This window comes from Pseudopipra pipra, chromosome Z (assembly GCF_036250125.1).
Source record: "Pseudopipra pipra isolate bDixPip1 chromosome Z, bDixPip1.hap1, whole genome shotgun sequence".
In the NCBI taxonomy this organism is placed as follows: domain Eukaryota; kingdom Metazoa; phylum Chordata; class Aves; order Passeriformes; family Pipridae; genus Pseudopipra; species Pseudopipra pipra.
In genome coordinates this window covers 66,242,227-66,314,315 of record NC_087581.1, presented here as the reverse complement: position 1 = coordinate 66,314,315, position 72,089 = coordinate 66,242,227, and the positions used below count along the sequence as shown (strand labels likewise).

Genomic DNA, 72,089 nt, shown 5'->3' with positions numbered 1-72,089 from the left:
ATGCATTCAGAAAGGTGATTTTAAACAAGCCAAAGAATTCTGTCTTCTCCCAAAGTAGTGAATATGTGTTGCCCTCACTAGGCGCAGAGAAACTTCAAGTACTCTGAAATTTCATGCATGAGACATGTTCAGGACCAAAGCTATCATCTTTGCAGAGAGGTTTTCTGTAAACCTCGAAACCTGAAAAAAGCAAACTGTTTGCATTCAGCCTTACAAGGTCATTAGTGCTGAGCATGACTCAAAAGAAAATAAAGATAGGGAGAGCTGGTTTTGAAAGAAATTCAAAATCAACTAAAAAGAGTTTTCAGGGTCTACCAAGCCTAGTTCTGCAAAACTGCACATTCTGGACAATTAAAAAATGGATAGCTGTACTGTGGACAGGACTAAGAGCAAGGGTATTATTTGTTTGTATATGACCCATTTTAATAAATGTCACATACCTAAATACATTTATATTATATCTAGATTTATACATAAGTTTGGAATATGAATTTTAATAAATTAAAATAAAATTGCCCTTAAGACACCAAACACATGACTTAAGCTGGTCTAACCATCTTGATTTTGGTTGTAGGGAGATAATTTGTACTTTCGTATCTCAGTCCAGTAATATATTGAAGCACACCTTTGCTCTAAGCATGTGCAGAGCTGCCTGCAGTATGTACTTGCACATTTGTTTGTGTCTGTAGCTTTTACCACTCTTTTCTTAAAAAAACGTGCAGCTGCTAATCACAAAGCATTGTGCACTAAGAGGAACAAGAGGCTGTTCCAGACAGTCTTACCCTCTCCTTACTTACACAACAAGAATAAAGTGTGCCACAAAGACGGTTGAAGGAAAACCTGATAATCACTGTGGGTTTTAAAATGCTCCAATACACCTACTGGTAAAAATCCTATTAAAAGCTATTCAATAAAAATCCAGAAAATTATATTAAAGGCATCAATTTATTGTCCACTTCCCAAGACTCTACCAATGAGTTTTAAAAAACTCTTAGTGAAAAATGGAAGACTATTGTTTTCTTTCCCCCTTTTTGGTCTCTCCCTGGCCACAGGGAACTGGTGGTCACTAAAGACATCCTGTGAGCTTGCCCCTGACTGTGTATCAGATGCCTTCAGCTCAAGGCTGGATGAAGAAGAAGGTAGACATTTTTGTTCTCCAGCATGCTCGGCAACCCAGCTTGGGGATTGCTGTTCAGAACAGCAGGGAATGTGCCAGCTATTGCAGATCTATACTTGCAGGAGGAGCACAAGACCTGCGAGGCAGCACCCTGCCATCCAGCTCCTGGCTGGCATCCAGGCACTGTGAGTAATCCTCCAGTGAGGGAGGCATTCCAGCCAAAGTGAGCCATCTCTCATTCCTCAAGCCCCCACCAAAACCCCAAAATGAGCAGCTGTTTCCACAGGACAAAGTAGGGTCTTACCAGACATGGAGCTTTCAAGACCTGTTTTTCTGGAGGATTTTGAGAAGCACGTATCATATATACTTTAGTAGAATGGGAGGACTTCCTCTTACATGAAGGAATGAGGATTGCAGATCTCCTGGCCCCTCTTGGCTTGCTGGACCCTGAGCTGATTTCCACCCCCAACTGGGTGTAAAAGGAATGTTCTTATTTCTCCTCAGCACCAGGCTGACAGCACAGAAGTGTAGACAGTTATGCTAAGCCAAAGATGGGGAAACCAGCTTCCTGGTGCTCACTAGCAGTGCCACCTTGGTGGTCTGTGGGCAAGGACGAGGGTAGGCTCAGCAATTGTCATAGTGCCCCTACATCAGCTGCAGCCCAGCCCAACACCTGTGAGGTACACAGGGCAAACCTCAGGGCTGCAGGCTCCAAAGGTGAGCAAGCAGTTCTGCCGTGCCATCACCCATCCTTACGCCTGCAAGCAAAACTAATTTTCCATATATTTTTTATTCCACTGCCAGTCGTCTGAATCACCACGTCCTTCCCTGCTTCCCCCTCACTTGTACGCACACCTAGCTTGCCTAATGTTTTTTAAAAGATTAAATAAATCAAAGTTTGCTGCCCACAGATGTTTCAGGATATTCCTGCCTTTGCCTTCTTCGTTGGGCAAGGCATACAGTACCTGCAGGAACAAAAGCATGTGACATTTTCCTTGATGTTTATACTAATAGTTCATACTAAATGCAGGAATAATTTCAAAATACCAAGAAAGCAATTAAAAGAAAAAACCCAAACTTGACATGTAATAAATAACTTAACACCTCACCCTAACGCAACCTGTAACATCTTCAGTCACGTTATGGATGTACACTCATCAGTTTTTGTGGTGCTTTGCATAAATTTCATTAGTAGGAACAGAGTAATATTAAAACACACACATAGACACAATTTTCTGGCTTTTCAGTTCATTATGAAATACTTCACCTCTGGGCAGATGACTAATATGCTATTAAATTTCTCTATCCTTGAGTTGTGTCATAGCCAAAAAAGGGGTGCAGTCACTCATAATCTTTATTAAATGAGCTGAATACACCTACTCAGGGAAAATGCTGTTGTATGTCTTTAGTGTGTCCTGCAGCAGCTCCAAGTCGCGGAGCTACAATAATAAATCCATAGTGAAAACTGAGGGAAATTTCCATTATAACTCTGTGCTGAGTAGTTTGGGAGGCATTAGCCAGAAGATTTAAATTTCTGATAAGCGGAAGGAAAACTTTGCCTGTGTCTTGTACTGTGGCAGTTTGTGTTTGACCTGGGGCTGCCTTACAGTCCAATATAGGTGATGCTTGTTCACTGTCATGGAAAGGTACTTGCTTTTGTTTAGTAATAAAAGAGAGCTCTGCATAGTTGTACCCCAACACTAGCCAAATTTCAGCAATCCCAGTTCAGATCCTCTCTCTACCAAGGACCCCTCATTTAATTCTCCTTATTTTTCTGGATCTTTGTTTTCTTAGGTATAAACCAGGATAACTGAACTGATTTTTTTGCTGCTGCCACTTGCAACAGATTGTGCGAGCCTCGTCTGCAGAGGCTGATGTGGTGCCTCTCTCCAGCACTGGGGCTGTGCCTGGAATTGGGAAGTTTAACTGCTACTGGGGTGTCGAGGTGCTGCAGCACTCCAGCTAATCTCTCTTACATTGATACTTGAGCAAGGGACAAAACCAGTGATGACTCTTTGGTGTGGCAGGCCACTGCTGAAAGCTATGGTGTTTATGTATCTGGGGATAAAGTGAACTCGAGTGAAATGTTTCCATGGGGCAATATAATTCTGAAGAAATGTTTAGTTTCAGCTGTTTTGTTGAAAAATTGTAATCTTGTTATGGATTAATCTTTATCACAATAGACGTTAAACTTGAATTGCTTCTTATTGATTTAATTATTAAAAAATTAGACTTAAAATCCTCTTTTTTTTTTTTTTTTAAACTGAGAGGCAAATGTGAAACAACTCTGAATCATAAATCCAAATGGCTTATATAATATACAGTACGTTAGGAAACCTTTTGTGAATAAAATTTAGACTAGAACCAGCCTATTTTCAAGGGGGGATAGAAGACACTTCACCTTACCGGCCATTAAAAATTCTCTATAAAATACCAGATGAGTTAAGCTAGTGATTTCAACAGGAAAAGAATTTTCTTGAGTAACTTGTGACGAAGAAATTGCTTCTTTGTCTTTGTATCTTCTTTGTCTACCCTTGAAGCTGGTTGTATTAAGTGTTACATGAGTGACACAGAGGCAGTTAAAGGAACACAAATCTAAAGGAACACAAATCTATTTACCCGTACAGGACCAAACTTGACAGAAAATTTGGGATATTGTTCTGGCAGTAGCTGACAGTGACAACACCGAAAATGAGTTCACTTTATGCACTACATTACTTAGTGTCTTGTTATGAATGGAGAATCATCTAGTTCGTATTTAGGGGTATGTTTTTGTTTGGGTAAGGAAAGTAATTTTAAATTAAAGAAGAAATATTCAGTTAGTTTTCTCTAATGTTTGTAGTTTTTTTTTCCAAGCTTGCACTTATTGAAACAAATGTGGAATATTATAGACATTTTATTTTTGTAATTAACAGGTTCCTTGTCCTGTGTTTGGGGTGTATTCTAGTGATAATGCTGTAAAATCTAGGAATTCTAGTAAATCCTAGTTATTCTGATAACTCCAATGATATAATGTGTAAATTCTAGTAATTCTAAGAAAGGTCTGTTGCAACAAAAGAACAATATGGAAGCTAAATTTTAAATCTTTTCAAGAAAGAAAAAGCAAACCTGATTTATTTCTCCGAATAACTTCATCCTTCATAACTTCATCCTTCGTTTATCCTTACTTATTTTGTACACTAGATTACTGTAGAAGAACCTCAATTGATAAACCATTACTCAACATGAACAAAGGAAAAACTGCCAGAATTGTAACGAATCAAGGGCCTTTTTAAAAACTGCTCTTCAAGATGCACACTCATGGTGAACGCCTTGGCTTTACAATTCTTATCTTCGGCCTTATAGTGCTATGTAATATGTAATTTTCTGCATAGCAACATTTCTCTTCTAATTCCTTATATATAAATTGCCTAATGTTGATCTTTAAAGAACTTTCAAAGTGTCTAAATGCTTAATGGGAAAGATAAAGAAATGTGACTGTGACTAGAATTCCACTGAGATAAAGAATAGATTGCCACAGCTATTCTACTAATGAAAGGTGAAGTCTATCTCATTATGATTGTCACAACAGAAATGGTTCTTACCAGGTAGCTATTTGTATTTATTTTTTTGGTTTTTTATAACTTGTAGCTTTGTTCAAAACAGATACAATCAGAAAAAAAACCCAAAAAAACCACCCAAAAAATTTCAAACACTCTATGGATCAAAATAAATAAATATTTCAAAACCTTTTTTGTGACAAGCACTTGGTCTAAAGGGCAGTTAGTATCTCCAAGTGATTAAAAATTAGGGTTTTACAAATACCTGCTATTTCATAACACCGGGCTACAGACAAAGACAACAGGAGAGCAGTCTTACAATAATGTAGTTTTTATTAAAGTAACAAACCAGCAACTCATGAGCACATTAGAAAAAAAAGATGAATAATGTAGATGTTAAGCTGATACATATTGGACTAACTTCCTTACCCCTTAAAATTCATAAGTCTGTACAGGTCTCATAGCATGATTCAGATCTCATAATGTAATGAAACAAACTTAATCAAGGTTGTTCATTAAATAAAAATTCCAATAGAGAGATAATTTAGAATGACTAATTAAGGACCTACTTTCTTTTCCTCTATCATTCTGTGAAAAGTTCTACAAAGGTGTAATTTGCTAATTAAATCATGTGATCCAAATCAATGTTTCAGGCACTTAATTGCTTGGTGTTGTGCTCTTCTTGAAGAAATTGTGGAAATTTCCATGACAATTGAGGGTGTACATTCTTTTTATTATTTTCTTAAAGTATCTTTTTTAGTTAAGATGTTGATAACTTCTTTTTCTGTACAGACTTAAAAAGAATGCCTAAAACCCGGACGGGCTTTGAATTTGGAATATATTGAGACTGGGTATGCTTAAAGTTGTGCATTTGCAGGCATCCCTCAGAAGTAAGCTGGTCTTAGGTTAACTACAGCAATGTACTGAAGTGCAGCCTCATTTCTGTCCCTGCTTGTCAGAGGACAGAAACACATATTCTACTTGAAGGATGTATTTCTGTAATTTTTCGCAACTACTTTTGTTTTGCTTTCCCGTCCTTCCCTCCTTGTTTTTATGTGAAAAACTGATCTCTTAAAAATTAATGAAGACTCAGTTTAGGTGTTTTCCTTATTTCTTCCTGATGCAGGTAATTTCTGCAGCCATGTTAAGAATGAAATATCATTTTTTATTGGGTGCTGATGTGAATGGAGGTGGCTATTGTCTATCTTTGAGAAGCACCACCACCAAAAGGCCAGATGATAACTTATTGGTTAAAAATGATGAATGTATTTAACATATTCTCATTTACAAAGATAGAATTTGTCCCTAGAAAATGTTAGAGTTTAAATCAGCTTCCAGCACTGTCCTGAATTCCCAGGTAGTATATTGATTTCCATGACGGGGATTACCATGTGATAAGGACTAATATCAAAACTCCTCATGAAGTATTCAAGGCTGCAAATCAGGCTGAGTGCAGCACATAATCCTTAATAATATGAGAAATTATAAACCAGAAAACATCCATTCTTGTAAAAAACCCCACTCATAATCCTATTTTCAGAACAGATTTATGGAGTTTCCCTCAGGGTTTCTAGGTTACTCAAGAATAGAGCTGGATTTCTCACTTGAAGGGTATAAGTCTCTTGTGGTTAATTCACTGTTTTTCTGTTTGTCTGTTTTGTTTTCATTTATTTTTGTTTAGTTTGAGGGGGTTTTTTTCATGTTTCTAGCATTGTTATCATTACAGAAATCTGAGGGATATTATGGGATAACTTTTATGATGTTGCTGGGGTATCAATGAGAAGAGGAAAAAAAAAAATCAATGGGACTCACATTGAACTAAAGTTGAATCGTTGTTACAGAAATGTTTTACATGTCCAGATGCAAACCACTTTTCTGACTGTTTGTTCCAACCATCCTATCACTCACATAGGAAATAGAAAAGCTAGGAACAAGTGGCACAAAGACAACACAGTTTCAGTACTTTACCAAGAAGTTTCTCTTTGTTTTAGTGCCTTGTATTCGTAGTTCCTTTTTCTAATTTGTGATTGACTACTTGCATACTCTAGATTTTCAGAAATTGCTTAGGTAGCCACAGTTTGAGTTCAGCACAGCCCTAAAATGTGACTAGCAATTTAGTATTATTTATTTAGCTTCCAGTTTGTAGCAGTGAGTTAACCTTTTCCCAGCAGTGGGAATTCAATTTCATGTGAGGGTGTTTCTGCAGATTTTCCAGTTTTCAGAAAAGTTTTTCAGAGACAACGCTGCTATGGGCTGCAGGGGTTTAAGGCTGACAGATCCTTGGATTGCATACTGATTTTCACACCCTGCCCCATAACTTAGAGGCATTTAGCACCTATCCATCACAACTTTTCTAGACCATTGTTATTGATCTCATTTCTCCAGTCTGGAGAGTAGTTAAAATCAGCATTTTCATGCCTGTGGTTTTATATTGTACCAGTGCTGCTGTTTACCAGCTGCTCTAACATATCTTGGTGGCATCAGCGTCCACCTGAATGTCAGGAATAATAGTATAGCAGTGCCTGGATACGCCTCTCCTCTATGCCTCTTCTCCTGGCAGTCTAAACCTGAAATAAGCATGGTGTGGAGCCATTAGACTGGAAAACTATGAAACAGGGCTATCTTCCAGTAGTCATTCTGACTGCTTTACAGTTTGCATTCAGTTTGTGCATCTCAGCTAGATGTAAAGACACAGACAAAACCTCACTGACTTCATGTCTCAATGTCTCCATTTCCTTTATAAGAGAGGTGACATGAAGACATGCTGGCAAGAAGTCATTAAAATATTACCATAATGGAAAATCCCAAGAACTTTGAGTCATGAACAGGGCGATAAGTATACGCAGGATCTGAATAGGACAAACCACTTTAGTACCCATTTGTAAAATTATCTTATCTGAAAATGTTTAAGCATGGCACCATGCTCTGAAAAAAACCTCCCCCACCTATCTCTGAAATTTCTAGGATTAATATGAAAATGGAAGGATTAATGATATCAAAACATCTCCTGTTTGGTATGACCAGTGATAAACTCCTAAGTACTACTGGAGAACCACCTTTATTAGATATGGCCTGATCAGACTTGTTCTTCTATTGTAGCTCAAGATTAAAGCATTTCTTACCACCACACTTTTTTTAACTAATCCTCTCTCTGGCTGACTCATAACAGCTGTTAAATAACTAGATATTTGGCTTAAGATGAACTAAACCTATAAATTTAAAAGTGATACAATAACCAACTCCTTTATGCATAGCAAACTGCTTCTGTCATCATGTGAATGCTTTATGCTGACCTCACTGCCTGCTTCTGATTGAACTGATCTAATACTATAGCTGACAAAAGACGATAATAATGGTGATTAGATATTTCTTATGCATTGTGGAGGTGGATAGAGACCTCATAGGACAGAAACCACATAGGAGTGAGAGGCACTGTGTGGGGGGAGATGGAAAGGTTGACATAATGTTTTTGAAATGTCTGAAAGATTGGTTGGAGTTTGTTCCCTACTGTTTCAACAGCAGCACATGCAAAACGTACAGATGCTTTGTTTTTCCTCATTTTCTTTGTCCCCTTTGTCAGTTATTTAGTAGTATCTCTTTCCTCCTGTGACTGTCCATGAAGTCATAGCCTTGTCATGGATGAAACAGTACATTCACCATTTTTCTCTGCCTTCTTAGACATTCTGATTTGTCAGAAACTCAGTAATACTCACTGGTGCTCTGCAGCACGCAGCTCATTCTCTCTAGACCATAGTGCTTTGGAAATGTTGACATTTTCTGGTGGGAGAGGCTGACACCTAGAGAAGTAAAATGACTTGCCCAAACTCATGTAGCACAGACCCAGTCTTTTTATCCACAGCTTCCTCCTAATTTAGATAGCAAGGAGTCCTCATGCCTTTTTTTCACCGCAAAGAGACAATATGTCCACATAAAAGCTTTTATTAAAACAAATCTATGTAAAAGCTCAACGAGAAGGAAAAAAACCCTTTTTTTTCCCCTCTTGTTGATAAAATTTACTTGCTTCCTCATCACATAGTCTCTTGGCTCAATTTGCCCTAGCCCTAAGGTCTCCTTTAACCTTTGCAGTAATATTTAAAAAGACCTCATTTATTGTTGGAATTAAATCTAGGAAGCAAGATTTTATTTTTTTCCATGTGAACAGGTTTCATGAAACTGAAGTACAACTTTAAACTGAAGTGGCAATTTTAAAGATTATAGGCACATTCTGAAACCTTTTGAAAAGACCTTCAGCTTTAAGATTGTGAAAAGTACCTTAGGACTTCAAGGTTAACATGTGAGTAATGTGTCGCCTTAGTGCAGACCCGAATTCTTAAGATAGTAATTCACACCCAGAAGTGAAAATGCTCAGTTTTATTCTAGCCACAGTAAACATGGGATCACCACTGGTTGTGGGCACCAGTGGTTTCAAGACATGTAAGTTCCTTCTGTTTTGAGTTATATTTGTATTGTCGGAGGGCCTAAGAAAGCTCAGTTATGCTGTACTCTGTGCAAAAACGTAATGAAATAACAGCTTTTTAAAGACTTGACAAAGTACCTAAAGTAAGGCAATTACACGGATGTTACTGGTGTGAGCCAGGTGATAGCAAATCTCACTGATGTGATTTGCTGATCTCCTTTGAGAGTAAAAGGCAATGAAAGAGAAAATATGAAGATGTTCACCTGAAAAGTGAAATGGAGAAAACTCTGGCACTGTGAACTGCTCTGCAGTGTCAGTCACCTTATCAATACAAAAAGAGAGAGGTAGAGACTGGAACATGAAGAGCCTTGACAGTGACAAGAAGTCAACTGTATTTGGCGAGAAAGAAAAGGGAAGCAGTGTCATCATAAAAAGAGTGAAGTCATCTAAGCTGCAATATAAGAATGCCATTTTTTGCAGCAGCAAAAAAGGAATGGAAAATGTTGATATAAGCTCCTACTTGTTGGGATGATAATAATGTGATGAAAGTTTGGGATTTTGAGAGTTGAAGAAACAAAAGATGCCATTTGGAATAGCCATATCCTTGAGAAGGAGAAAACAGACAATAAGACAGTCTATTCAATGTCACAGATTGAGAGTCTGGGAGGCAAGTAAGCATAAAGAAAGGAAAGTGGGAAAGTCCACCAAGGCAGAGGGATGGCTCAAAACCTCATAAAGAGATGTGAGAGAGACAGGACAAGACTACATTTGTGAGAATGAAACTGGCCAAGAGTAGTTTGTGGTTACCTTGTCTCTGTCATGTAGCCTTGTCTTTGTGTAATCTTGAGGGTTAAATCTTATATAATATTTAAAAAAATAAATTCTACAGACCACTATCAGCTCAAGTGGTCCTTTTTACTCATTTGAGGACATGGGCCAAGTAACCCAATACAGGAACCCAGTGATGACAACTGCATGGTGGTCAGTGATGTTTTAACCTGGGGAAAATTAACCTGAATGTTACTGGAAACAAAACTGCTTTAATACGAGACATGGTCAAAGTGGCAGTGGAGATGGAGAATTAGACTCTGCCCTTGTTGACAAGAGGCCATGCATGCACAGCAATGGATAGCTTCACAGGTACAATGCAGCTCTCTGACCTCTTTCTCTGTGCAGCCTCACCTCTTTTAGCTACACAGGTAATGCTTCTGTATACATAGCCTGATTTCCCTTAGGAAACTGAGCTGAAACTGTGCTGCTTAATAACAATTGTGTTAGTTCCTCTCTTTGCCCATTACTTAATAACCCATTGACCAAGTCTGAATCAATGCAGCAAAGTTCAGAGATGTGTTTCACGCAGGCAGAGGAGGGACACTGACAGTGAGATTGCAGAGAGGGGATCACAAACACCAGCCATCACTTGCAGTTGTGCATGTAATGCTCAAGAGACCTCCTGGCCATGCACTGTCTTCTGCCCAGAGTGGGAGCAGGGCCTCCATCAGAATCAGGGTTTTCCCCTTCTGGAAGAGGATGTGTGATGTGGTGTGATGTGATGTGATGTCATGTGATGTGATGTGATGTGATTGATGTGATGTGATGTGATTGATGTGATTGATGTGATGTGGTGTGATGTGATGTGATGTGACGTGATGTGATGTGACAGGAGGGGGCAAAGGGGATGTAGAACATCACACCACACAAAACTGGCCTTTATTAGCTGTGCTGCTCACAGGCCAACTGCTCCACAGCTGCAGTTTTACAGCAGAGGGAGAGGCTTTCCAGGGGGCTCTGCTTCAGGGCTGATATGAATGGTACAGTGTTGATTGTGTGGGGTCTTCGGTTAGCCATCAGGAAAAATAAATAGCCCATGCAGTATGGTGTCCAAGGGTTTCTGGAACAGGAAGAACAGTTTTCATACAGACTCAAGTCTTCCCATTTTTTGTTCTCTCCCTCTGCACATCTTCATGTTCTGCCAAGTATTTCCTCTTAAACAGATCCACGTCTCTGTCCCAGACTTAATTCCTGTCATCAGCTTTACTTCATCCGCAATCACCATGTTATTGAAATCACACACTCAGAGGCACCTAATGAAATGTTCAAAGATCTCTTAAAAAAAAAAATTTTGCAGTCAGACATGCATCCAGTTGGCTTATAAACACATGCTTGAAAAGTGGAATTTTTCAGCCCATTAGTGCCTCACATTTTGACTGTAGGCAGCAGCTGTGCTCATCTCACAGACACATGTGGCTTTGGAAGACACGATATAACTAGATTATTGGCACCAGACACACAGGAGGGACTGCCTCAGAGGTCTGAGCCAAGGTCCATGCTGCTCACCACTTGTCCAGCTCGGGAGGTGGTGTTTGCCGCTGGCTCCTGCTCTTCGCTCCACCCTCTGGAGAATTCAGCTCTTTTCCCCAGATATAAAGCCATGGAAAAACAACTAAAAAATTTTAAGTTTTACACATAATCATGGATCAAACTCACACAGATACTAAAGGTCAGTCCAGTGTCCCTCCTCAAAGCCATGCCCTCTTCACACTCACTAAACTGCATGTTTTACCTGTTTTACAGCAGACACATATCAATATACAACTGGTGATGAGAAAGTCAGGTAAACAAAGCGAGGCAAAACCAATCTGAGCACATGCATGAACTTGTTCTGAAAGTGAAGTGCAGAAATTGTTCTTTAGAACAAAAAAACCTAATACTCACCTTCCTTCTTCCTGAAGGACTTTCTCCCAAGAGAGCCTGTAAACACTGTCAGGCAGCAAGTCTGGGAGGAGTATGTCACGGGCTGGAGAAGTCAGAGGACTGGTGGCTGTGGAGCTTTTAGGAGACAGCAAACCACAGCATGAGCTGCACCACTGTAGCATGTACAGCTTCAAGAAGTGCTTCTAGGCCTTTCTCTCTGTTAAACTAATGTCAAGAAGGTCCAGCACTAGATAACAAGAAAAGGAAAGCAATGCACTTCAATTCCTGGCTCACGCCCTAGGCTATGCTGTGGCTGAGACATGGGTTACTGGGGAATAGGTGGTTTAGAGGAATAAAATACCTGTAGATGTGACATGTATGTGACATGCAAATCAACTGATCATGGCATGATTTTTGAACCCATGCATACAAAGATAAGGCCCCACTTACAGATGATTGTTTTGGTCTGTAAGCATTGACACAGACACACACGTGCACTGCTTACATGTGGCCATCAGGTACTCTTAAGAGGACTATGGAGCAAACTTTCTAAAGAAGTGAAGGTGTATATTTTGGGCTCTGCTGCTGTTACCCATTCTACTTATCTATAGTTATTATGCTATTAATTTGCTCCAAAGTAGCTCTAACGCTTTCTCTGAAATGGAAATACAGGTATTGCCAGGGCAGGAAGGATATAAAATTAAAGTTTATTCCAGTTACTAAATCTAATCCAGCAGATAACTACAGATGCTTTTAATATATGACATACAGTTTTGTTCAACTGCTGTAAAAATAAACATCACAAAAATTCAGACATGAATGGAACAAGACATTTGTAAAATGTGAAGTTATGTATTGCAGTTTATGTGATGTATGTTTGGTGAAATAAGGGTAGACTGCCTAATACTTTCAACATTCAAGAGAGAAACTCAATATTACTGATTCATAGACCCTCAACCATACTGATTTGAAAGTATTCTTTTTAAAAATCAAAAGTGTTCTTACTGTTGCTTTTAAATACTTTAACTTAGCTTCTCTTTACAGTGTGCCCTAGCTATATCTGCTATTCTAGCAGTGCCAAGCACACCTGAAATTGGTGGTTTACTGGGAAGAAACAGCCACGGCCATTGAATTGCTGTGTCCTGGCAGTGCTTGGCTGGGTGACTGGGATGTTCCTTGGAAAGATGGTAACAGACGTGAAGGCACCCTCTGTTTTGCAGCTGCTGGTTGTAATGCCCTTGCTGTAGCAGACACAGAATGGGTAAGTATGAGGATCTGGGCCTTTTCTTAGGGGTGCTGGGGTCCCTGGTAAGGACTAAATGCATTCTGAGTATGCAAACATATTTGCAAGACGAAACAGCGATTATACCTAAAATGTCTGTAGCTGGATTCACTTTTTTAATCTCTCTTGCAGGAATAGACATAATATCAAGCTCCAGATGGCTCTAAATTTTTTTCTCTCTCTTTTTTTTCCTTTGTATTTTTGTTCCTCTGTAGGCAGAGTCCTCCTCTGGTTTATATTTTCTAGATTCTTTTATATTTATTTTCAGCCTCCCTTAACTGTGGATGTGAATTCTTCAGACAGGAATTTCTACATTTGTAACATCCAGTGCATTATTATTTTTGTCTTAATTTTTTTACTCTTTACAAGAAGAGTAAAAGACACAAGAATGCAGGAAATCCTATATGAAATGTAACTAAACCCTTTGGTGTTCTCTGAGGAGATGGAGAGATTACTTAACTGTTAATAGGACACCGTCTATGAACAGGAGAATTGCAAAGGAACACTTGTTACATCAAGAGTTTTCCATGTTTGCCATGACATGAACTTTTCTCAAGCACTCAAAACTGTCAGGAAATTTTGCTTTCTTCTTTTCAGCATTCAAGGGGAGAGGAGAGCATCCCCAAATGTCAACTTGTCTCTTGCTCATGGAAGGCAGTGAATGTGGGGTTTCTCATATTTTCAGCACCTTACTACTCCATTATCATGATGAAGTAAAAATTTAATGCCAAGCGTCAGAGATTTGGTTGTGGAACAATTCAGATGTTGGCATTACCTTATGAAACAGTCCATGGTTAGCCTTCCTCATCCCTTCCCTTTGATCTGTGCAGGTACTAGTATGGAAATGGTTTCCTCCACATGTTTTTGGGTTTTAGTCTCCCTCAGGCAAGAGGAAACTCATCAAAGACCACTTTGTTGCTAGACTTGGGACTGTACATTGGCATAAAAAAGTCTCAGTCTGCTACTCAGTGAGATGTGCTACCAGGCCAATGTATTAGCCTTCAAATAGCTATCCCAGAAAATAGTTGGGCTAAGAGTCATTTAGTCAAACTGCTTGGACTGTTAAATTTCCACCTAGCACAGAGAAAATTTTCCATGCTATTATAAATTTTTATTATCTTTGGGCATCAAGAGGCTTTCTTCATAGATTAGAGCAAATAATACAACAGTCCAGAGAAGAACATTTGAGTATCGTGTTCATGCCAGTATTTGCAAGTCCTCCATCAAAACAGGTTTCTCTAGTTACTTAGAATTAATTGGTAAATTTAACATGCCATGAAACAAAACAGTAGACCCACCACTCTTAACCCCAGCACATCTTCTATTAGCTTTTTCACTTCATAATTTTTTTTATTGTTTGATTTGTTTACATCTCCTTTTTTAGACCACCTGAGGCATTTTAGAAAGTCAGACCTTATTAACAAACCATCTGCCCACTCTGGCATGTTGAAATGTCACTATGTGTGCTGATACAGTATAAGAGATATAATTGACAGGTGCCTCTAGGGGTGGGTGGAGGAGGCACAGGTGGAAATTTTTACAGAGTTTGTCCTGGAAATTAATTATGTTGCGGGGGTGAGAAGATAAGCTACGGTGGTGGGGAGGAATGAATGTGCAGAGGTATTACCCAGAGAAAAAGAACTATGACTATGTCAAGTGTATATGTTTAATAGCATATGAAGGGTGATAGTTTATACAACTGTAATACATAAGTATAATGCCAGCATGACAATAGTGGTTACAGTTATGGTTGAACACTATTAAGATGTAAGATAACTATAAAATAACCTTGATGATGGCAGTGGATAGCTACAACAGTCTTAGCAGTGTGCAGTCCTGGAAGAGTTAGCAGCACACTACTATGGCTATGATGGCTGCTCCCAAATCCCTGGATTCTCCTGGTGTCACAAGATCTGCAAAATCCTGCTTTCATCCATGAGCATCCCTGGTGATGGCTCAAAATGTCAGGACGTTGCATGTGGCCTAGGTGATCTGGAAAAGGGCACAGCCACCATAGGAGCTGATGTTCACAACCTGGTGTCAAAAATGCCAACCTACTTCTGCTGACCCCACCCTTCCCCCACCTTGGACAACTTGGGTTGTCCATTTAGCTGTTAAGCATCATGATCTGTGGCTTTCTGGGCTTCATTACCTCCATTTTCTGGACAAATTCATCACTACTGAGTCACTTGCTGAGCTGATCCAAAAGTGAGGAGTCACAGTGTCTTCTTATTGCTGTGTATTCATCATGCAGCTCCTCCCCAAGCAAGACCATTCCCCGAAACCTCTCAGAGGTCAGAGGTGGCCTCTGCTTTCATAGTTGCTCAAGGCATCCTAACCAAGCCATTATTGCACTTTTTGTTCTACAAATCATGTTAAATGAGTAGGACAGTAAATCTCTTCATGACAACGTCAGCAATTTAATTATGGTCTTACAGATATACTAAGGCTTTATAGTTAGGCTGGGACAGTGGTACATTAGTATATTAGTCTTTCATCACAGATAATGCTCCAGATCTATTTGTTACGCTAATATTTAAAAAGTTGGGGACCCCTGGTGGTCTAGTGGTTAGGATGCAGCACTCTTACTGCTGCAGCCTGGGTTCAATTCCTGGACAGGGAAACTCCCCCAGGCAGATGGAGCTCATCAGCCCAGTAAGGCCATCCATCTAAGAGAAGGTCACTCTAAACAAACCTACGTCCTGAGGACCTCGTTGCCACTGTCCAAGCTTGCTTGGCCCCAGCAGATGAACCTCAGGATTAAAGGGTGGGCTCAGTTCAGCACACACTGTGTCTCACCTAAAAAATCCATTGCGCCGGCTCGAAGGGTAATGACCTTTCCCAAATCTTCACTCACAAAGACTGGCCAAAACCTCTAATTAACAAAGTTACATATATGTTTTATTATGGCTCAGTGGTCCCCTCTCTCCTGCTTTGAACAGAGACCCCTACAGCCATTGGGTTTCTTCTTCCAAATTTGTATAAATATTTTCCCTTTGCTTTGATTCTTCTTCTGTATCATTTGCAGTTTATAAAGTATGTATCAAATTATGGGCTATGTGACATAGTAAGGACCATTTAAAGTGGGCTGAGATTATTCTTTCTTTACTAAGTACTGATAATAATTCTGGTCCTCCCTAAGTGGTGGCCATGGGATTTTGTAGTCGATATTAATTTCTTCATCACGATGTATTTTTGTTCCATTACTTCCCCCATTTTCCCAAATGTTAAGAATTATTTTGAGGTACATTTGAACAGTCATTTTTTCAACATAGTAGCCATTTTTTTCAACATAAGGAATTTGAGCTGCTTTTTTTTTTTTTCAGTTATATTGTACCATAACTATCTTTTATTTAAACTTTTGTAGAAATATCTCCCTAAAATAATAATTTCTTCTTGGGAACACCAGCATTTTCATAGTGTTAAGTACATACATTAACAGATAAATATGTGCCAAATTTGCACAGAAGACATTAATCACTTACTGTTAATTTAGTGATTAAATTTATGCCAGCCTCACCAGAATGAGCTGTTACACAGCATTAGTCACTTTTTTGCATTACACTGGTGGCAGAGGAAGTAGAACTTCTGGGAACTATCCAAAGCTATATTAGTGGTGGTGGCAGGTTTACATATCTTTTAAATAGCTCCAAGGATGATGACTCAACTACTTTCCCTGTTCTAGCCTGTTCAAATGCCTGACCACCCTTTCAGCGGAGAGTTTTTTCCTAATATCCAATCTAAACATCCCCAGGTGAAACTTAAGGCCATTTCCTCTCCCCTGTCACCTGGGGAAAGAGAATGGTTCCCACTTCCCTACAGTCCCCTTTCAGGTTGTTGTGGAGAGGGATGAAGTTTCCCCTCAGTGTCCTTTTCATCAGGCTAAACAACTCCAACCTCCCTCAGCTGCTTCTCATAAGCCTTGTGCTCCAGGCCCTCTAATGTGCTGGCTCTTAAATCTGAATTGACTGGTTTTTTTAAAAAAAAGGTTTTCTACCAATACTTTATCCATTCATTCACCAGACACAATAACCTGACCCTTAAAGTGTCAATAAACTGGATAAAATCAACATTATACCACCATGGTTCCCCTTTCACCAATTTGTAAATATGTCTCCGCCAATAATTTCAACACTTCAGCCATTTAAGTCCTACTAACAAAGCTCAGTAGCAACAACCATAGAACTGTGTCATGTAGGAGGACATCCAAATACTCCACATTTTCTTAAGATTTATGCATTAATTCAGTCGTAACACATTAATTGCACATTTTTCTTGTAATAGTTTTGCCATTCAATTATGATTATGTTCTTTTTCTTCCTTCACAGATGTCAAGTTCCATCAATGCAATGAAATATTTTCTGCCTGAAAAAGCCATTCCAGATTTGGACACAAAAGTCATCAGAGTACCATTTGGTGATTTTTAGATGAGCATTTTAAGTAATCTTTCTTCAGAAACATAAGATCATACGTTAACTGATGTGAAGTGTAAAATAATAGTTCTTTTTCATGGTGGGTAGTTAATCCATAAGTCATAAATTGTATTTATAAATAATGTGATGTGCTCTTTGTGAAACAATTACATTCTTTCTGTATGTAAGCAGGATTCCAACAGGTGATCCCACATTCCCATGGTTTTTCTACAGGTTTGTATTATACAACACAACACTGATTCTTTAGGGCTGTTAGAAGAATGCAAGCGTATCCTGCAAAAAAAATCAAAAAGTACAGGCCAGTTTCCTCAAGGAAACTCAAGATAAGGCAGCAGATGAGTCTAATACCACCAGTCTTGTTCTAGTTCCTTAAAGGCAAATTTTGCAATTGTAAAGCATGCTGCCAATTACTGATTTCCCACCAGTGCATAAAAGTACTAACTACACGTGCAGTGCTTGCCAAACTTCCTGCTCCACATCAGCCAAACCCATTTCACCAGGAGTTTCCCAGTGAAATCCAATGAAAAAATTTGCAAAATTGTGCAATCAGTATTAATCTTTTTGTGATCACCCTGAAAGGAGAGGAAACAAGCACATACTGTAAGACGTGAGTGGTTGGTACTTTTCAGTATGCGCTTTGGCAATCAATACAAATACTTAGAGCAATAAAAACACATCATAGCATGCATCAGTACAGCAAGTTATACCTCTCCATGTTCAGAACAGTGTGTTGTTTTCAAAGAAGTTAATCTAAACATTTCAAAGCACAAGAACAGTTATAACTGAATCATTTAATATGTTTTATTTTAGAGATACTTTCCCCCCCTGTGAAATCAATGGGTGTATCAATGGGCCTAAGACATTTTAAAGTCCTATTAATATACAGGGCAAACCCAACAGAGTCAGCAGCCTATTGCTGTGACAGTATATCATCATCCTGTTTTGGGAAAGCTTATACTGGATATGAAATTATTTACCTCTTTGCTAGAAGTAGCAGTTGATAAAGGAGAGGTGACTTTGTAATGGGGTCCCTGTGTGCTTGGCAATGAACTGCTGGCTGCCAAACCATTTCATATCAGCATCACCATATTTTTCCACTAACCCAGTGGGACTCAAACACCAACATAAAGAGGTAAAAGGGTCCTTCTGCCAGCCTCTCCAGGATTATATTTCAGCAAGAAACACTGTAACTTTTTTGAGAGAGGACTTTTCAGATGCCTTCATCCTTGGCCCACTCATGCTGCCATGGTGATAAGCCCAATATAAAAACAAATGGACTTCATAGCAAAGCAGCTAAATGAACAGGACTAGGAACATCCCCATTTCCTGAGGCAGATATAGGTCAGGTTTGGCCATGGGTGGTGCCTCTCCCCCACTGGTTTTGTTTGCTGATTATCACACTTCAGCGTGGACATCAAATCCTTAATATAGTTGATGGAGAGTCACTGGATGCTTGGTTCTCAAATAGCTGTGAGTGCTTTTCACCAAAGTCACCAGAGTATATTCTAAGTCCAACTATTTGGACTTTCAAGACTTAGTCCACTCTTCAAAAGGGGGAATGGTTACATAGGTGTTTTTCTTAAATTTTTCATTAATATATATTGTTTGAACAGGGGTTGTTTGGTTCTATGATAACTTCAAGCGCTGAAAGTAGCGTGACTGCTCCCATGCTTAAAGGTCAATGGGAATTTAATACTTGTGTTTACTCAGTCACATAGAACAATCATCCCAACAAACAAGCAAAAAATAACTTGTTATTTCTCATGTTAGGTTTATTTAAAAATCCTTGAAAAGTGCCTAATATTTCAGAAAAAAAACCTCACATCTAATCTGAATCTTGTAGGTGTTGGTGATTTCAGAAATTTCACAGAAATAATTATTTTTACAGCGCCTAGGCTTGAAGAAAAGTAATGTAAGGCATATGTGTGCAATTTAAGCTGCACAAGGTCAAGCAAGAAATTATTCACCTTCTAACTTGAAGTAATAACATTCTCATACCCTGCTTGTGATACGAAATGAAAGGAATTCATAAATAGTGCTAGTTTCCTTTCAGTAATACATTACAAAATTGATTCTACTAATGGGTGCTTAGCAAAAGTGGTGGGTTGAGCTTAGTGTCAAAAGATTGGGAAGATGAAATATTTTGTGATTTGTCTTTTTTTTTTTTGTAATAAAATATAAGGCAACTCTCTCTTCTACTTTGAACATGGCAGATTCTTTGGAATAAACTACTTACAACTTACAGAAATTATTAGGATTTAGAGAAGCAGATTCTGAATGAGTTTGTCAATCATTCCTCTTGTAATAAATTTTACTTAAATGTTAGATATCTCCAGTTCATGAAAGAATGTGGTTCTCTTTTACATCAGCTTTCCCTTTTACAAGCAGCTGATGGACTGTGTTCAAAAAGCTTTAAAAAATATTGTTGCTCTTTGCCCCCACAAATCTGGTCTATTATTAAGAATTAACTGAGCTGTAGAAACGTTAATAGTCTAATTATGCTTCTTAAATGAGTGACTGTTATGTGCTATATTTGTTTGAATAGATAAGAAAATATTTATATTTATTGGGATGATTTGGTTTTGTATCTGTTTAAATAACTGTCATTCTAGCATAAGAAATACTGTCAGGTTGGCATTGCTAAGCTGTATTTAACTGCAACATTCTTTTAAGGTCTGCTGTTACTGAATGGTTGTATGTGTTATTTTGCAAAACATCAAATATAACTAACTATCCACAAGCAAGATACGGGTGTTAGGCACTCCTATCCAAACTTTAAAAAATCTTGGGTTTAGTCAACATGTAAGTTGTGAGCCAATTAACTGCTTAGGTTAACAGTAAAAGGTTAAATGTTATAATCAAGTATTTTGACCAACAATTACCATTGAATTTGCACGGAATTTTGTCATCTTCCATGATTAACATGAGCCCTTCTCTAGAACAGTTGTTCTAGCATAACAAAATAAAAATGATTGTGTTTATTTGCCATATAACAATGAGAGGGATTTGACACTGTTTTTAACTACTCCTACAACCAATATCCTGACTAGAGAAAGCCTCATTTTTAAGTGTTATGCAAAGACCTTATCCTTAGATCTTTTTTTTTTGTTGTTGTTTTTTAGAGCCTGATAAGTGCCATCTTGGGTGAAAGTAAAAAAAAAAACCCCCCGCAAACCCACAAACCCCCCCCCCCCCGAATAACAAAATGCAGTATTTGATCCAATTTCCCTTTAAGGAACTGCTTTCCTCAAAAAAGTTTTCCTCAAGAACTGTTTCTGCTCATGCACAAAGTAAATGTTGTTTACACACACATCTGTTTCCATAGGTCTTGTCCTCTTCTGCTGTGGTCCAAAACATTAGAGCACATACAATGCAGAGCATCAACTAATAACAAGAATATTTTGCTTTCTTTTCAATTTCTTAGTGACGTAGAGATATAACTAAATAGAAATTTCCCCTAACAAGAATATCATCTGAAAAATAATTTAGATAATCAAGTCAAAGAAGCTCACATATTAGTCGTGTATTCTAATTGGTTGCTTATTTTTCTTCCCTTCTATAGCCATTATCTTTTGTCTTATGTAACAAGCTATTATTATTGGGATAATTTCACTCAAAAGTCTATGACTCAGCTATTAATAATAGCAGAGATAAAGGAGCACTTTATCTGCTGTCTTTCAGATGGGTTTTAAGTCATACTGTTCCCAATGAGTCAGTAGCTCTTTGCCAAGAGCTTTTGAAATCCCCCACTTCTGCCATTTAAACTCGTGCCTTTTTCACAACAGTAGTAAGCAGCACATTCAAACCCTCAGTATGTTCACCCACCCAGGACAGTACCGTGTCCTGCCTGCTCACACATCAATTTACATTTACTTTGTTATTCTGCCAATCTTTCTTTATTCTCTCAGTCATCCTTCCTTTTCACAATTCAAATGAGTCATGGGATCCTGCAATCTGTTGTAATATAAGTTTTCCTACACACCTGTTGAAAATGGTTTCCTGAGAGCCCCACTAAAGGCAGTGACTTCAAGTACTTTCTAAATAGGGCACTGAGAATTATTTCTGTAGATGTGACTTTATTTAGCAGTTGAAGTACCCTAGTTTCATAACGCATCCTCCAAAAATATTTTTGTCTTTTAGCTTCTCCCTAAATCGGTAAAATGTGGCCTATCCTCTTTCGAGACTGCTGAGAAATGCTCTTCAACCGTGTTGTCTCTCAGACTGTTCAACTCTTGTCTTTGATCGGGATGATAGGCAGTTAATTTTCACCACAGCAGCCCTCACAGGGCTGTGGTGAGCTCTGGTGGCCAGAAAGGTGTTGCCAACACACCAGTGCTGTGGCCACTGCTGAGCAGTGCTCACACAGCACCAGCCTCTCTCTCCAACATGCCAACCCCACTAGTAGGCTGGGGGTGGGCAAGATTCTGTGTGGGGACAGAGCCACGACAGCTGACTCAAACTGGCCAAAAGGATATTTCATATCATGTGATGTCTGGTCAGCATTAAAAGCTAAGGGAAAGGAGAAGGAGGTGGGGGGGAAGGTGTTTGTTCTTATGATGTTCCTCTTCTAGAGCAATCATATGTACAGAAGCTCTGCTTGCGAGGAAACGGTTGCCCATTACCTGCTGACGGGAGGCAGAGAATAAGTTTTTTGTTTTCCTCTGCTTCCATGTGCAGACCTTTTTTTTGCTTTATTAAACTGCCTTTTTCTTGACCCTTGAGTTTTTGTCCATCTTATTTTCTTCCCTCCCCCAGTCCTGCAGAGGAAGAGAGTGACAGAGTGGCTTGGTGGGCACCTGGTTTCCAACTGTTGTTTGTGAAAATCGGATTTGTTCCCCGGTGTGCAACAAGCCAATAATTACACATTTGAGAGAGAAGTTGATTGTTTATTTCATAGTTGCGCAAGCCTGGGTGCTCGCTGATATTCCACAAATCAAGCACAGCAACTATCAAAACTTTTTACTAATTTATACATTTTAGCAAAAAAAGGACTTACTGTACATCGGCTATAAATTACATAGTTCTCTTATTAATTAGTATTCTATCTTCTGTTGATTAATTATTCTCTCCCTCCTCATGCAAAGTAGTCTGCATGCTCAGTCTCTTCTTTAGAGTTGATGGGTTTCTTGGGTCGGTGGTCCCTGAGTCGGTGGTCGCGGATCCCCCTGCTGGAATTACCTTTTACCCAGATGGAGCTGATTTCAGCACAATTGCTGAGCTGGCTTTACTAGTTTCTTCCTTATTTTGGGAGTTCTGCCAAATTTCCTTGTGGCCCATAAATTCTGCATTCTTTGTGTCCACTATCAGTGGACATCCCTCTTCCCAAGCTTTATTAACCTCCATTTAGGTTTGAGATCACTGAAGCATGTCCAGCCCTAAATCTTACAAGGCAATTCTACTGACAAGCCATTTGTTTTTCTAACACATGGACATCACTTAGAGCTTGTTAGCTGCTGTTTCATGGATTAAATCTCCCTTCTTGTTGATTAGGCTTGAAACTACACAAAAATCAAACATCAAAAAACATCCCTTCTTATGAATTTTTTTACATGTTCCACATTTTGCAACACAACTAGGGTCAACCCACCACAAACTCCTAATTTTGTACAAATCCCTATCACAGGCCTTCTGTGAACATCCCTACAGGGGTCCACAATACGTCTGTGCATTGTTTCCTTTTAGACCTCTGCTTTTTCCTCACAGCAGAACTATCAACATGCAAACCTTTCATCGATGCAGGGTTTTACAGTGCTAAAGTTTTTCACAGTTTGCTGAAACTTTTTAAACTTGAATGGTTTTGGTAATGCTATATTACTATATTATTATAATAGTAACAAGATAAGTCAGTCACCACAGCATAATCCTGCCCCTTTCTTTACCTAAAGACTTACATTAAATGCTTAGAAAAAGATGATCTTGTTAAATAAATCTACTTTTATTAAACAAGAAAACAGGAAAAAAAGACATTTTTAGAAGCACAGTGTTCAGAAATCTGTCAAACAATTTGTGCTACCCATGGGGGTTTTTTTAGGTTCCTAGTTCATTCAATTTGAGCAGATTAAATCTAGAGATAATCATAGTCTTCAGGTGTTTTCCTTCTGCTTTCTACAATTGTTTGAGAATTCTCTGAAATTGTTGAAATTTAAACCTGTCTTATGAATTGTCCCCTGGACAGCTGGGGAAGGTTTGGCAAAGCCCTCTTTTTAAGCAGGGAGGGGTGCTGATGGTTGAGCTCTTATAGGGTGGAGGGACAACAAGAGCACAGCAGCATTAGTATGAATTCTTAACAAAAAAATTAGTTCAAAACTAGGATTTGGACCACTACAACTTGTCACTGTTTGAGGAAGCTCAGTGGCTGTAATTTAGCCTGACTCAGTGGAAGAATGGGATTGGGATTCAGACAACCTGGATTCTGTTTCTGTATTTTCACTGCTCAAGTATCTTCAGTTGCTTCTGATTCTGTCTATCCTCTCTTCCTGTTAGGATATGCATAAACAGCAAGCTGTCTGAAGAAAAGACCATCCTAATGATGCTGACATCTCAAGAAACACAAATAGTTAACAATTTGCCCAGAGAGTTACAGGGAATGAGAAGGAGGTTGTGAAACAGGATCCTGTCCAATTGTTGCAAAATATAGAATATGTAAAAATTTTCTTTCTAAAAATTAACAGCACTTCTGCTGTCTACACTAAAGACTTTTCCTTTCAAAGATATACTGGTGGCTGCAGCATGGCATAGTTTCAGAAAAGAGAAACCCTGCACAGCAATACTCTTGTTAATCATGTTTGACTTACTTCAGCAGCTAAAAAACAGCAGCAAATGATGTTGATCCCAAGAACTGCGATTTTTTTTTACCTTACAGCTGTCTCTTAAATCTTGCTCAAAGGCAAATAGTGGAAATTAGACAGACTTTTCTTCATAGACGAAATTTCAGCTGCTGAAAACTCTTTCTGTCACATGAGCATTTGAAGGATGCTAAAGAACACATGCAGTGCAGGCAGCTCTGTGTGCAGCTGCAGTGGGAGCTGCAGGTTGAGCCCTGTGAGACGGTGGGATCCTGAGACAAGAGGCCATGAAATGCCGACCCTTTGCACAACGAAGCCCACAGGGACCTGTGACCCAGCCAGGTGACCAGACACTGAGACACAGCAGGAGCCAATGACCCCCAGACTTAGGTGTGCTTAGACTGTGAGGGTATAAAAGCCCAGGGGTTGCTTTGTTCGGGGTCCCGCATCAGAGGCTCCCAGCTCAGGCTGTTACTTTGTTATTTAGTTATTGCACCATGATTAAATTATTTAAAAAATCTGGATGTCTGAGACTCTGCTATGGGAAACCTGGACTTGAGCCGGTTAGGAAACATGGTCTGGTTTATGAATGTGGGGTGTGTAGCTGTGAAGGGTCTTTAGTCCCAGCTCAGGTGCTGCAAGAGTGACTGCCAGAGTGGCTCTTCAATGATCAGACAGGGAAGTTTCCCTAACATGGAGATTACCTGTTACAATCCAAGAGTTGTTTTCCTTGTGCCTTGAGCTGGATGAGACTCAGACACCTGGGCAGTGATGCCTCAGGATGCACCTCTGTGTTTGACTGAGACCCAGAGAATTCTCCTGAAAAAGGACTTCTAGGAAATTCTTTTCTTTCTCTTTGCAGATGCGACCATGGCAGAACTACTTGCTTCAATAGCACAGCTCTCCTGCACAGATGACTGACTGCCAAATGATTCACACTGTAGCAGAGACAACATAAAAGTTACTCCTGATGTCTCTCTTGACATTTGGGATACTTCAATCTCATTACAAGGTGTGCATTAACTCATCACCTATTTAGAGAGTTAAGAACCAGCTGAGACGTTCAGTATTTTGACATCCTGACATCTTTTTTATCACACTTTTAGTCTTGTCATCTGTAAGCAGTTTTACCATCCCATTTGGGTGTTGTTTGGGGAAGCATTTTAAAAATCTTGCCTGTTTCTCAACTACAATAGGATAAATGCCATACAAATAATGGATACCAGCAAATATGAAGTCTTTGTTCAAAGCATTGTCCCTTTACTAAGCTGGAAAGTAACATGTCCTCTGACTTAAGGGGTTTATTTTACTGCTCTGATGCCATTGTGTTAGTCACCCTAAATTAGATCAACTAAAATATCAGGTATAAACTTTTAAATACCTCTTCAGATTCACTCCAAATATTTTACTGAAATTAGTAATAGTTATTCCAAATAGTTACTGAATTAAATTCTTTTTAAGTTGTCACCTTATTATCTCAAGAGTCCTTTAATATTTTGGAGGACAGCAAAATAAAGATGCATCAAACTCTTTTTCATTTAACATACATGGAATTAATTTTTAATTGCTATTTAAAGCGGGATGATGAGCTAGAAGATGACATATACACCAAGGTTTAACCAGGATTGCCACACAGGTTACATTAACAAAGAAGCCACCCACACAACAAAAAGGTAGAGGTAAATCACATTGCTGAAGGACATAAATTGTACTTGCAATGGATTCACATGAAACACTGATGTGGGTTTTATTTGGCATACCATAGCCAGATGTTGGCTAGAAGCACCAGCAAACCTCAAAACAAAGGATTAAATGCTCACTAAGTGAGCAGTCACCTACACACAGGACCTGCTGGACTGGTGATCTAACCACAGAGAAATGGTACTTGGAGCCCACTAAGTGGGAGCAGGCAGAGGCATGAACAAGGTGAAGATATGGTCCCGCTCCTGCTACTTACCATTCAGAGCAAGGCTGTGTGAGATAGCTGCAAGAACATGCAGTAACTGAAGGATGCATTAGGCCAGCAGTGTGTACCTGCATGCCCATGGCCAGGAGGAAGAGGGGGAGGCACTCTGCGTCACATGCCTCTGAGTCACTGTGCCTTCTGGGCCAGTACCCTGGGATGCAGTTTACAATCACCAGGACCTAACTTTTAGTCATCAAAGTCATAAAGAAGTGATGCCTGAGCAGATCCAAGGAAGGCACCTGAAGTCAGAATGCAATCAAAGAGAGGTTAAGGGTAAACAAAATCCAGATGGGGTTTGAATAACTACACTTCAACATAAACCAATGAAAATTTTATGCCAATCCTTTTTTCATTCTTCCCCTTTTAATAATTGTGTGGTGGATGTAGTGCTAAGCTGATATGCATATTAGAAAAAAATGCTGGAAGTTCAAATATGTGGTAGATGAGCAAGTTTCAGCAAAGCCACATGGAGAAGCAACTTTTAGTCTAGCTACCTAGATTAATTTTATAAGCACTTGTATGCACAGGTGATACGGATGCACTCAAGTACTTCATGCACAAAAACTGGTATGAGGGCAATATTAGGGAGAATTCCACATGTCTTAACACTAGCAGACCAATGCAACTATTAATTAAAATAATGCTCATATTCTGTAACCATTCCTACATGATCTGCTGTTCCCTTTTCTCTGTGGCATCACTAAAGATAATGGGGACCTTGAGTCTGTACGTTACAATCAGGAAGAAAAGTACGCCTGTGTAACTAAGTATGGATTTTATTTCATGAACTAATGTCAGCAATGTCAAATGTCAAGTTCCTTGACCTCACTGCCTTATCTTGCAGATTTTATATGCCTGATCTCATAGTGCATGCTTCTTTGCATGGCAGCTTTTCAAATTATTATATCAGTAAATATCTGTAAGCTTAAAAATTCACCTTCTTTCACTTGAAATTGGTGGAGTTGCTCTGTCTGTGGACTGTGCAATCTTCACTGCATTAAGGTTATTAAGTGCTCAAGGTAACAGTTTTGAAGCTGATGAGGTCATTTTCTTGATGGTTCCTCCCTGAGGGAAAAAAAAACATGCTAGGGAAGGAATTTTCTGGTGCTCGTTTTTCTAAAATGGTCCCTTCAGGATACTTCCACTTGTTTCAAATTAGGGGAAAAAACTTTTTCATTTTGCAAAGGAATGGACCAATGTAAAATGTTACAGTCCCACAGAAGAGTCAATGTAAAGACAGACAACTTCACTTCAGCTGTTATAAAGGTTTTTTGAACTTCCATTAGCCTTTTGCTGACATGCTTTTGAGGCTTTGCAGACCTCTCTGCTCCATGAGAGATCTGTAGAAACAATAAAATCTAGGTAGTGGATCACAATAAAAAATTGGAAAGTTAGTTTTTTAATTATTCCTGAACATGACCCTTGGGTGCTTACATACAGTAGCCTTGAAGCTTATTTATTCTTAAAAATTATTTGTCCTAACACAAAACACACACTAATTTTTCTTTGGAGTCAGTTGAAATCTTAAATCATTACTCTGGGGACAGGGCCCAACAAATTGTTTCCAGTATGCAGGAGAAAAGATGAAATTAACATTGAATATTCAAGAGAAAGCTAGTTTCACAGTAAGAGCATATGATTAATATGGGCTTCCTTTTGGAAGTAAATAGGAGTCAAGTCTTGGCTGATGCAGAAGGACAAGGAAGATGCTCTTCTTTTAAGATGTTTGTAGTACTTCATCACTACTGAAAGAAATTCTGTGAATTTGTAGGGCAGAAACAGGAAAATTTACAAGCAGTACAGCATAATGGGAACTCAACACTGAGATTGGCACGAATGAATGTAGAAGATAAACTGGACTTGACTGAGGCTTTATTTTCCCTTCTTTCATGTAAGTATTGTTTCTTTGAAGTAACATTGGCAAAAGCAATTCAAAGCTTAACTACAGTGTACACAGTACTGGTATTTCTTTGCAGCAACTTTTGTTGTAATAAAAAAAAAAAAAAAGTAGGACCTTTTACCGTGAAACAGTTCTTTTCATCTTCAAAGCATTTTCACAAATACATTCTAGCTAATCTAAACACCCCTTTAATGCAGTTAAGGTTGATTATCACCATGATTATGACTTTACAGGAGGGACAGAGTTTAAATTACTTAAATGTGTAAAAGTATTTGATGTCAGAAGAGGTATTAAAACTCAAGGATCACTAAGTCCTAATTGTCTGCTCACACTAGATCTTCTCTCAACTTTGGTTTCCACTGCAAAGAATTATCTTCTTGTAAATAGACTGTTTTCTATATTTAACTAAATATTATATTATTTGTGTATTAAAGTGTTTCTTACACTAATAAGAATGTTTCAGTTTATTTGACCAAGATTTCTAAGCTCTGTGAGGCATATGACCAAAACTATTAACATAGTTGCAGGAAACTTAAATTGTCAGCTCTTCCCAGACTTCTAAGGACAGGGTTTTCAGGCACTGACTACATGTGGATTTTCACCAAAATTTTCACAAAAAATGACATAAAAAATTACTTTACATTTAAGTTCGAAAGGCCTTCATCTGATATATAAACTACTTATTTTCATCTAAGGGTTCTTTTGTATTTTATGAATGGTGTAATGTGTAAATGAAACTTAGTTTTTGCACATTATTTTAACTTAAGATAAGAAAATACTGTCCATGAGACACAGACAACTGAAATAGTGAGAAATCAAAGCAAACAGATTTCAAGTAATTGTTCATTTATTTTATTTTTGAAAAGGCGAAACGTTTTTTATTTAGATAACTGGATTTACATTCCATCACTTAGAACATGAAGTACAAAGTTCAACCTCTAGGAAAATACAAAGCTATCACTTTATTTCAAGGTTTTCTATAATGTCATAAGTGGAATTGTGAACGGAAACTGCAATTTCTACAGGGACTCTCTAACCTGTGCCTTTTTAAGAAAGTACGTTCATCATGTTTTCCTGAGCATCGTGGTATTGTTGGGGTGGTGTTTGATTACCTGCTTCCAAATCCAAATGGCTGCTGCAGAAAACTGACTTCTCACAATGATAAATGCTGTGTTAAAAAATTCTAGATTATATCTTACTGATGAACAGTCATTGTACTGGATTCCACCTCTCAATCCTATCATGGGATTTTAATTTTAAGATATTCAAAACTGAGAAATAAAAAAACATATGATCTATAGAAATGAAAATATTTTAAAATGTTAATTTCATAGAGCACCATTTCTTACCTGTTATTGATTAGTTAAATCATCCAGAAGGCTTAAATACATGTATTCCTTAATCCAGGTTATAAAATGATATAAGTAATGGGAACTCATTAACTGTTGATAAACAGCTCACTTGAAGAAGTGCAAAATTTCATATTGATACAGGTTTTTCTTCTAGCAAACTGCTAAATTGAAACTCACATGGCATTAAATGTGAAAAGGTACTTAGTTTGTCTGCAAGACTGCAGTTTTTCAGCTCCTTTTCTGATTCTGAGTCTAGGCTGTTCATCCATTGCCTGGACTGCACCAAAACAGTGGCTCAGATCAGCCATCTTCAGAAACTCCATCTAATGAAGCTCCTTTTGAGCTTCCATCTCAACCTTTCTTGAACTATTTCTGTCATTAACAATTCAACATGAGTAGGCTTTTCTGCTTGCTGCTCACATGTAATGTGGATGTATGGAAAGCTTTATGCAGAGAAATACTCCTACAAAACACACACAGGAACAGAGAATCCACAGGCGTGAAGTTGGAAAGCTGATTCCTCTCTGGTCAGCTACAGTATCAAGCTCCCACAAACGGCCTGTGTAGGAACAGCCAGCATGTTTTAAACAGAACTAAGAGCCAATTGTCTCTGAGAGTTTAAATAGTGAATACTTCCACACTATTTAAGCAAAGTGAGCTCTCATACTCAAAAAGCAAATAGATTGCACATAGCTGTGGCAAAAGAGGAGTACTGCAACACAACTGACACAGCTTCTTGTAATCAATGGATGAACATTGTAGTAGAATTAAACAGAAGGAATTGCCAAGAATTATTCACTAAGAGATTCTGTACAGTAAGTGTAGAACGTATAACTTCAGTGCTATGAGAAAAATGCAGTAAGTTTCAGACTTAGCATGGTATTGTGGCTACACACTGAAGAAGAACTTATCTGTAACTTCACCTGACAAACTGTAATTTCACGCTGAAGAAGTTAACATGTAACTTTACCCACATCCTTCTTTCTCCCTTTATTAAACTACAATTTTCCAAAACTATATTTCTCATCAGTACAGTCTACACTTTGAACTGCAGTAAGAAGGCTTCAGCCCTGGTGACAAATATCTCAGCAGTGCATGAAGATCTCTAACACACACTGAAGACAAGAGGATAAAGTGTTTAAAGCTGCACAGATAGCACATTCCAGCTGAAGCACAAGTTCAGCATTAGCTGCTACTGCCTCAGATTATCAGGAATATTCTTTTCCTCTTGGTATACAAAGAACTGCCTCAAGATCTCAGCAGCCTCAACATCTAGGACGTATGTTCAGTGATGAGTCTGAGCCTTCATTTACCAGCAGATATGTGACATTTCTTTAACAGGCAGGTAGCACTGAGGGCATGTGAGAATGGCATGTCTGGGTGCCCGAGGTGTCTCCAATAGATAATGTAGCTTTAAAGAAAATATGTGAAACACTTTTTCATACTTCCAATTAACAAGGTAACAGCTATTTTTGAAAGCTCTACATCTGATATTTATACCTACCTATAGAAGCAAAATATATAAACACATTGATGTTCCTCAAAATGCAGGATCGTGTTGTGGCAAAACAAATGTTCCACTTAAATTAAGAAAAATACCACACGTAGGAAAATTGTAATTATAATAAAGTAGTTTTTACCTTATTCTATCACTTGAAGCTCTATTTAGCTTGGAGAGCTAAACATATATACTTTTTATATATGTGTACTTCAGAAAGGATTTCCCCTTCCCCCCCAAACGTGCTTCGGTTTGTTCTCAGAGTCATTTTGGGGTATTGAAAAGATCACCCTCAATTCCACTTCTGTTGACAAATTAATGAATTTGGGGCGGGGAGTCAAGTAAACTGCTGTGTCTCCAGAAACATGGGAGGGAGGTCTGACCGGGATATGAACCGTCTGAAAGTTAAGTTTCCGGAGAGACCGAGCCAATGCTTAGCATTTTGAGAACGTACCTGCACCTTTAAGTGGACAAACCATTGCGATCGCACCAACCGCAGCACCGCTCCGGTCCCAAGCAGCGGAGGCTCCCGGAGAGTCACAGGTAAACGCGCAGGTCAGAAGGATTAAGAAGAGAGCAGGACGTGTGCTCAGGTTGCGAATTGAAGAGGTATTTAAACACGGCAGCATTCTCACTGACTGAACAACGAAAGCGCTCCCGAGGGGAGAGCTCTGTGGGGGAGCAGCGGGGACACGCCGCTCCCGCGGGCCGGGCCCTCAGCGCGGGCGGGTGCTGCCCCCCAGCGGCGGGAAGCGCGCCTTTCCCCCCCCGGGGCCGTGCCCCGCCACCCGCGGCGCCGCCCCGCCCTCCCGCCAACATGGCCGCCGCCAGCGCCGCCGCCGCCCCGGGACCCGTGAAGGTAAGCGCGCCTCCGCCTCGCCGCGGGGCAGCGGCCGCCGCCGCCCGCAATCCCTCCCCGCCTGTCGCCTCCGCCCCCCGCCCCGGGAGCGGGATGGCGCGGGCCCCGCCGCCGCCCTCCCGGCGCTGCCGAGCGCGTGGCCGGAAGCGCTGCCTCCCTCCTTTCCCCGCTCCCGGCCGCCCTTCCCGCCTTCGCGCCGGGAGCGGGCCCGGCAGCCCGGCGGTGCCGGGCGGGAGAGCGGCCGCGGTGGCGGGTGGTGCCCGGCCGAGCGCTCCCGCGGCCGGGGCCGTTCGGGGGCTCCCGCGGCCGTCTCGGCAGAGACGATCTTTTAAAAAATTTTTTAAATGAAATCCGGAGGCCTTTGCTGAAATTTCCGGGTATCCGACCCGGCCGCGGTGTGTCGGGTTTGTCAGTGAGAGGGACCGTGGCACTGTGCACTGTGTCCGTGCGCGGAGCCCGGAGCTGCAGCAGGAGCGAGCAGTGCGAAAGTCCCCGGTAAGACCTGTCCGTCCGCCGCGTGTGCTTGAAAAGAGCTCAGAGCGGCGGCGGTACCAGCGCTGAGCAGGCCTGTGGGCAGGCTGAAACCCCGGGACTGCGCTCTAATAAACTACAGATTCTTTTTCTCAGGTGACGTAACTCGCCCGATTGTTTCGGTGTGTAGAGAACAGTTACAAGCTGTGTTCAGTTTACAGGTTTATTCTCTTAATGCAGTTTGATGATCTTCTTTAAGCAAAAGTCTTTGTGATGCCATCCTCTCCCTCCCCTCCATATCCCCAAAACAGAAGAGAGGAATACAGAGGGATTTGTTGGTCATTAGTTGTCACAGAGACTCGTAGGTGATCATGACAATGTTTAGGACCCTCAGACGGACAAGTGTAATCTGTTACTGCACTGATATTTCCATGCTTGTGCTTAAACCTACTTGGGGAATTTCACCAAACATCAGGTGAAAAATGGCATATGCTTCAATGTAATTGTTGCTTGGACTTCCACAGAGAAATGCTTTTGATTTTTTAGTTACTGGTGTGATAACTTTTTGTTAGGTTTCACTTTTGCTGCTCTTCATCCCAATGTTTGAGATGGGCAATATTAAAATAATTCATGTTTCACTCTACTACAATGCCATTTTACTTTAGATTTAATTCCAGATATCCTTAGATACAGCCTCCATTAGTTTTTACAAGTTATGTCCTTTGTATCCCTTTGTAGGATGCAATCAGTGTCTGGAATGGAGCATACAATCTTTCCATTCTTGAGGTCACTCCTAGATGTGACTGTCTCTGGCTTTTGAGGAAAGGTGAGACGGTTCTCCCCGGGTGAAGTTCTCGCTACCATTCCATACCTTCCGTGCCTGGGCTCGTAGGTGGCGATAGAACTCAGCTCCCTTGACAGGATGTCGTGGTTTAGGAATGATATTCTTCAATTTAGTGTTCCCATTAAAAGCACTCCAAACCATGCCGCTGGTTCACTCACCCCTCCTCCTGTGATAGGATGGAGAGGAGAATTGGAGGCACAAAAGGTAAAGATCACGGGTTGAGATAAGAACAATTTACTGGAAACAGCAGTAAGAAAACAAACATTAACAGCAGCAATATTAGTAAGGAAAGTGTACCAGAGAGGCGAGAGATTCATATGCAAATGCTCACCACTGCACCTGCACACTGCCCTGGGGAAGGGTCCCCATCCTCCGTTCCCAGAAAAGGATGTGAGGTAGTATAGAATAACCTCTGTGTCCTGGCCATGCTCCCTCCTGACTACTGCAGAAATTAATCCTGTCCTGGCCCAAACCAGGACACAGGGTATCTCCTCCACTGAGCCTAGAGCATCTGCATTCCTTTTGGTAATTCACTAGAAAATTTGGAAAGCAGAATTTAATATAGAATCAGATTGCCTAGCTCCCAGATGCAGATAATATTTCTGGAGATTATATATACTGGAGGAAAAATAATTGTCAGAGAGATAAATTTAAATTTAGGGATAGAGCTGCCAGCTCCAAGTTGACATTACATGGTTGAAGAAGCAGCTGCTTCAAAAAGTCTCTGCTGACCTAACTTTCCTTCCGCTGGAATAGCGCTCCAGCACGTTATAAGTCATCCCAGCATTTCTCTAGCCAATGTTGCTTTGGTGGCCTGAGGGTTGACCAGACTGTCACTGAGGTGTTTTGCAGTGGGGAAGAAGGCAGAAGCAAAATCAACATAGTCTAACTCTTCTTCTGTGCTCTGTGTTCTCCACCCTGGGAGCTGTGAATATTTTGCAAGCTCATTGCACTGCTGCCATTTCTGACAGCATGGCCATTGGTGTTAAGGCCTTCTCAGGAACTCAACAGTGCAGCACAAGCACAAGTATTGATGAAGCTGCAGCAGCAGGAGTAGGAAGCCTGAGAGCAGATTTGAAAGCAACCACACCAGGCCTATGCTGCCCCAGGTCAGGTGTGCTGCTTTCTGGTACAAGGACAGTCCATTATAGTGATGGATCCGTGTGTTCATAAGGACCTTAAAGCATTGCAGTTCCAAAATAACTTCTATATCATGTATCTGTAGCTGATATCTCCAGCATTGCACTGTTTTCCTCAGTCTCAACAACTTTCACTTTGCCAGATGTAAAAGTTCAGGAAGGTAAACATTCCCTTTTGAATATACTTGAGTCATAACAAGTGCTATAGGAAGCTAAAACTAGTTCGGTTACCTGGATTTAAAAAACACCAAACAAACACAAAACCCCAACCAAACAAAAAAAAAACCCTACCATCAAACAAACAAGCAAAAAAAAAACCAAAGGAAAAAAACAATGACCGTTTTGGTAATGTCTTCTGTTAATGTGGCAATATCACTGTTTACTGAATGCATGCAAGAACAATGTTAAATATGGTCTTTTGTTGATTTTGTGTTGTATGATTGCTCCTGTTGCACACCTTCCACAATTCTTAAGGCTGTATTTTATTCATCCTAAAGTGTATATAGCTTTTTGGATCTAGGTCTTCCCTAATACTTGTGTGTGTTCAGGATCGGAGTCGTAGGTTATTACTGCTATTTTCCTTTGCACTGCTCCTCGTGCTCCACAGGGGGGTAGCAAAAGGAAGTAGGAGATCGGTTAAAACTACTTCATCGTATCAGGGTTTACAGCATCTGGTGTGGAAAGCTTTCTTAGAGAACTATTGGGTGTGTATTGAAGACCACAGAGCATCTGCTTGTTGAAAAGAAATGCATGATAGCCAGCTAATACAGTGGTTGAACAAATGGGGTCTCTATGAATGTGAAAGTAAGAAAAAGCTACAGAAAGAGGCAATTCTGTGAGTGTTGTGGAAGCGGGGGTGTTGTATGTTGAAATCTGGAGGTTTTACTTGGGAAATCTTCAGTCTTTGTGGTAACAAGTTATGTCAGAACGGTTCAGATTTTTTTTTTACCGTGATAAACAAATCAGTTATGAATTCTTCAATATGGAAGTGATACAAACTTTGCAACAACAAATGAAGGAAAAAAAAAAAGAACATTTTCTCGGTGGTGATAGTGACATCATTTTTAAATACCATTACTAAGCTTTCAGTTGTGAAAAGCTTGACAGTACCCATTCCATCCAAAGAGCTGCAAGTGTTCTGAACTTAAGAGAAAATCTGACTTGACTGAAAATTGAATTGTCTAAAGAGTGACAAAAACAAGTTACTTTCCAATTATGAACTAGAAACAAGAAAATTCAGATGCATTTTTCTTTAGCTGGAATATGAAATCACAGGCAAATTTAGTCTCAATAAGAATATATGTTTCAATTTAGCCTTTTTTTTTCTTTCTCCTTTTTTACAAAAGAACTAGATCAGATGAGTGAGAACAAGAAATTGGTGATTACCAAAGGATGACAGATAGGTGGTAATTGTGAGTCACTTCATGCTTTTTCACTATAAATTGTATCAAGACACAATGGGGATTTTAGTTGGGGAAGTTCTTAGATTTTGTCAAGTCAAAATTTTTTTCAATAATGTTTTCTTTATTTTGGATGTACAATGCTACATAGTAATGCCTGTGTCCAGGAGTAGAGTTAATTTCTTCTCTGTAACTGGTACGGTGCTGTGTTTTTGATCTAGAGTGAGAATAGTGTTCATTATACACTGATGTTTTAGTTTTTTGCTAAGTCATGTTTATCCTGAGTTAAGGAATTTTTTTTTCTTGTCTCATGCTCTGCCAGTGAGGAGGTGCACAAAAGAAACTGGGAGAGAGCATAGGCAGGACAGGTGATCCAAACTGACCAAAGGGGTATTCCATACAATAGAACATCATGCCCAGTGTATAAACTGAGAGAGTTACCCAGAAGGGATCCAATCTGGGCTCAGGAAGGGGGGTCTGGCATCAGAGTGGTGAGCAATTGTGCTGTGCATTACTTGCTTTTCCCTTTTCGTTTTCATTATTATTATAATTTACCATTATTACTGTGTTTTATTTATTTTCAATTATTAAACTGTTCTTATCTCAACATAAAAGTTTTACTCTGATTCTCCTCCCCATTCCACTGGGGTAAGGGGGGAGGGAGGAGGAGCTTGAGTGAGCAGCTGCTCAATTTCCAGCTGGGGTTAAACCGCGACAGCCTGCTATTCTGTATGGTGGTTATGTGTAAGACTGTTTTTCTCCATGTAAACAAGAAGCCTTTGTTGTAATATGATTTCTACATGCATTTCGCACTCATCAGAGGCATTCCCAAATAACACTCTTCATTTTTATATTGCAAATAAATTTTGAGTTGGCACATCTTTGTGCACTTTTCCATAGCTTTTTTTTTTATTTGGTATTTCAAAGAGAAAATCATAGGGTAAGGCATTGGCAAGTTAAATACAATTGTTTGAAATCAGTTATTTGAAATTTCCATTCTGGGAAGCTGTGTTGGGCGTATTATGTTTTGTTGTTCTGTAGTCTAGTCCCATCTTGAGCAAAAAATACATTTTGTAGCTGCCTGGTTAGTTTTTCAGCATGCCATTAAATGTAAATTGCAAGAAGACTAATGTGTACTTTCTGTGTAAGATTGGAATTATCGGTGGAACTGGCCTGGATGATCCGGATATCTTAGAAGGAAGAACAGAAAAATATGTTGACACTCCTTATGGCAAGGTCTGTATAACCTTTTTATTTATTAATGAAACTTTCTGCCGTTCTTCAAGATGTATGTGTGTGTGGTTTAAGAATTTTCAGACTGTTAAATGAATGATAAGGGAGGTCCCGGCACAAGACTATTCTTTTTATTTGCTATGTATTGTGTAATTCTTAATTTCTAGAAATGAAGTATTGTAAAGATGATGTGCAAAGGAGACTACACCTCTCCTCATTTGTAGATTTGATGAATTTACAAACTCAGTCCTGAATTTGCAATCAAGAGATAGACCCTCTCTTTCAAGTTTATGCTGTTATATGACCTCTATTATCTGTCAGATCCATCCAGGAACCTTTCCAAATTGCAGAAAACTGTCGTTTGAAGTATATGGGCCACCATTTTCCCTGTAACTACTGAGCTACACTTTACATGCTAATGTAAGGTCGTGCTTATAACCACATAATTTGAAAATGAAGCTCTGAGACTGTTTTTGTGACACAGATGTTCTTGAACAATTCTCCTTCACATTGATTCAGTCCCTTCTCTCAGTAAAAGGAAGTGGAGGCTGAGGCTGTTGCTCTGTGCACAGCGTTGGCGGTGTTGTGAAGGATAGGTCCTGTCACAAAGCATTTATACTAGAAACAGGCAAGACAAAGGATGAGGAAAATCAAGGGTGAGAGAGGTTCTAGTTGACACAGGAAGTTCATAGAAGAATTGGATCTTAGATATTCTGTGATGTCATAAGACATGGGGAGTCTGGGTGCTTTATGATTGCCATTGGAATTATATCTTATGAAGTCTAGCACTGTAAGCTCGTGTACATAACAATAAAACATCTGGTATGCAGTAGCAAGTGCTATTTTATGAGTAAAAGCTTGCCAGAAAGCTCAGTGGTATGGTGTGTGATTGAACATCTGAATCTGTGCCCCCCCTCAAAAATGGTTTAAGGTGGAAGTAAGAATGTAAAAAGCAAGAGGAGTTTGTGTGCACACCATTCAGGAAGGGGAAGGAGATCAAGATTAAGGGAGGGGAAAAAATAATCAGAAAAAACACATTTGACTTTTCTACCGTCTTTCAAAATGAGTCAACAAACTGTATTAGAATGTAGGGAACTGGCCTTCTGTGTTTTTCTATAGTGTACTTTCCAAACGTATCCAGCATTGTTCTGAAGGAGAATCCACTGGCTAAACCAAACCAGTTGCCGTTCATTCCCTGGTTTTTGAGAGTCATGAATGTTCACAGCACAGATGTGTTTGGAGACTGCTGACAAAGCAAAAGTAACACTATGCTTTTAGCAGGTATTAACTGAACCCTTACTGTCTAGGAAGGATGAAACAAGTTCTCCCTCACAGGTTCAGATCAGATTTAAGGGCACATTGGCAGCACAGCATTTGAAGGTCTATTCTGTCATGGCACTGAGATGCAAGAGGATTTGGGTGACACAAATTCTGCAGTGCAGCAGTGTTTACTGTTAGTGAGAGGAGTGGGAGTACTTGCAGGATAGGTCCTGCACAAGGGAGTAGAAAAACCTTCCTCAGTCCCATATCTTCAGTCTATATGGAAGGCTTTTTAAGTTTCATTTAATAAGCAGATTAGCTGGTGTCTTTTTTTCTGTGTTCTTCATAGAATGCAGTATGAATAGGAGAAAATAAATCTTGGTACCTGTTGTGGTTTGTGAGAAACCTTGATCGATAGACTGGCTTTGTCTGAGCCTGTGTATTATGCACTTAGCACAGGCTCAACTTAAAAGCTCATTAAAGTTTTTTCTCTGTCTGAGGGGGGTCGGGGTATAACTGAGATGTCATGGTAAGAATCCAAGCATGAATTCCAGATAGTGTGGTGAGTTAAACTGGGTCTGTGAAGCTGACCTGGATGGACTGTGAAAGAGAACACAGCCAAACAGCAAACTTTTATCCTTAACCCTGATGGCCTGTCTTCCTTCTCTGAGATCTGAACTTCTAAGAAATGAGACCATTGACCTGATGCTTGTTTCATGTAGATTCCCTCCTCTATAAGGTCACATCAACTTCAGTGGTTCAATGCAGTTTGCATCCTCATGGAGCAACTGATGGATCAGCCTTAGTGTGAGATATGCAGAGCTTAGTGAATAAGTTACAGGCGCATAAAGTGCATTGAACTGGGTCAAGTTGATGGACTTCCACTGAAGCAGAAACAAACCTCACAAATTCAACTGGTATCATTAGGTGGATCAAAATTCACTTATTTTGCTGCTGAGACTTTTTAGTATTCAGGAAGGAGGGTTACACAACCTGCCTCTCATTTTAGAACTACAGAGTTGAGACGAGCAACTATTGCAAGAGAGCAATTGTAGTTTTTTTTGAGTGTGCTTTGAAAAGTTTAGAAGTTTGTGGTTTGTTAGTATTTTTTCTGAAGATGTGTCTTGTTCTCGATTGTTACTTGAAAGAAAACCAAATGGGGATTTTTCTGCCGTAAAGATACTTTGTCATAGAGCTGTGACATCACTGGAGAGAGAATCTGCCTGAAATTTTAAGAAGTAAAGGACTTAATCTAAATAAACTTCAGAACTTTTTGATCTTTATTTTCTGAGAGAAATGGGAGATGCAACATCAGCCTATTTAGTTCAAGCAAAAGTAGGAAGAGTGAAAGTGAATGGATGTCAAAAGGAAAATGCAAGGCATAGTTTAAAAAGTATGCCCATTTCCTTCTATTATGTAGAAAAGCAAACTGTACAATTCTACTTTATATAAATTTTGGAGTTTAATTCTTAAGTTTCTTGGCAAGAACATAGCCAAGAGATTTTTGGCTGAAAACCTTTGTTATTTGTCTTTAATGCTGTTTCTTTTCTTTTAGAAGATGAATAATAGCTTACATTTTGTTCATATAGAGTCCTTGAATTGTCTTCTGCTTGGCTGTCTGAAATCATAAGAATCATTTGATAACAAAACTTAATATTAAGGAATGTGGAGATATTTTTTTCAGTTGAAATATGGAAAAGGTTACAGGAAACTAGTATGGTACATTTTGTGTTTCTCTGTGTTGACATTGGTCCTCCTATCATCTTTCAAGTTACATTAATGATAACGAAAATGGACTACATTGGTTTAAAAAAATAAATAAGCTTACAGCTCTTAATATTCCATCTGTCTTTCTCCTTTGTCCGCTTTCAGTGCATAAAAAATTTGGTGTTCTATTGAAAACACCCTGACACCATTGGGGATTCTATATATGGAAAACAGTGTTCTCCTACAGGATAGTAGATGCTGTTCCAAGCAATTTTATCTTCATGATTGAATTTTGAAGCTACTACAAAGCTTTGTTCAGAATATACTTTCAGTTAGATTGTTTTACTTTCTGGGTGACAGATCTTGGTTCCAAATCACCTTTTCCCAGTTGGGCAAAATATCTTGCTGTTCTAGAAAACTATTCTAGGGGCTCCCCCTCTTTTTCTGGTCATAGGCGTATCTGGCAAACAAAGCAAGAGGGAATTTGGCCTTGCAATTGATCTTTGTGTGCTTACATTAGGAAAAATCAGACCATGTAATGTAACACTTACACACCTCTTCTGCCTCCCTAAACCAAGGTGCATAATTTGGTTTGTAAACTAGCTCACAGGTTAAATGAAGACTTGGGGAACCTCTGGATACTTTTCATCTCAATTATTCCTTGATTTTTGTTTTCCTTGGATATAAACTTAAATTTGCCACCCGCAATAAATTTAAATCTGTCACTTCCAAAACAAAGGGTTCAGTCTTCAACTTACTAATCTTTACTTTTGATTTTGATAGGAGGCAAGGACTTTTGCAGGACGTCCTCTTTAGTTTATAGGAGTACTTTTGTATCCTGGTGTGAACTAAGTGCTTATTACTTCACACAGCAAATGTGTGTAAACAAAACAAAATCCCAGTTGCTAATTATTGTGAACCTTCCTTGTTATGGAATGTTGTAACATCACAGCTAGCAACTAGACAGCAGGACTGTTGCCCTGTTTAAAATTTCACTCCTAAAGGAATATTTGCTTCAGAAGAGTATATGTAAGGTGCAGTAAAGATTAAACATTTAAATATCAATAGTTTAATATTAAATGGAGACTTGTAAAAGGAAGTGAAAATACACTGCAGTTCTAAAAATAAATGTTCTGGCACATTCCCTTTTAAAAAAAAGTAGTAAATGTGTGCCTGACAGAATTTAGGTGTTGGTGGTGCTTTGAAGAGCTTTCACATAATATTTGCCGAAAAGATCTGTGGAATAGGAAGTAGAAGGTGATGATTTTATTAGAAATTGATATCTTCAAAATGCAGCTACATGGGACTCACATATCACTTTATTCTAGAACTCTGCAAATTTTCTAGTGAGTAATAGAATTGACAGCTGTAAAACTAAGTTCTGATTGAAATCTCGCAGCTAGCATTATAATTTTGTTTCTATTTTATCAAGTAGCCTGCAATAGAACATTTCTAGATGTGAATGTGTGAGTCCTTCAAGGCACTTGCAAACTTGTGATCAGTAGATAAATGATAATTTTGTTAGTAGCTGTTTAACAAAAAGGGAAGCTAGATGTATTTTTTATTTCAAATCCCTAATACCCAGGAGGAGAATACAGCCCACAGAACAGTTAATTTATTGTAATGGTGGTTGATGACTTGGGATCTGCCTGGTGTGGGCAGTGTGTCCCATCTCCAAGGCAGGGTACATGTGCCAGCTAGACAGCTAAAATGAAAATGCTCTGTCATCCTGGCTGGTTGGTAGTCAGGAGGAATGTATTTTCCTGTTGTGTAGCTGTGAGAGAAGTCCCAGGACTGAGCAAATGCAACACTGCCTCTGCCACTGATGTACCAGAATTTCTCTGTCATATCACAGTTCACTTCCTAAAAGCAGGACTTCCAGCAGCAGGGAAGAGTGATTTTTTTTCAGGAAGCTGGGGGTGAGTTGGAGGAATCCAGAACTCTGCACACCCCTATTTTGAGATAGGGGCCCATGGTAGAAAGACTGAGAAGAGAATGGCGAGTGTTATGGAAAGGGACAGATTAAATGTGATTTACGTTGGGAGGGGACTTCAGTAGAGAGTGGCACTTGTTTAGCAAAAAACAACCCAAATTTACAGGAAAGAGTGAGGCATGCTAATCGATCTAACAGGAACATGTACATGCTGCTTTTTTATTAAGCACTGTTTGAAATGCTCTTTTGATATGTTTGAAAGTGTTATGGTTTCAAACCCTAAAGTAAAGGGTTGCAATGTTAATGTTAGTATGAACGCAGAAAAACTGTGATAATTCTTTTGGTCTGAAATTTGATCTTCCTGTACCAGACTGCTTTACTAATCTACCATATCAAATTACAGAGCTGAGCTCAAGAAAATGTGAGACTACAGTGGTAGCCAGTACTTCCTTTCATAACTATTGTGCTTATACTTGGGTACTAATAAAGGTTTCTAATATGATTGCCAGGCTGTAACTCATTCTTATTTTCTTGTTTTGCAGCCATCAGATGCTTTGATTTTGGGAAAGATCAAAAATGTGGACTGTGTGCTCTTAGCAAGGTAAATGAGCATTTTAAGGGGTTTTGTATTATGTGTCTTAAAATTTTCTCAGGAGTTTTTTTCTTTACATTAGGTAAACTGAATTTCTGCTGTGACTTCATCTTGCTCTGTGTGGTTGCCAACAAAGTCAAGCAGAAGTCTCTGTTGATTCCTGAGCAAATTTGATGCTGCAGGGACCGAGAATATTAAAAATACTGTCTAGGTTAGGAAAGAGAAAACCAGTGGGAGGTTCTGCCCTAATGAGAATGGCAGCCTGCAAGGCCACCTGTTCTGTTGGTAGGTAGGTGGTGCTGATAACTTTACTAATTAATTCATCTGCTCACTGTGTTTGCAGATTTCCTTTGTGAAATGGAGAAAATGCCTGTTGCCAGGTGAATTGTGTCTCTAATACCGCTGTAGACTCTTCCAAATAATTTCCTTTGATTATTGAGTCCTCTGGCCGTTACAGTTATTGCTTAGGGGGCTACATCCCCTGCAATTTTCCCTAAATAATTCAGACATCTCTTACTATACTCAGAAGAGACTCTGGAAGCAGGATCTGCAGATGAATGCATGGCAGTTTCTCACTAATATAACCACGGATGTCTGGGACCAATGTACTACTAGATTAAACATAAGAATACTAACACAGTTCTCAGCATCTGGACAGCATGGGCAGAGCCAGGTGCTAATGACAGCAGCAGGCCCAGACAAGTAAAGTTTTCTGGGATCTTCCAGGATCCATCCAGGGAGTTCAGGCAGGAGCTGTAGGAAATGGGAGACAAGGCTATAGCATGTATGTAAAGCCCACCTCAGACTGCAGACAAAGTACAGCCTGGGAGACAGGGCTGGGGACAGGCACACCTGTGACATGGCTTGGGCCAGGAGTGAAGGCTGGAGTCTGAGCTTGGAGGCAGGAGCACCTCAAGTGTGGGTGGAAGCCCAGGGTGAGACTGGCCAGGGCAGTTTGGACCCAGCGGTGCACTCAGGGCCCTGATTCTGTTCATGCCAGTGTTTTTCCATTAAAGCTACTGACTGGTAACCATTTCTGCAACTACACTTCTGTCTGTGGTTTTACTTTTCTTATCTTTCGTGGACTTTGCTCATGTATTTTTTTTTACAGCTGGCCAACATTTTTCTCATTTTCTCAAATGAAATGCTAAGTCAAGATATCATAGCTGTGCTGTGTCAAACTAGACCTTGGGCCACAGATAGTGGTTTAACTCCTCACTGGAATTTATGACCATTCATATATGACCTTTGTGAGTTTACTGTTAGGGCTAAGGTACCTGAAAACTTCATTTTGTGTTTTGGTTTCTGAATGTCAAATTTCAAATTAAAAAAAGGCACATGTATTCTGGAAGAGGATTATGACAGCAACTGCAACATTAAGCAATAAATCTGCATTCCTAATAGCTTATCAGAAATGGTAATGACAACATGGGAATCCTCCCTGACAGTGCTTGGTCATGTTGTGTGCAGCTCTCAGTTCCCAAATGATCAAATTCTTAGGACTTTTTGATCTCTGAAAAAATCAGTTGGGAAATAAAGTTCCTTCTTTTCTCTTACATGGTTGAAAATAATTTTCAAATGTGTTTAATCATTATATGAGTGATATACTTCTTTGGCAAAGACAGAGGTAGCACAGAAGCTTCTGCTTACAAGACTAAGTATTTCCTGTCTTGGAGAAGAAGAATACTGCAACAGCGTGAAGTCATTCTTTTAACTTACGAAAGCTGTCAGATCACCGCAAAAGCAAAAAGAAAAATGTGATGATTCTACTGTTTTCTTTGGAAAGATGACAGGTTAGAACACAGTGTTCTGTGATGTGCTACTCTCTTCTGTGTGGGGGAACACAAGCAGCACTTCTGGGCAGAAAATTCCTAGAGGTGTATATAAGTCTTAGAAATTTCTTGTAGTGTATGGAAAGAGTTTCGGAATCTATGGAACTGACTTAGAAGATTCAGAGGAAAATGCTTATTTTACTCTTGAATCTGCTGAAATATATTTGGATTGTATTTTTAAGATTCTTTTCGTTACAGTCTTGAACTTAAAAATTTTTGCGTTTAAAAAGAAAATTACACCGCTGTTTCTAAATTGAATGCTGAGGGGACCTTAGTATGTTTAGGAAAACAAGCTATATTGGAAGTAGCTGAAATGATCAGTTCCGCTTCCAATATTGTTAGGGAAAATATGTTTCCTGGAATTCTCTTTATCCTGCAGAAGGAAGGCAATTTCAGTCTGATTTATTTTGCTCTCTTGCAACATGTACCTTTGCAGACATGGAAGGCATCATACAGTTATGCCATCAAACGTCAACTACCGTGCCAATATCTGGGCTTTGAAAGAAGAAAATTGTTCCCACGTATTAGTGACTACTGCCTGTGGTTCCTTACGAGAGGAAATACAACCTGGTGATCTTGTCATAATTGACCAGTTCATAGACAGGTGAGTAACAGGGAGGTAAATGTCAGCAAGTGGGGTTAGGCCATATGATAATGTGTCCTTGTTAACTCAAGTTTTTGTGAAATGAAGTGATAGCCTCAGTTCTTCTGTCAAAGAATGAGATTCATGCCAGAAGATACAATAGGAAATAGGAATGAGATTACAAAAAGTTCAGTTCTAACAGGCGTAGAAGTACCGGGCTTTCAAGAATGGCCATGAATGAACTAAAGTATAGCTCCATGGGAAGAGTGTTCTTCAGAAGAAATCTCCTATTCTCAGATGTGGGGAAGATACATGGATAAGAGCACAGGCCATTCAAATTTTATGAAGAATCTGAAGTGAGATCGAGAGGGATAAAAAAGCATAGTAGGAAAATATTTGCAGTGATGATGAGGTTTGCAGAAGAGAGGTAAATGCAACACAGTGACAAAAGAGAGTAGGTTGTTTTAAAAGGAGGATAGATGCTTGCATTTTTTATTTGCTAAGAATCATAAGCAAGAAACTGTGTACTCCAGACAGTCTAACCCTCCGTGATAATCTGATGTTTAAAAAAATTCAAGTGAAGCTGGGGGGAAAATAAAGTTACATTTAAAGATCACCAGCACCGCCAGTATTTCAAAAGAGGCAAATAGTTGGGGTGTTGCCAGCAAGTCAGGGAAGTTGATCTTTCTTCCCTTCTACTCCACGTTGGTGAGTCACATCTGGAGTATTGTATCCAGTCGTAGGCTCCACAGTGCAAGAGGAGCATGGGCACACTAGATATTCCGCCTCTGCTTTCTTTGTGCTTATAATTGCGTGTATTTAAACAATAAAAGATCCCATTTTTTAAATAAATGCAAAAATGCTTTGTGTTCTCCCTACTTCCAAATCCAAAAATAACCACAGGTGATACTATGAACTTCAACAGTTGTTTTCTTTTTATAACTATAAGTACTTAGAAAAAAACCCAGAAAATTTTTTTTATACCTTTGGCTCCGCTTAGTTAATTACCATATTGTTAGTCAACTGACTACATAAGACTGATTAGGGGCTTTTGAATTCTGATATCTGCTGATATTTGCGAGGCAAAGAAGAGTAAGACTAACTTGAATGACTGAACTCAGTTGGGGAGATGCAGAAGATAGTTTTGTAAAAGAAATTCTGTAACAGCTGCCAATTTTATTGTTTCAATTCTCTGTGTCACATACACAATTGCAATTATTCAGTATTGTTACACTCTAAATTTTTTGAGGGAGAGTTTTCTTCCAGTGTCCCTGAAGACACAGAGCATACTGAGACTAATTTTTATACTGCCAATGCTGGTGGGAGTTTACATTGTGTTCTTTAATTACTAATAGTTTGATAATTCAACACTACTGGAAGAAGGAGGAGGGTGATGATGCAAGTGATAGAGGGCTGTTTGTCACAGATGGAAATGGTTGGTTTGTTCATTTATTTGAGTTGGATTTGCTTTCTAGATTCAGTCATAGTCAGAATTGCCAGAAAATCCTGTATTACTGTTACAACACCAAAATGAAGGAGCAAAAGCCACCTTGCTGTCTGCTTAAAGGTGTGAATGTTGCTGCAGACTGGGGAATAAAAACTGAGAACATCTTCAAAATTGCAGTATGTGCAGCTTTGAATTTCTAAAAGCAGTAAAGGTGAAGAAGGCATGGCAAAACTGTAACAGTGCAAGGGTTTGCTTACACTAAGAGTACCAGTGTTTTCTTGAGCTTGGTACTCAAACAACTGTGCTTAAAAACATAGGTGCCCCTTTCCCAGGGAAAGAATTCCCTTTTCTCCTCCCAGGCCTGTTTGGCAGAGAGGCAGCATGAGGCTCCAGTAGGCATTCTCCACAGAGCCCTATGCGCAGGTCATGACCAGCAGAAGCAATGCAGCACCATCTCTTAGCAGCTTGTTTGAGGTTATCAATCCAGTGTCTTCTGGTGCTGCTTCTGATTCCCCCCACTGTACTCTCCCTCTGTGCTACACTTGATCCTTCTGGACTGTGCACTTCTACTATGAGTATCATGGCTAATTTCTAGGCAGGCACGTGGTGACTTATTCCTGTTTAATTGTGAGTAATCAGGCAGTTGTATAATATTCAACTGTGCTTTGTTGTTAAGTAGCCCTTCTTCTGACAGAGGACATGCAAACTTTTCCATAGTTAAAACTGTGAGATCTAAGGAGCAGATTGTCTTTGAAGACTGGCTGTTGAGTTCCTTATTTCTTTTTTCCTGCTGGCTCCATAAGGAGTCACTCAGGGTACATGGGGATGTCTTCAAAGACCTATAATGAGAGGCAAGTACTATCATTTGTTTCTGGCTCTTGGTCTCTCTGTGAGAGTAAGGCAAGGAAAGGATCTGTGATTCTGTGACCTTCATTTTTTCTGCGAGAGATACAGGGGAACGGTATTCCAGTGGTTAAAATTATGTGCTGCTGCCCTGTACCTTGCAGACAGATGAGCTGGACAGATCAAGATGGTCAAGCCTTGGCTTGAGTAGAAGGGCTGGGCAAAGGATGAGAGGCTAAAAGGCTTTCCTCTCTACCAGCCCTTATTTCATATATAGCAAGAGTCAGAAATAGAATCAAATCCACCTTTATTCTTACCATAGCCTAGCAACTTACAGACACATCAGCTGGCCCATATGAAATAGCTGTGGCCTTTGCAGAGTTGCAGCCTTCAATGCAGGGGAGGAATTGTCACACTCTTAAGTGCAAACAGATGTGGTCCATTGCTCAGAGCAATTATAGGTCTTACTGCTGTTACTTATTCCCATGCAGTTTGTATGTATGATGCTAAACATAGTAGGGTTTCCTTATAGGCCATGTAGAGATGTGGCCATTCTCTTCAAAGAACAGGGTATCTGAAAGTCCAATATTAATATTTACAATGTCTGAAATACCATAATGCAGGAGATGGATTATGGCTTTCACCAGTTCCTCCAACTCTAAATAGTTTATTAACAGACACTACTGAAAAGTGTGAAAAATCAGATACATTCTATTTGCACCTTTTCAGTATCCTGTAAAGAAAAAACCAATATCAATGTTTCCACTGATTTTAACAGTGTATCCCATTTTACATAGGTTTTTAATTTATTGATCTCTTTGCTATTTTATAATCTCATTTTTAAGGCTGCCCTATTGTTTTCTTTGGTGGGTTTTTTTTTCCCAAACCTACTTTAACATATAACTTGTGTTTTAAACCTTTTTTAAAAAATATTTGCTAACTTGTATGGGGGGCTGTTGTAAACAGTATTAGCAGTAGATGTTTTGTATTTTAACTGTGGGTTGAATTTGGCTGTTGTCTTAATTTTCTCCTGTAAAGTACAATATGCAACACACTGCAAGGAAGAAGGAAATGTCTCAAAGAGTTTTGTTCCAGAGGGTTTGTGCCATCCAATTGGCTGGGTTAGCTTGAGGTGGTGCATTTGAAGGTAAAGTGATATTGGGCAACAGTTCTGTGTGTTCCAAAATGGCATGCTGGATGGTAATTTCTGCAGCATGTTTGGCCATTTGCATGCAAGGAAACAATTTCTCAATTGAAAGAAAAGAGAAAAAGGATTCTCCTACTGGGAAGCTGCCAGTGCTGGTTGGGCATAATCTTTCTGAGAACAAGAAGACAACCTGTTGCCAAATTTTTCTAGCTGAATTCAGACCTCTTTTGTGCAGGAAGCTGTTCCTATAAATTCCCATCCTTTCAATGTAAGAATGCAATGATATGAACAAGTTCTACTTTGACTAGCCTTGTGGTAATTCAGACTTTATTTCTTGCCTTCTTGAAAGCTTACTGTGCTCTTTTTTTTAGAGGTTACATGCCTCACTATTAAATTAGCTGACTGTTTTTGGGTAGAATTGCAACATAATGTGGTGAACATAGCTGAGGAACATTGTGAAAATGCTGAGGAACAAATAAGCATTTCAGCGTCCTGTTAACAAAAGATTTTCTGTAATTATTTGATAATGCACTCCTGGAGTAACACTTTTATAGTCTTGAGCTCAATTCTGAGGGTTTGAACAGAGGCAAAACAGGATTATAGGTGGTCATTAAGATCATACTGATTTTTCCACCCACCTCCCAGGGATGCTGTGATTTTTGATTTGTAGAAATTCCTTGCTTTCTCTTTTATTTTATTTCCATTCTTCTCCTCTCTAAGCATGTTACTGTTTTTCTAGGACAACTAAAAGACATTGTACTTTATATGATGGACAACATTCCAGTCTTCCAGGAGTATGTCACATTCCGATGGCAGAGCCATTCTGCACCAAAACCAGAGAGGTTAGTGAATTTTGTAGTAGTATTTAGAAATGTTACTTTTATGGCACTTTTTTTGTGATATATTAGTCTAATTGTGTGTTCTTAGAATATAGTCACAATATGCACCTTTTTGTCCTGTTTCTCCGATATGTCATGGTATTAAGGACAAATGTAACATTTGGAAGACATGGGAAGTAAAAGATCTTGTATCTGTCTTTCTAAGGGAAGTATACAGAAGATGTCAGTTGGCAACCTAGATTTCCTCAGAGTCTTAATAAATGGACAAAAGATCTTTATTTATCAGGTAACCGGCCAAGAGAGCAATGAAGTAAACAAAGCAGTTAGGATTAGGAATTGGTTCCATTTTGTTCTGAATAAAGCTGCACCTATGGTAGAGGCACTCCACATACTTAATACAAATATTTAAATAAATAGTACTTTAGCATTCACAGAAATTACAGTACAGCATTTGTAGGTTTGTGCATTGTAGAGCTGGGTGATGGTGGAGAGTGAAGGCTTAGGATGTTAAACGTGAAAACAAGCCAAATTGCAGTAGCCTTTTATTCTTAACTTTTGCTTTCAGTTTTGTCACTTCAGGATTTTCAGGGTTCATAACCACTTAGACTTGGGAGTGTGAAACACTTCTCTGTTTTTCAGCACCTTTATAAGCTTCTGGGAGGGCTGTATCTGTAATTAAATATGTCACCTTAGTGTATTCTTAGAGTTGAGGAAAAAGGAAGGTGAAGGTTGAACTTCATATTTTGTGCTATTGTTGAATGCTCTGATCAGAAGCTGCAAGGAGGTATGTTCTTCAGGGGAACAGGAGTACTTACAAAATCAGTCATATCAATCTAACAGACTTGCTGTCTGCAAGCAAGACAGAACTCAGTTATGAAGCAGGTGGCACAGTCTATATCCAGAGAATATCTGTACTACTGATCTATTCTGCTTTTGTCACCAATTCACTTCAATGTCCTTATGGGCTATTTCTGTTAATTGGCCACACTGTGGTTTAGAAATAGCCACCAGCAAGTCCACACTGGGAATTGAGATGTTTTACAATGAACTAAAGATATTTCAGGTCTCATGAGGAAACAAACCACTGCATATTAAACATATGCATGCGTTTGACCTTCTTCTCTTGAGCTGCAAATTATACACTTTGCATTTTTCTTGCAAAAAGGAATCTAGTCACATGCTCTTACCAAAGGTTTGTTGGCATAGAGTTGCTTTCTAACTGTGAGCATGGTGTCATGTCACAACAGATACAAGGAGTTTATTAAGAAATTGATTGAAAACAGTGTTATTTCTGAAGTGATTGGCAGCACTTCACACTGTCTCTCACTTTAAAAAAAAAAGTAAGTACTCATGCATAAGGCATTTCCTGGGCTTGCAGGAGACATACACCTAAACTAGTTGTCTTTCAGCTGTTAACTAGCTAGAGACGATGTTATTTAGGTATTACAGTTTTTGAAAAGCCAGCAGAGAAATGCACCTTTTCAAACAGAGAAAAAACATTTAGGTACTTCCCAGTCTCACATGTGATCATAATCTCATTAGCCTGTGCATTCTAATCAGTCTAACAGATGTTTTAAAGGAGATGTGGCTTTGAACTCTTTGTGAGGCTGAGAAGGAATATTTTTACTTCATTTGAAATACCAGACGAAAGTGACTTAAACTTTTTCCATGAAACTATCCCTGAAAATAGTTGGAATAATTTCAGCCCAATGCAGGGGAATTTCATAGATAAATGCAATAATAATGAAGTCCGAACTGTGAATGTAACAGTCTATTTAAGGAATTTTACATCAAAACATCTGAAAACTTTATATTATATTGCATTTTTGCAAATTCATTAAAATACTCTGGTTTAGTTGGTTTATGCACTGTAAATTAAATAAGCATCTGAACTGAGTTTATCTTTTCCTCCGATTGTAAAGTTTTGAATACCACAGAGTGCCTTGGTTATTAGTGCTTTCAGAAACTGAGGCTCAATGCAACATCTTATAGGCAGTAAAACTGGAACTTTGTAAAGTATTTTGGAAAAAGTACTGCTCAACTGTGGTTTAAGTCAAGTCACAATTCAAGTTGTCTATTGATTTATTAACAATATGTAATAATTGGCATTCAGTTAAACATAGATTCAGAATTAACATCAGCAATGAACCAAAATATTAGGTGTGATTAATATTAGATTAACTTACAGCACAGAATTAATCATAGAATGTTAAGAGGTTGGAATGCACCTTAAACATCATCTAGTTCCATCTCCCCTCCCATGGGCAGCGATATCTCCTACTAGACCAGGTTGCTCAAGGCCTTTTCCAACCTGGCCTTGAACACTGCCAGGGTTGGGGCATCCACAACCTCCCTGGGTAACCTGTTTAGTGTCTCACCACCCTCATAGTAAAAGGTTTCTTCTTAATATGTAACCTGAATTTCCCCTCTTTCAATTTGCACCCATTACTCCTTGTCCTATCACTACAGTTCCTGACAAAGGGTCCCTCTCTGGCTTCCCTGTAGGCCCCTTCAGATACTGGAAGGTTGCTGTGAGGTCTCCATGCAGCCTTCTCTTCTCCAGGCTGAACAGCCTCAACTTTCTCAGCCTGTCTTCATAGAGGGGGTACTCCAGTCCTCTTATCAACTTCGTGGCACTTCTCTGGACTTGCTCCAACAGTTCCATGTCCTTCTTGTCTTGGAGACACCAGAGCTGTTTGCAGTACTCCAGGTGGAGTCTCACAAGAGCTGAGTAAAGGGGTAGAATCCTCTCCCTCGACCTGCTGGCCACGTTCCTTTTGATGCAGCCCAGGATTCCATTGGCTTTCTGGGCTGCCAGTGCACATCTCTGGGTCGTGTTGAGTTTTTCATCAACCATCACCCCCCAAGTCCTTCTCACAGGGCTGCTCTCAGTCACTTCTCTGTCCAGCCTGTACCTGTGTCTGGGACTGCCCGAACGCAGGTGCAGCACCTTGCACTGTCTTGTTGAACTTCAGGTTTGCATCTGCCCACCTCTCAAGTGTGTCAAAGTCCCTCTGGATGGCATCCCTTCCCTCCACCTTGTCAGCTGCACCACACAGCTTGGTGTGTCAGTGAACTTGCTGAGGGTGCCCTTGATCCCATTATCTGTGTCACTGACAAAGATGTTGAACTGTATCAGCTCCAGTACCAACCCCCGAGGGACACAGCTAACTCATCACTGGTCTCCACGTGCACAATGACCCATTGACCACAACTCTTCAAAACATAAATTTCCTATTACTGTTCTCACTAGCTCAACTCCGCCATGTGATAATGTAGTGCTCAGTGGACCACTTCCACCATTCTGTTTGCAGTGTAAGCACAGTCTAAATATGCAAAAAAATCCTGTTTTCCAGTCTTAGTCTGCACTGAAAGCAGTAATCCAGCTGATACCAACAAAATCAAATGAGTTCAAGTTTGTTCCTGTTGGTCGGACTTTTAATTTCTCTTATTGGGTGGGGAAAACTAAACTGATCCTTGGTTTTGGACAACTGTAGCCATATGAAGTTTGACTGCTTTGCATAAAGCTAACTTCTTTTCTATATAAGCTTTTTGAGGGGATGCAAAAGCACTGCAGGAAGGGAATTATTTCCTTCTCGTGATGTTGGCATGTTTTGCAGGTTCTTATTGAGACTGCCAAGAAGCTGGGGCTCCAGTGTCATTCCAAGGGAACAGTGGTCACAATCGAAGGCCCACGTTTCAGTTCTCGAGCAGAAAGCTGTATGTTTCGCAGCTGGGGAGCTGATGTTATCAACATGACCACAGTGCCTGAAGTGATTCTTGCGAAGGAAGCTGGAATGAGTTATGCTAGTATTGCCATGGCAACAGATTATGACTGCTGGAAGGAACACGAAGAAGCAGTGAGTGAAACTTCTTTCCTCTGGTCTTGTCATCAGGGATTTGAATGAGAATGTGGTTTTGGTAAGAGATGACATATTGAACTAAATCTGTTCTTGCCTACATCAGTATCCCTGAGGTATTCGTGATGGATGATTGTGAAAGTAAGAACAGAGTCAGTCGTTGCTCTCTTTTGTTTTCACAAACTTACCTCAGTACTAGCAAACATTTTGTTTCCTCTTGTCTGAATCAGGTGGTCTTTGAGTATGAAGCTCATGAGCTCTGTCTTGTATTTGATCTGGTGTTTTTTCTTTTGCAGCTCTGTGCAAAACAGCACATATGCCTTAGTTCTCCTGTTTGTGTACAATACACAAATATACACCATACACACACAGAGGAAAGGTGTTCTTACTGTCTCAAAAGACATTGTAAGGCTTCACCTTTATACTTATGAGTTAAATTTATTTGGTTGTTAAAAACATGTGCCATCAAAATTGAGAGACGTCATTCAGTTTTGTTGTATTTCTAGGTTTCAGTGGATAAAGTTTTAAAGACGCTGAAAGGGAATGCAAATAAGGCTACTAGCATACTCCTTACTGCTATACCTCAGATAGGTTCGATGGAATGGACCAACACCCTGCACACCCTGAAAGTAAGTACACTCATGAGGCTGATGAGTGCAAGAAACAGTGTATGTGTGTAAATACATAACACAGGTGTATGGTATAGAGTGTTTCTGCTTAAATCACAATGTTTCATAGTAGATGCTTCAAGAAACCAAATCCATCCAAGATGGGCAAACATTTTACAAGATTGTTGCAAGCTTTATTGCAAAGATCTAGCTTCAGTTTTACAAGAAGTTTTACAAAAGGTTAAAAAAAATGGTTAGCTATATATGGTTGATGAAGTGTTATCCTTCATAGCACAAGTAAGATACAGATATATGTGAGTATCCAAATGAAAAACCTGATCTTAGCACAATGGAGAGTCAAGTGGAAAAGACTGAACCAAACCAAAAGCATTGTGTTCACTTTAATATGTAGAAGAAGAGTCTGTTACAAGATATGGGTAATAACCAGTTTGAAATTATTTGGAAGTGTGTTCTCCCACAGGTTTCAAATCCACAGTGTGTGAAAAAAAAAAAAAAAGACAAAGAAAAACATTTCAAAACATATTGGCAAGGGAATTTTTAGGCAGAATTTTTCTTAGGCAAGGTTTACTTACGTATTATGTATTTCCTCTGTTTCACAAGCATGCCTGAGATTCATTTGTGCTGTAGCAAAGAGGGAAAAAACAATGTTTAAATGGTTTGGATGTCTATCCAACTTCTCAACAAGCGTTTTTTGATGAATAGCTACTTCCAAGAGTACAAGAGCTTATAGTGTGAACATAACTGAGGATTATATTGAGGTGGTGTGGGAGGTAGGGAAAGATAATTGGAATGTGAAAGAGAGTAGACAAAAGTGGGCCACAAGGATCTCTCTTGGTGGAAGCAGCAGCTGTCTGAAAAGGAGGAAACCTGTTGAGGAAACTTCTGAGAGAATCCAGTCTGATAACCTCTGTTAGGTTCTTTCTTCCTCTTTTCCAAAAATCACTGTGTTGACTGAAATTTGAATGGGTAAGAAAGATGAACACAGGCATAAGTCATGTCTTCACATACCTGAAAGTGTGTCCCTGAAATTCAATAGTCAGCAGAACTGCATGTGCTGTAAAAATCTTCCATGATTTCTGATAGGAATCAAATTTTGGGGTGTGTTTACAGTATGGTTCTCTTGTCACTGACTCTCATCTCTAGTTTAGGCAGTGTCCTAAAGGAAAGACATATGAAGCAAAATTCACCTCAGACACTTTTGAACATACATGACCAGGTCAGGTTCATGGAAGTCCAGCCCAAATCCTTGAAATTAGTCTTTTGTTGATTCTTCACTGAAAAACCTACTTTTTATTGGGAGTGACTGAATTATGATTCTTCCTCACCTCGTTATCTGAACCAGTTTTATTAATGTCCCCTCTATATATATTTGGGAGAGGTGACTGACTTTTTCCCTTTCCTCTCTGCATTCTTTAGAAAGTTGTGTCATGTATGGATAAGGGAAGCATCTCTAATCCACAGAAAACATTTTCAGAGGATGGGGCTGCTATCTTTAATAGAGATGCCTAGCTATACAGCAAAACTCAGAGTTCGAACAAATACTCTAAAACATATGCTAGGTATTCCTTAACTACTTTTTCATACTGACATGCAAGGAAATGGTTCCCAATTATATAACGCTGTGAAAGTACTGAGGGATCTACCTCCATTTCTGGCAGATGTACTTCAGTGAGCAGTGTCCTCTTGCATTCCTTTGCATGATTGTCTTGAATCTTCATCAGAAGTGAAAGAGAGCTGTCACTATGTGTGCGGGATTCCCCTTTAATGAACACCAGCCCTTCTTTCAGTTCATTGTAAAGTGTTTCTTCCAGCTCAGTCCCTGAAGTACTATTTGCCAAGGGAAGAAAATATGAAGCACCAGAGGAAGGGTCACTCCATCCTAATGTAGCTTCTTAAACCCTTTTTCTCTTAAACATCTAGTGCTGCCTCATTATCAGTGATGAAGAATGAGTTAGTTTCACTTGAGAGTGACAATTCTTATGGTTTTTTTGCTCTTTGCAGATAGTGGCTTGGTTTGAGTGATAGTATACTGAGAAAGGGAGTTGATCTGAAGGCATTTGAAGAACTGGAAACAGAAAGTAGGTATTGGTAGTGGGGATTGAAATTTCTGTCAAGAGAGTAGGAGTCACGACTGTTTATGATTTAACACAACCAAGTAGTCTGGAAAAGTGACAAAATTCTAAAGCTCCAAAGGCTTTGGAGGCTTATTCTGATTTTATGTAGGAAAATCAGAAAAGGCTAAAAATCTTCCTTTTTGGGGAATGAAATGATGGTAAAGTAGATGAAGGATTGATCCTAGGCTTCTGGGTTAATGAATTAGAGAGACAATTTTGCAATGCAGCAAAGAGAGAAATATACGTATGTGGTTCTGTACAAATGTGTAGGTGAGCCATAAAGAGTTTAAAAAAACTATTTTCTTGTAGTGTACTTCTGTATATTTTACACTGGGAGTTTTGAAGGTCACATGGTGAGGGTTTTTTAACTGATCTGTTACAGAGGTACCTTTTCCTAGAGCTTGAAGCCAGCACATCTTGCATGTCCTGTGGTAATGTGTTAAGAAACACAGACAAGGGGCAAGCTGAGTAAGACTGCAGCTGGTACACTACTGTCACTGACAGCCTATATCCAGTATGCAGCTGGGTATCTCAAGTGGGCATTTGCCAATGTCTGTTTCTAGCGTTGGGGAGGCATGTAAAATGATAAAGCTCTACATGGACACAAGAGCTTTTCCTTTCTGAGCTCTGTAATCTGGCTGCTATGAGTGAAGGAACTTCACCAGGCAGGAGAAATTATGCTGCCAGTCTCTTTGCCCACCTGCATTTCTCTCTCTCCTTACATGGAGGTATGCATCTCACCTGTACACACATGCATTGGTGTGACCTCTGAATCTCACAGTAGTCTTTAGGAAAGACTGCAGTGCTGAAGCAAAATCTCCAAGGGCTGTTTTTCTACTAAAGGTCCCTTCTCTTTCATGTGTCTTTTCATCTGTGATATGCCAGTGAGTTTAGGCATAATTTGAAAGTTACTAATTTTCTTACTGCTTAAGATGTCTTTAGACCAATATTTCCTGGCTCTTGCTGTAAAGAGGTCATTCTCCAGTCTCAGGTTAAAGCCCTTACTCTTTCAGAACAGGTACTACCACATGATATTTATGTCATGGATGAAGAAACATAGATCACGCTGGTGATCACAGTGGTCCAAGTGATTTCTGGCTGGTATCAGGGAAATTTCTGGATCGGATGTTTCGGTCATGGGTGATATACAGCTTGATATGCTGCTCACAGAGAAGAGTTGTGTAGTGAGGTGATAATTACTGGCAGTTGTTGCTGTAATGCTCATGAAATAGTGGCGTTGGACATCCTATGGGGAGCAAGGAAGGCAGTTAGCAGAGTACAGGTGCTGGAGTTCAGTTAAGCGTACTTGGTTTTAACCAATGAAGTTGTAGGTGGAAGTTGTAGTTCTCATGGAAGGCAGCTCTGAAGAGACAAGGAGCTCCAGAAATTAGGCAGGTCCTTAAGGGCAGCATTCTCCAAGTACAGGACTGATCCAAAGAAAGACCAGCAGGAAACTGAATTGACTGAACAGGAAACAGAGCTCTGTGTGAAAACGCAACATTCAAGGGTTGGAAGCAGGGACAAGCTACAAAGAAGAAATAGAAAAGCAAGAGCAGGCATGTTAGGAATTCTTTCAGTAAAACCAAAGTTTGTCTATAGATGACACTTGGAAGAGATGCCAAAGGCAACAAGAACTTAACCCACTGCATTGATACCAAAAGCTTATCATGTAAAACATGATCTCATTGCTGAAGACAGTGAATGAATTTTGGTGACAGCAGACAATTTCAAATGGGAACTGATATAGGAGATTCCTTTTTGTCTTTGCTAGGAAAGGTATTGGTTAGAGAGGAAAAAATTGTCCTGTTGAAAAGAATTTTAGCTCATAATAACTGGGAATTGAGCTCTGTACCTTTCTTACAACAACATTCAACACCATAAGGATCAGAAGAGAATCTGAATTACAACGATAAAAGGGATGTCCTGTGGAAACTGATTTTTCTTACAGTGTGGTTGCAAGCAAATCAGCTTGTGGTAAGGTGTCAAAGCTTTTGTGAGTGCTTCTCAAGTAAATTTCTTGTCTCTGTGAGGAAACCTGCTGATGCTACCTGCCTTTTTTTGAACTTCTGTACTAGCCTTTGTGAAATGGTATTTGGCAGACCTTTGATATAAGGCATAATGCTGTATTTTGAGAGTTGTGGTAAGTCAATACTGTGGAATAGTTTAGATAGGGTAAGGTATCTGTAGATACCGTATGTATGTGTTTTGACATACTTCATCATTGACTCACTTGGGCATTTATGTTTGGTAGGTTGAAGGGCATAAAGCTTAATATTTTTCAGTCATTTTTTCTGCTCTGCCACAAGCTGAAACTGATGTTCCTAAGGTAGTCATGTAGAACTGTAATCTTGTAAATATGTTTGAATAATTTTCCTCCTCAAAAAATATCTCAGTGAAATCAGTGAATGTACTTATGTGACCAGAGTAAACTGGCTCAGTTGAATAAGGCAGAGGGGAAAAATTCCTCAAGGCTTCGCTTCAGCTGTAGTTGCACTGGTCTGCACATGCAGTGGTACTTGCAGGCTAAGGACCTCTCACAAAAGCTGAGATTGAAGTGTTTCTCAGGTCCTGCCATTGAATGTGGCTAATGACAAAGTTGCCTCTCCCTACATAACATGAGTATTGATTGTATTCACTTCCAGTGAGTGCACCTTTAGAGAAAGATTTCTTTTCTGAATGGCTGTACTTTCAAACTGATGAAAAATCACATAGAAATGAAGAAAAGCAAGCTGCACAATTTTTCATTTGTATCATGTGAGCCCAAAGTCCATAATTTAGTGTTTCTGCAATATGGTTTTTTTCTCAATACCAATCAGCGTGTCACATAGGTTTTCAAAAGTTGTAGTGACAGCTCCATGTGTGGGTATGCCCATCTTGTAATTCTTTTAAATTCTGTGGTTTAGAAGAAGTTGGAGATAACTATGCACAGGTAAGGAGTTACACCTATTTGTAATCCAAATGGAAGTTATGTAGTCTACTTTTACATTGAAAAGTAATTCCCCCTGCACTGGCAGAAGCAGCATTCATCTACTGTGACTTTGTATTTCAGACAACAGTGCAGTGTTCGGTCATCCTGCCAAAGCAGTAACAACCTGGATGAATCTTGGAGTGCTTACAAGGAAGAATGGATCACTTGTGAACTTCCAGAGGTTATAATATCTCCAAAAATTGTTACGAGCATAAAAGAACGGACTAGATGTTAACCAGTGATAATATGTAAGGCCACTGTTAAAATCTTTATCAGTTTGATAATGTATAAGATGGTTAAAATTAGCTATTCAGTATGTTTTCAACTCTTGTAACAAATGTGGATAGAGCTTTCCTAAATCTTCGTTCGCGAAGCCTAGCCATGATGATGTCTTCAACTAGAAATAGCTTTACTGTCAAGCTGGATCAGACAGTGGTTGAAGAACAAAAGTCAGTATGCTCTATTCAGTGGTACCTTTTAATTGATGGTAGAAATTAAAGTCTAGGTAATACTCTTGTTGCAGTTTCATAAAATAAGGTAAAAAAATAAAGCAGATTCACAGATAGGCTATTTGTGTTGCTGTTTCTACCTCCCATCTTTTCCTTAAATACAGCAAGTGATTATAATTCACTTCTGAAACGTAGCAGAAAAACTGAGCAAACCATATCAAATAAAAATTATGCTATTTTTATACATTATCCTTATTTTTAATTCTGTTTATTTCTTTTTAAAGAAGTGTATTTGTTTGTGTGCTAGAAGATATGATTTAATAATTGTGGTGGTTCTGTCACAGCAGCAGTTGTGTAATTAATTAATGTTCTCGTTGAAAAAATTGAGGTGATGCCTAAGCCAGATTTGTGCCTAAAGATGTACTTATGTGACTTACAGAACTGTACATAAAAGTACTTTGGTGCCAGTGTCCCACTATGCCAGCCATTTTCTGCTTCACTGAACAACTCCAAATTTAGTTTCTGTATTAAGTGATTAATGTACTCCAGTGCTTTGAATGTATGCATTTCAAATTTTTAAATATAATTTTACTTTAATAAAATAACCTGCTGCTTCTTGTCTAGTAAATAAATTAAATGCTTGTCCAAGCTGTGTGCAAATTGGGGTTTGTTTATTTACTTCTAGTCATTAGTCCGTGAATTTTGTTTATCTCACAATGACTTTTGCCATTCATGGAACAGGTTGGTGGTGATACCTTATAAGCACTGCTTTTAGAAAGACCACTTTTTAGAAACACTGTGCTGCTCAGAACTTTAGGTTCTAAGTTCCTGAACAACAGGGATTGATGAGACAGAAGTGGATTAGAATGCAAGGCAAGCAAGGAAGATATCAGAAACGTGAAAGGTAAGGATTCTCACGGTAATGTAAAAAAACCCCAAACTAATCCAAAGGAAAATAGAAGAAAGAAGGTACATAAGCATTTTACCTTGATAGTCTTGTTCTGTTAGACACCCAGTCTCCTGCTGTGAAAGCCTTTAGATTTGGACATACTTTGCCTAGCAAAACCAGTACAAGTGCTTTTCAGATACTGGCAACAGTGGCTTAACCAATTTTCTGTGTTCCCTGGTGTTTTTAAGAACTTGGGTTGCAGGAGACAGAGCTTGAACATACGTTTCACTGCCTTTCACTAAGCCAAACCAGGTGTCTGGCCTTAAAAATGATTTCCATTTTTATCTTTGTCCCCTAGGCACTTACAGTGAAATAAATTGGAGCCAGGAATTCATATTTGATTGTTCCAAGAGAAAGTTGTTTATGGGTGTCCATTTTCAGTCCCCCTTGGGTTTCTCTTTTTACATTTGGTAGTGACATATAAAGATAATTGTTGTGTCGATTTTTTTTTTTTTTTTTTTTTTTTTTTAATATATTGGGTACTTACTGTCACTGGACAGTGGCACAGAGCAGGTCCATAGGTAGTGAGTTTTGTTACACATTTCTGTTATAAATTCTTCCTATGCAAGGCTAGATAACAACACTAGGTAAGGATGACTGTGTCCAAAGAGTTACAGTCAATAGCTCCAAGTGGAAACCAGTAACGAGTGATGTCCCTCAAAGGTGTGGGACCAATACTGTGTAGTATCTTCATCAGTGAAATAAGAGAGTGGGATTGAGTGTGTAGAAGACACCAAGCTGAGTGATGCAATTGATTCACCATAGGGAAAGGATGCCATCCAGAGGGACCTTGACGGGCTTGAGGAGTGGGCCCCAGTGCAAGTTTCATGAAGGTCAACAAGGCCAAGTGGAAGGGGCTGCATTTGAGATGGGGCAAAGGGGATTGAGACTAGCCCTGTGGAGATGGACTTGGGGGTGCTGGTGGATGAAAAAATTGAACATGGGCCAGCAATGTGCACTCACAGCCCAGAAGTCCAACTGCATCCTGGGCTGCATCAAAAGCAGTGTGGCCAGCAGGTCAAGGGAGGTGATTCTGCCCCTCTACTCCCCTCTGGTGAGCACTCCCACCTGGAGTGCTGCAGACACTGCTGTCCTCACTATAAGAAAGCTGTTGGAGCAAGTCCAGTGAGGGCCACTAAGATAATCAGAGGACTGGAGCACCTCTCTTACGAGGACAGGCTGAGAGTGTTGGGGTTGTTCAGCCTGGAGAAGAGAAGGCTCTGGGGAGACCTTACAGTGGCCTTTCAGAACTTAAAGGGAGCTCATAAGAAAGATGGAGGGAGATATTTCACCATATCCTGTAGTGACAGGACAAGGGGCAACAGTTTTAAACTGAAGGGGGGTATATTTATATTGGATGTAATAATTTTTTCACGATGGAGGCGGTGAGACTCTGGAAGAGGCTGCTCAGAGAAGTTGTAAATATCTTTGCAAGTGTTCAAAATCAGGTGGGACAGAGCTTTGATCAGCCTGGTCTAGTGGAAGGTGTGCCTGCCTGTGGTAGAAGGACTGGGCTATATGGTCTTTGAAGATGCCTTCCAGCATCTTCTCTGATACTTGCTCTGTCAACATAGGCATGATACCTGAAGGTGTCTCATGCCGAATTTGTATATAAAGTCAGTAAAACAGTGGTAGTGTTTAGGGTTTTTTTGCAAAGTTCAGCATACATTTTATACCCTGAAATGTGTTGGGAGTTATTTATCCAGCAGACTATACAACAGAGATAGTAAGTGGCAAGAAAAGTGTAGGTAAGTGTTTAACTATATAACGATAGGGCCAAATAAAAGTGGGCTTAGTTGTCTTTCTAAACAGTCTTAAGAAGGGTATTGTAGGAAGAACTGCAGGTGTGATAGAGAGCAAGAAGATACAAATTCAATGTACTGCATTACTAAAACCAAGTAAACATTCTAGCAGAGAACCATGGTCATTCTCAGACTCAGGATGTAACTGGTTTAACAAGAAATGAGACAGTGACAGGCAGAGGACTTCATTGATGAAAATTGCCTCACTTCAGTTTGAGAGTATCCATGACAATTTTTTTTTTTTTTGCAACCATGCTATTAGTACTGCTCCTGTATCATAATGTGAGAAGTGCTAGCTTGAACCTACTGGAAAATTGCATCTTGACCTGGTAAACAGCTTACCAGGATATACGATGCTCAATTGTGGCTGTTGCCTAGTTTTCAAACATCACAGATTGCAAAATGTGTGCCTCTCTAGCTTAACTGATGTCATTGCTCATCTTACAGAAACTTTGTGTCTTCTGTTTTTTAAACGTAACCTGTTACATGCTTGTTTCTGGTTTTACACTAACATCTCTTATAGTAAATACTGTCTCCTAGAAAAACTAACAAAGCTTTCAGCAGGACCTTCAGGACCTGTCTGGTTTCTATGTGTATGTTTCACAGACCATTTTAAAGTCTTCTTTAAACGTTACCTACTTCAACACAGGTACCTAAATAATGATTGCTGAAGCAAACGAAGCAGCTTCTCTGTGGGTAAATTGCTCATATCTCATACAAAACAGATTAGAACCATGGAAAGCCTAATAAAGTATTAGCTAGTGAAATTTAACCTTAAGTTTTCCAAGTCTACTTCTCTTTCTCCAGTGAAATTGCCCTAAACTGACTCATGGCCTGAATGCTTTCAAGACTTTGGAGAGAGAGAGAGCACCCCTAGAACTAGCAGTAATTGTTGAAGAACAGGTCGGTCTCTATTGCTCCTGTGCAGGATTTGCCTTGGGAATATAGAGAAATGTGGCTAGGGAAGAGTTAGAAATAAATGCTGAAAGCCTCGTTTTCTTTCCCACTTACACAGAGGAGAGATTGGGTGGAACTGAGTGCTTGCAAATAGCACAGATGCACAAAGCAGGAGGCATGCCAGTATTAAGCAAGGACCAGGAAACACAGAATCTGTAACCAAAATTTCCTCACAAAATTTTCAGTTGGCCTCCAAAGGAAAGGCCAGGTGTTGGAACTTCATAAAATATCCAGATCCACACAGACCACAAGCAGAGTGTCACTGCAGAGTAAGTTCAACCTGCAAATAACAAATGCAAAAGGAGACATATACCCACTGACAGGAACTTTTGTCCAACTGTCCCTCCAGTAGGGTTCATTAGGAGCTCTGCTTCATCTTGGCACACGTCAAGATATCACAGGCAAGATATCTCCTTCTGCTTTGATTGAAGAGACTTCTGGGTTTGGACTTGGTAGCATTCAGACCCAAACAGCCCTTGTCCATGTTCCAAGCCAGCAGCTTGTGTCACGAGCACTTGCTCTCTCTGAGTGTGCAGTTGCTACTGGGTCCTACCCCACTTCTCACTGATTGTTTGCATGTTGTATTTTGTTTACCCAACTATCCATGGCTTTTGAAATCCTTTTGTCTTGGAGATGATTGCAATTTATTTTACTCACAGCATCCTCCAGTGTGTATGTCAGCAGCCTAATGTACTGATGCCAATGTGAGTTCAAATATGGCACAAACTAGAATGTGGGGCAGGCCATTACATTTGCTCTTTTGCTCCTTTTTCTGTTTTCTCTAAATCATTCTTTGCAGCCTGACATTGATCTATCTTGCTAACATGAGATTGCCCACTCATATCTCATTTTCACTTAGCTAACACTTCCCACTGTTTCATGCTAACGACATCCAAAGCATCTCTCAGCATCAGCACAGGTGGCATGTGACATCAGAATTGAGTTTTTATATTAGTATTCAAAACAAATCTGAGAGCAGTTGGAGTTCCCAGAACTGTAACCAGTAAGAGTGTTTTGTTTATAGAAACCAGCTGAGTATCAGTAAGAGGAGAAATTAATTCAGAAGGTGCTCAGGACTGGGTGGGACCAGCCCTCTAAGACGGAAATTCTGGCCTAACTGTTTTAACGACTGCTTCCTCTCCCCACTATCATTTCAGTGCTGGCTGAAGCAGGACAGTTCAAAAGAATTGAAATTAACTTTTAATCACGCTTTTGCAAAAGTTTGCCACTGTTTAGATAATTGTCAAGTTCCAGCTTTACTAGGTATTGGCTCAGGCAATTTGTGGTGCGAAGACCTGCGCCTTTGCACTGTAACAGTAAGCAAACAGAACAATAAGTAACAGTAAGTATCAGTAAGCAGGCAGAACTACAAGCAGAGCAATAGGCAACCCCAAACAGAGCTGTATGCAGCAGCAAGTAGGCAGCAGCAATAAGCAGCTTCAAGCAGAACCACAAGCAGTCCACTAGTCCCTGACCATAAAACAGTTCCCCAGTCCTTTAAAGAAATGGCTCCCAGGTGCCCCGGCACAAGGCAGCCTGGAAACTCCTGCTTGTAATAAAACTGTCTTATTTATTTCCTACAATACTGTGATCAAACACTTAAAATCATTCTTTTGCATCTGCCTGAAGGTAAGCCAGCAAGATAAACCAGTAGGAGGAAGGTAATGGTAGGAGTTGCTTCCCCCTTAATTGCATATGAGGAGGACAGTGGAATTAGCTCTGTCCTTGGACCAGATCCATATGTGATACAAACTTTCCACTTCATGATATTATTAGTGACTCTGTTGTTCTAAATTGCTGCTCTCATGTCCTCAAGTAGGAATGTCTTTGTTGAGAAATCCCATGTAGGAGGCTGCTTCATGAAAGGAGTGACTGCATCAATGGCAGCATGAGCTGCCTAGTTCAGTGGTAGGAAGTAGGTTATTTCTAATACCATGACCTCTGCTGGTGGTGTGAGCTGAACTCTAAATGTCTTGTCCCCCTGGTCATTTGTGCCTGAAGCAGTAGGTGCAAACAGGGCTTCTCAGAGCCCACCATCAATCCTGAGCTTACCCTTGATAACAAGAGCAATGCTGGGTCTAGTGGCAGTCATCCACGTACCTTTCTGTGAGGCATCCTGAAGCCTCTAGTTGCAAGATTCTTGGTTTTCAACTCCTTAGGACTGCCTCTCATTTCACTATGCCGTCTTGGGCTCTCTCCAGCACAGAAACACTTTGTTATCAAGTATCTTTGTTATCTCCCCAGGGATCAGTGTTGGGCCCAGTCCTGTTTAACATCTTTATAGATGATTTAGATGAGGGGATTGAGTCCATCATCAGCAAATTTGCTGATGACACTAAATTGGGAGGGAGTGTCGACCTGCTGGAAGGCAGGAGGGCTCTGCAGAGGGATCTGGATAGACTTGAGAGATGGGCTGATTCCAATGGGATGAAGTTCAATAAAGCCAAGTGCCGGGTCCTGCACTTTGGCCACAACAACCCCCTGCAGCGCTACAGGCTGGGCACAGAGTGGCTGGAAAGCAGCCAGGCAGAAAGGGACCTGGGGGTACTAATGGACAGGAAGCTCAACATGAGCCAACAGTGTGCCCAGGTGGCCAAGAAGGCCAATGGGATCTTGTCCTGTATCAAAAATAGCGTGGCCAGCAGGAGCAGGGAAGTGATCCTTCCCCTGTACTCTGCGTTGGTGAGGCCACACCTTGAGTATTGTGTTCAGTTCTGGGCCCCTCAGTTCAGGAAGGACATTGAGGGGCTGGAGCGGGTCCAGAGAAGAGCAACAAGGCTGGTGAAGGGACTGGAGCATAAGTCCTATGGGGAGAGGCTGAGGGAGCTGGGGTTGTTTAGCCTGGAGAAGAGGAGGCTCAGAGGTGACCTCATCACCGTCTATAACTACCTGAAGGGAAGTTCTAGCCAGGTGGGGGTTGGTCTCTTCTCTCAGGCACTCAGCAATAGGACAAGGGGGCACGGGCTTAAGCTCCGCCAGGAGAAATTTAAGTTGGATATCAGGAGAAAATTCTTTACAGAGAGAGTGATCAGGCACTGGAATGGGCTGCCCAGAGAGGTGGTGGATTCACCATCCCTGGAGATTTTTAAACGCAGATTGGACGTGGCACTGAGTGCCATGATCTAGTAAATGGACTGGATTTGGACCAAGGGTTGGACTCGATGATCTCGGAGGTCTTTTCCAACCCAATCGATTCTATGATTCTATGATTCTATGATTTCTACCAAAAGCATGAAGGTACTTATTAAGAAACAGGAGTGTAGAGAAATTTGTCCTCTGGGAACATTTTCACAAAGAAAAGAAGTGTTCCGTCTTAACTTCTGTTCATAAAGTATCTCAAAGTATTCCTATCTTTTTTCCTGTGAGTTTTTTTGTGGGGAAAGTGTTGAGTTACTTCAGTGGCTGTCAGTTTAGGATTGACTGACACCTGATTAAAAAAAAAAAAAAAAGTAGAACCACTAGCTGTGTGAGTGATGCCCCACCAGGGCTCTTCTAAGACACAGATGTCTTCAGAGGTTCTCTCTCCAGCACCTAGTACTGTGCCTTGCCTGTTCCATCTTCAAATTCCTCACTTTTTCCTGTAAGGGCTCTGAGCATTTCCATTTTCCTCCTGAGACTCATAATATGTGAGGCTTGTTTCCTATGTAAGTAGGCAGTGAAATTAATGTATTTCCACACCTTTATTCCAGGCAAGGTTGGGTGATGACTTTCTTTTCTAAAATAGTTTTTGTTTTTCACTTCTCTGAAGCTTTCAAAGACTTTGAACACAATATAAAAAGCCTGTGGGCCTTTATACACGATAAACTTAGGTGAATTCAAAGGGGATGTTGCCTGTTGTAAACCTTGGGAGTCATGTTCTCAAAGAGTAGTTTTTCATAATGTATAATAGTAAACTCATTGTGCCATTACACCTGAAGGTATTTTTATTGAATATAAAAGTTTGGCAGAGGACAGCAACTGGACAATGTCCTGTCAAATTATTTAGATGCTGGCATTCACAGACAATTGGAATGTGCTTTTTATGAAACATAGCGCTGCTAGCTCCTTGCCCAAAAAGTGACACACCACGTCTGAAATCACCATGCATAACTCCATACTAAGAGCTTTCCATTCTCTTCTCTTCAGGCGATTTCACAAGGAGGTTTTGGGCTTTGGCAGCTCTGAAGCCAAAACACCTGGGGAGGTCGCACTCTTTCAGCGTGGCTTTCCCAAGTGGGGAGAGGCTGCGTGGAAACCCCGTTGGACATCCCAGTGTGAATGGCTCTCTCCCTGTCATGTTTCTGAAGGGACTCCCTAGGGCCAACAGCTTGGCAGGGAAGACAGTCACCTGCCCTCAGGCCCCATCTGGAAAGGCTGAGATGGGCTCCTGCCAACATGTAAGCCTGGAGTGTCAGGGCAGCAAATGAAAAACATTCACAGAATCATAGAATATTCTGAGTTGGAAGGGATCCACAAGGATCATTTAGTCCAATTTTTCCGGTCCACTTTACCCACATGAAAGCCTGGACCATCAGGGCGGAAAATGAAAAACATTCACAGAATCACAGAATATTCTGAGTTGGAAGGGACCCACGAGGATCATCAAGTCCAGTTTTTCCCACCTGCCCTGCCCCAAACCGGTTCGCCTTTCCTGGTCGTCAAACACCCTCTGGGACAGGGCTCACTCTCCATTTGGCCCCCAAAGAGCTAGGAAACAACCTTCTTTTTGAGAGGAGAGTGGCTCCCCACCCCTGCTGTTATTTTAAAGAAATGGGTCTAGTGCTTCTTCGAGACCTATGCCCTGACCAAAGTGGAGGCTCCAGGACACCGGCATGCCGACACCAACTTTCCTGCAGGGATTGAAAAAAAGCTCTTGGACATAGTATGCACCAACAGTGCATTCCACAGTAAGCACCTGTCAATTCTTCTTTCGGCAGGAAAAGAAAAAAACTCCTACTCTTAAAAATAGATCGTAAGTCATGCAAAGGTACAAAGTTCAGTTGGACTTTCCTTTTACTCTCTAAGTGTTGTTTTAAATAAGGAAACGAACGATTTTAATGATTTTAACTTGCGTGTGTATGTGCTTAAGTAATACACATCTGCGAAAAGCCCTGTGTATTTGACCTGCGTGAATGTGCTGTGTGTATCCATGCAAATTTATGCACAGACCCCCCAAAAAAGAAAGCAATAAACGAAGGCGAAATAAAAAACACCGCCCAACACTGAATAGTGCTGCACGCAGAACCATTTAATAGCTGAACATTATGAGTGAAGTTTTTTAAGCCAATCTCATGTTTTGATATTGAATAATAACAGGTATTTTGTTGAACGCAAGTGGTACAAACATTGGGTAGGCAATGGAAATTCCGTAGGAAAAACAGAAAACGAAAAGTGTGAAAAGATCCAGATTTTTAATCAAACTCGGTCATTTGTTGTTTTTTCCAAATATCTAATTTAGAGACCCAGAAAGCTGTCTTAAAATTAAGGAGCTCGTTGCCCAAATCTTCTGAATGAATGGGGTACCTCCAAATGCAAAAACACACAGTAACAAAGCGATCACTAATTGTTTTTTCACATGGATGGCTTCCTCAAATGCAACTATACAAAATATTTGTAGTAGTTCTCAAATTGTGATGTCTATCAGTGTTAAATATTTTAACATTCAATCAATGTTATATACTAATATTAAAATTCTAAGTTAAGTGCGCTGATGAGGGGAAAAGATTTATAGATTGAGAACATTTGTAAACGAGATGGCTGAAGTGTTCACTATTTCAAAGCACTACAACATAAAAGAACCTCAAGGTATCTCTACAATGCAAAGCCTTGCAGGGCGGTGAGCAAGCCGGTAAGGGAAACATAGCATTCTCACTTCTCCAAGCAGCTTCATCGTAATAAAAAAAATGGAGAGGGGAAACGACGGATTTTTCCACCGCCCCCTCACTCCCCCGAGGCACAGGAGAAGGGTTTGCTGCTTGTGCTCTGCCCGTCGGGGAGCCTGAGAGGCAGAGCAGGAGCGCTAGCCTTGGCAGTGTTTCAGTTCTTTCCTTTTTTTCTCAGGAAATTGAGCAGCACGTGTCTTCTCGCAGAAGCAGGACACGGGGTGCCCGGGGCGTGCGGGAGGAACCCTGGGCAGCGGGACAGAGGAAGGGTCTTCCCAGCAGTCGGACACCGGTAGCGCCGCCAACCGCGATCGCTCTCTGGGTGACTCGACGGCTGGGATGCTCGCGGCGGAGATGGGCGCAGGCTTCGAGGGGACAGGGTGCCGGCGGGGGCGGCCGAGGGCGGGTCAGCGCGCAGCCCCCTCGGCGGCCCTCCCGGCTCCCGGGAGGGGCGGCGGGTGGCGCAGGTATCGTCCCACCGCTCCGTGCGGGCCCCCCGCCGCCACGTCGAGCGGGAGGCGGCCGCGGCCGTCGGGCTGGTCGAGGCGCGCCCCGGCCCGGTGCAGCGCCGCCAGCGTCTCCAGAAAGCCGGCGCGGGCCGCGTCGTGCGCCGGGAGGCAGCCGGTGCTCGGGTCGGGGCGGTTGGGGTCGGCTCCGCGCTGCAGCAGCAGCTCGGCCACCCGCGGGCTGCCCAGCATCATCACCTGCGGGGAGAGACAGTGTCAGCGCCTGTGGACGCCGGCGCAGCGTCGAGCTGGCGGTCGGGCGGCGGCGGGACTGGCGTCTCTTTTGGGCATAATTCTCCTATGTCGGCTACTTGTAGTCGTGACCTGCATAAATACTGACAGCCGTATGCGATGATCCATACGGGTCCCTTGAACTCGAGATAGTCCGTGATTATATAAATAAATATAAAAATACTAGCTACGATGCGTGTGGTTTCCAGACTAGGTTCTGCATATGTTTATGTTCTTTTTCACATATTATGCCATTTATATATACCATGGTATAAATGGTACTTGTAGTGTGTGTAAAATTATATATACATACATGCAGACTCGGCTAGGTATGTGTGCACATATATATACACACGAATATATATATCGTCTATGTACCACCTATTATATAATAAATAGTGTATATATAGGTACTACAAGTAGATTTATACACACGCATATATTAAAAATTCATTAAATATATTTATACACATAAATAGTCTGTATATATGTGTATATATATATGTATGTATATATTTCTATATTATGCATACACATCCTGTATTTTGTGAAAGCCCTGAGCCGCCCTGCATTAAGGCTTCTGCCACTTAGAATGTCTTATTGATTTATCAACTACCAGCGCAGCAAGCCAGGCTAGGCAGCTGTGTGTGGTTCCTTTCGGCATCCGGTGCTGAATTTTCCAATTTTTCTCCTCCTGAGTTTTGGATCGAAATGGTTTTTCTTTGTTTTTCATTCTCTCTCTCAGCTTTGGCTTCTTTTCAGAAATGTGAGGAAAGTTGCTGGGTGCTCATAAGTAGTGCATAAAACTTTCCTGATGGCAAATTCCTAAAGACATCTTGCTTTTCGGCCATTAGCAAAAACTTTTTGCAAGGTCTGATCATTCACGATTGAACAAAATCAAACAATCAACCAACAAATAAAATAAATTTGCATTTGGGTGTTTACTTCCATCATTGTCCTGATCATTTTCAGTGGAATTTTAAACTCCATAAATTGCAACTTAACATCATGGAAAAGATCTTAAGACAAAAGGTTTTTCACATTATTTTCTTTCTCAATACTTTGTTTATGCACTTCAAATAATTGTGTTTATTTATAATCAAAGTCTGAAAATGCTTATAAATTTAATCATTTATAAATTTCTGATTTAAATTTTTTCAGAAAAAAAAAAGAGTGTCCACATATCAGAATGTCAGACATTTTGCAAGTGTTGAAAAGGGAAACAGAACCCAGTCTCACTCTGAAATGAGGGAAAGAAAGAGAAAACTTCTAAGAATTTGGAGATTCTTTCCATCAGGAATTTGAACATACAACAGAAATAAAACGAATAATTTTCTCAGAGCCTTTCTCAGTAACTTACTTTAGAAAAACATTTCCTTTTCCCTGTAAAGTGCAAAGACCAAAATGGCTGTTCAGCTTAGCTGATGAATCATTAAATATATCTCTTCAAATGACAACTCGAGAATTCTTTTCATGAGACATACAACTCTAGCTTAAATCACAGTACATTAATCGTTCAATAAACAGTAAAAACTTTTAACTTAAGTATGTCGATTAATAGAACACATTTTAGCTCTCAAAATGCCTGGAAAGCAACTCCACACACGGGTACTTTCAATATCTATCAGTGAATACTACCACTATTGATGAATAGAAAATATTAAAATTACTACTACTAAAAAAAAAAAAAAAAAAAAAAAAGTGGTGACTACTAATGTATACCTAGTTTCAAGTTAAAATTTCTATCAGTACAATTGATACATCGCCTTCTCTGCTGATGTTGCTCATCAATATATTAGTAAGGGATTCTACTTCGATTTCCTTGGGGGAAAAAAGACACATTCAGGCTATATTTCAAAAAACAAGAAAAGTTGCTCAAAGTGCAGTCAGCTCCCCAAACCCAACTGGAAGAGGATTTTGCAGTCTCACTTCTCCTTTTAAGTACCCCCTCGCATAATTCGTTTTACTGCCAGCGGTTCCCCTCTAAAATCCATCTTGTATTCTCAGAATGGCAGGGGTTAAGAAAAGCACCCGTTTGTATCCAGCTGCGTCTGGAGTACGGTTCCGATCATAACAATAAAAATTCATTCGAAATCCAAAATATCCCCCCCTCCTCGCTGGCGTGGCGGAGCACATCTTACCCCCGCAATCTGGCTGCTCCCCCGCACCCCCCCCCCATGCTCCGTACCTGGAGCGGGGTTCTCCCAAAGCAGTTGGTCGCGTTGGGATCCACGCCTGCGTCCAGTAGCTTCCGCACCTCCTCGCGGTCCCCGCGGGCGGCGGCGGTGCACAGCCGATCGCCGTCTCCCCGGGGGGACCCCTCCATCGCCCCCCGCCCACCCGAGCCGCACGGCCGGCCCTGGCTTTCTGGCTCTGCTGGCTGCGACCTCGCCCGTGGCGACAACGCAGCTCCTCCTTTCCCAAGAGCAGCGACTGCCCCCCTCGCACTCCCAGGCAGGGGCCCCCGGGCCGCGGGCACGGCTCCGGGCCCGCCTCCCGCGCCACTCACACCCACTGCGGCGTCCGCTCGCTCCCGCTTCCCAGCGCTCCTGGCGGCTGCGGTGAAATGCACGAACCTCGCCCGGCTGGGGGGGCACGGGGAGGCTGGCGAAGGACCGCGGGATACCGGCAGCCTGGTCCGCAATCCGAGA

The 72,089-nt window shown here is 40.3% G+C and overlaps 2 protein-coding genes across 4 annotated transcripts in view; one reads left to right on the top strand and one right to left on the bottom strand.

The window, feature by feature from the left end:
• The first annotated feature begins 31,740 nt into the window (after nt 1-31,740).
• On the top strand, nt 31,741-59,780 carry MTAP (methylthioadenosine phosphorylase). Of its 2 annotated transcripts, XM_064643294.1 has the most exons (8): nt 31,741-31,842; nt 36,846-36,932; nt 42,372-42,430; nt 44,690-44,857; nt 49,013-49,115; nt 52,733-52,972; nt 53,479-53,601; nt 58,765-59,780. In XM_064643294.1, exons 1-8 carry the CDS (start codon nt 31,801-31,803, stop codon nt 58,801-58,803), a joined length of 861 nt encoding a protein of 286 aa, XP_064499364.1. In that variant the 5' UTR covers nt 31,741-31,800; the 3' UTR covers nt 58,804-59,780. The 2 variants fall into 2 exon arrangements, with proteins under 2 accessions (XP_064499364.1, XP_064499363.1); XM_064643293.1 differs by lacking the exon at nt 31,741-31,842 and having other exon boundaries at nt 36,780-36,932.
• An 8,242-nt stretch (nt 59,781-68,022) lies between these two features.
• The window catches only part of LOC135407898 (cyclin-dependent kinase 4 inhibitor B-like), a 9,172-nt gene continuing 5,105 nt past the window's right edge, over nt 68,023-72,089 (bottom strand). The window contains exons 1-2 of one of the 2 annotated variants that reach the window (XM_064643336.1): nt 71,627-71,804; nt 68,023-69,405 (exon numbers count right to left, since the gene is read on the bottom strand). In XM_064643336.1, the coding sequence (XP_064499406.1) occupies nt 69,109-69,405; nt 71,627-71,764 (435 nt within the window). In that variant the 5' untranslated portion in view covers nt 71,765-71,804 and the 3' untranslated portion in view covers nt 68,023-69,108. Of the gene's footprint in view, nt 69,406-71,626; nt 71,805-72,089 lie in introns of those variants that run through there. The other variant, XM_064643335.1, reaches the window with a different exon arrangement.

What these genes read in the sequence shown, in the direction of transcription:
- MTAP (XM_064643293.1), top strand. Translation starts at nt 36,795, where the DNA reads ATGCCATTAAATGTAAATTGCAAGAAGACTAATGTGTACTTTCTGTGT. An exon ending in TTGACACTCCTTATGGCAAG is followed by an intron (nt 36,933 to 42,371) that starts GTCTGTATAACC and finishes CTTGTTTTGCAG; the next exon opens with CCATCAGATGCTTTGATTTT. An exon ending in GACTGTGTGCTCTTAGCAAG is followed by an intron (nt 42,431 to 44,689) that starts GTAAATGAGCAT and finishes GTACCTTTGCAG; the next exon opens with ACATGGAAGGCATCATACAG.